Consider the following 72089-nt stretch of genomic DNA (forward strand, 5'->3'; position numbering starts at 1 on the left):
CCAAAATTTTATAAACTTTTCAAGAGCCCTTGATAGAAGAGCGGGTAAAGCCCCGCTGATCTAGTACGGTAGATCTGCCCTTCTAGAAGGGTAAGTATTTTGATAGGGTCGGATGTATTTTGTGGAAATGACCCTAAGACTTCTTTTGGATTGAGTGTTGTGTATATATGTGTATAGCGATTGTGGTTACTCTGGTATTATGATGTATGGTATAATGAGGTGTTTGTGATTTATGTTTCCTCCTACATAGGCTTTCGTGATGTATTTCTGACGTATCCCTAGTACCCATGGGTCCAAGTGGATTATGATCTGCTGATATTGGTGATATTGATTTTATTATATTTAAAAAAATATATATGTTGAAATTAAGCAGGTCGTCACACCACCGGCCCCACTTTCCGAACGAACCGATAAACCTAGGGCTAAGTTTACCCTTCTTTCCGAATCTTATAACTCTTTTCAATGGAGCTATCCTCAGAAACACATGATCACCAACGTCAAATTCCAAATTCCTGCAACGATTATAGGCATAGCTTTTTTGTCGGCTGTGAGCTGCACTGATTCTTTCCCTGATGAGCTGAACCTTGTCATATGCATGTTGCACCATCTCTGGACCCACAACTCGCCGCTTAGCCATCTCATCCCAATAAAAAGGAGATCGACATCTCCTACCATACAGTGCTTCAAATGGTGTCATGCCAATACTGGACTGATAACTGTTATTATACGCAAACTTTACCAGCGGCATGAACTGAGTGCAGCTACCCCCAAAATCTAATACACATGCACGAAGCATATCTTCTAGTATTTGTATCGTCCTCTCAGTCTGTCCATCTAACTGAGGATGGAATGTCATGCTAAACAATAACTAAGACCCCAGAGCCTCCTGCAAGCTCCTTCAAAATCGTGACGTGAATCGTGGGTCTTGATTTGACACAATAGATATAGGCACCCCATGAGAACGAACTATCTCCTGAAAGTAAATCTTCGCTAAACGACTGAGGGAATAATTGATCTTGATAGAGAGAAAATGGGCGGTTTTAGTCAACAAATCTACTATCACCCAAATTGCATTCTGGCCATGCGATGTCAACGGCAGCCTTGAGACAAAATCCATAGATATAGGATCCCACTTCCACTCTGGGTTAAATAACGGTTGCAACTAACTCGCTGGACTCTAGTGCTCAGCTTTTACTTGCTGGCACGTCAAATACTGGACTACATACTCAGAAATTTCCTTCCTCATACCACTCCACTAGTAAAACTCTAGTAGATCCCTGTACATTTTCGTACTGCCGAGATGAACCGTATACAAGGATCTGTGAGCCTACTTTAAAATAGTCCTCCTAATGTCAACATCAGAAGGAACACACAGTCTAGAACGAAGCTGCAAAGCTCTATTATCTGAAATGCAGAATTCCTCTCCCTGACCACTCTGCACTATGTCCATTACCTCTACCAATTCTGGATCTTCTTTCTGGGTGGTTTTAATTCTTTCCTGCAGAGTAGGTTGTACCACTAAACTGGCGATATATACTGGAGTATTACTCTCAATCAATTCAATGCTGAGTCTCTCTAGATCCATCATGATTGGACGCTGGATCTCCATAACTGCCAACACTGATTCCCCAGACTTCCTGCTTAATGCATCAACTACCACATTTGCTTTTCCTGGGTGGTAACTGATTGTATAGTCAAAATCCTTAATCAACTCTAATTACCTTCTCTGCCTCATATTCAGATCATTCTGGGTGAAGAAATACTTTAAGCTCTTGTGGTCGGAGAAAATCTCGCACTGCTCATCGTAAAGATAATGCCTCCAAATTTTCAATGCGTGTACCACTACAGCCAACTCAAGATCATGGGTAGGGTAGTTCTTTTCATAGTCTTTCAACTGTCTGGATGCATATGCCACCACCCTGCCATGCTACATCAGTACACAACCAAGTCCCTTCAAGGACGCATCACTGTAGATGATGCACAAGATATAAAATAAAGGTGCTATAACGACCTGAAGAATAATGGTATTTAAATATGTTGGAAGTCCCAACCCGTAGTATATAGTCTAGAGGGGGGTGAATAGACTCTTTTCGCGAAATACGTATTTTTCTAAAAAATAAAAACTCTTGGCAAGATACAAGAAATTATATCGCAATATAAATATAAATCATGCACAAGATATAAAATAAAGAGTGTAAGGAAGAGAAAGAACAACACCGGTATTTTTACGTGGTTTGACACCAAGCCTACATCCACGCCTTAGCACCAAGCCAAGGATTCTACAATCCACTATAATCGCTCCTTCCAGAGTGGATCAAGCCTTACAAACTTGGGAACAAATCTCTACCGCTCACAAAGAGCCTTTATCGATTCGGTCCACAAAGAACCTTACAACTTGGTTCACAAAGAACCTTTCACAAGAAGATGGAAGATTACAAAGAATGCTCCTTACAATGAGAAAATATGATTTACAACTCAAACCTCACACTATTCTCTCAAGAATTGAATCAAACACAATAAGTGAGCAAGAGAGAATGAGCACATGTAATGAAGAACTAATATGCCATGTGCTAGGTATTGTATAAAATGATGTTTTTTACTAACAATGATCAAAGATCGCCAAAACCTTGTTAATACAAGTCTAATAAATTGTATTTATAGCCCAAGAACCTTAGGAGCCGTTAACTAGCCGTTGGGGGGAAGACAAAATATTTTATTTGGCCAACTAGCCGTTTTCTACCCGTTGGGGCGCTTCTGCCCAAAATTCGTCGACGAAATCTGAATTTCGTTGACGAGGTCCCTGAATCATAAAAAGTCACCAAAATGAAAGTTGTGGTATTTTGTCTTAGCTTTCTAGGGACACCAAGATCGTCCAATTTTTACTTTTATAGAAAAAGTTATGCCCAAAATACCATAAGGTATTCAGGACTCAAGATTGCACTACGGTAGTGACGATTGCTTTGTTTTTCCTTGTCAAAAAGCATTATAATGACTTAAAACATTCTTGAAAAAAAGTATATGAAATATATTGTGTCTAATGAAGATTAAAACTTGTCCAAGTGAGTTTCCCCATAAATGTAAGATATCTTGTTTTATGAAAACATATTTGAAAACTTGTTTCGATATCTTATATGCTTAGTATGTCCTTTATTGAATATACTTGACTTTCTTTGAACCTTTAGGACATTAAACTTGTTTTAACACAATCGGGACTAAGTATAAAAATGTTCTTAAAATTAGGATGTTAAAAACTTGTCCCTTTGAAAACATATTTGAGTTTTAGGATTCATTTGACAAACTCTTGTTTTAACTTAGAAAGCCATGAAAGGTGAGTTTGTGTTTATGTCTTTAGTGCGATCCTATAAACTCATGTGTCCTAGTATGCATGTGCTTTACTCAACTCTTGCTCAGAAATCATGCAAGAAACACACTCACAAGAATTACAAAACGTACTACCTCACACAACCCTTATTACAAATAATTCTCTAATTAAGCTTCCTTTGGTTGTGCTTGGGTCATTCCAAGTACGTGTCCATTTGATCTTTCCTTCTTGACGTCTACTCGGTCCAATCTTTGCCTTCGATCCAATAATTCATGTACGAGTACCTGTACTAAACATGATCTGCAAAGATAGGAAAACACTGGGAACAACATATAGGTTAATATCATCAAAACACATTAAACAATGATGGTGTAGTCACTAAGACTGACAAAATAATAAAAGAAAAAGGAATGGAAATAGAAAACAGAATGAGACAGTCGACAACATTGCATTTTAGAAGGAATAAACCAAGAGAAATTTTCAGGGCCTTGTCGATGAGGGTATAAGAGGAACTCGTTGATGAACACAGGAGATTCATCGATTCATCGACGAGGGTTTAAGAGAATTCGTCAACGAAAACTGAATTTCGTCGATGAAGAAATACCGAGAGAGGTTTTGAGCCAACTGAATTTCATCGACAAGGACTAAATTTCGTTGACGAAATTATTTAAGAAGTCGTCGACGAATGACGTGGCTCGTCGACGAATCCTGTTATATAAATATCAAAAATTCGATTTTTAACTTCTCTATTAAGAAATCTCTCTCTTCTCTCTCTCTCTCTCTCTCCCTTTGGTTATCTCTCACTCTTCCATTGATTTTGGGCCAGATTTACACCGGATCGACAATCCAAAGCCACCACGACACTCTTGGAGAAGTTCTCTCCAAATCTGCTGGAGCAGATCGTTGGTGAAAGTAAGGTGGAAACCATCCCAAATCCAGGGTAAGACTTTCTACTCAATATTTGGATTTTTGACAGTTGAGGAAATTGTTATACGCTTAGAAATATTGAACTTTAGTTCTGGGGAATGTTGTTTCCAAGTGTTGAGTTGGGAACCCTACGGGAGCAGGGCAGATTTTCTTAAGGGCTTTTCAGGAATCAGGTAAGGGGATAAACTAAACTAGTATTTTATGAAAAATATGTATATTGTTATAGCATTTGGTTTCAAGAAATTAAGTATATTTATATATGATTTATATTTGGGAAAAATTCTGTGAAAATGATCGTACATTGAATATGTGGAAAATTTATTAGTGTGGCATGAGTATAAAATGTTATGAAATACTGTTTTCTAGACATGTGATTATGATATGGATTTTTATAATGGAAAACCGGCGTACGGGCCGAGATTTTTATATATATTTACCGGTGTACGGGCCGAGCTATGTGTATGATTTGCCAGCATACGGGCTGAGCTATGAATGTGATTTGCCAGCGTACGGGTTGTGCTATAATTTGCCGGCGTACGGGCCAAGCTATGGTAAAATGTGAAATACCAGCATACGGGCCGATGATTTTTATGACATACGTATATATATGCAAATGATATGATTGATGTGAAAATTAATGATATGAGATATCCATGTATCACAGTTTCAGTATATATTATATGATATCAGAACCTAATTGGCTTGGTCTAGGCTAGCACTTGCACAGTACCGTTGCTATGTGTCTATGGTCTTCATGATCATGATATTTGTATTAACACCACTGTACGAAATGGTGTGAGAATGGATGGTCGATGTGGTTTTTAAGAAGTGTGTGATCGCCCCTAGTGTACGGACCAGGTCAGGCAGACCCATCAGACTTACAGACTATACTTTTGACTTGACAGTGCTCGGCCAACCATTGTCAAGTTCCGCTTTCGGGCCACACAACCCAGTCATGTGGGGGTAATACATGACAGCAACCAGCTAACCTACCAAGAATGTTTTTGTATTATTATTATTATTATTATTATTATTATATGAAATGAGATATGTTTAAGAAAATGCAGTATATTCTACCATGTTTTGATGATATATATATATGTTTTCCCAGATTTGACAAACAGTTACTGAATATGTTATGTATGGTATATGTATATCACGGAATACTCATGTTGCCATACACTGGTATTAGTTTATTTCCCTTACTGAGAGGTGTCTCACCCTAAAATTCTGTAAAATTTTCAAGAGCCCCAAATAGGAGAGCGGGAAAAGCCTCGCTGATCTAGAGCTGTTGTCTGCCCTTTCTAAAGGGTAAGTTTTGTAAAGACAGTTAGATTTTGTGGGAAATGTCCCTAGATTTTATTTTTGGAATGTATATATGGAAATATAGTGGATATAGTGACTCTAGTATTTATAGTAATGTGATGGATGTGTTCGTATTTATAATTTTGTGATTGTATGTTACCTGCTGCTTAGGCTTCCGTTATGTGTTCTGATGTATCCCTGGTACCAACGGGTCCAGGTGGATTATAATCTGCTGAGATTGGTGATGTTGATTTTTTTTTTTTAAATGTGGAAAAGAAGCAGGTCGTCACAGTTTGGTATCAGAGCCTAGGTTGCTAGGTTCTGTAGACTTTAGAATACAGCGGAAATAATACCAGAGTTTAGGAAATGATTTAAGGTTGTTCTACAGTCTACAAGCAATACTTCCGTGGTAGTTTCTGTGTTTTTCCTGGGGTGATGATTTCAAGAAAGCCATAGTAAGCTATTGTCAGGTTGTGTTCCTAGAATGTAGGACTGGGGATTAGAAATGAGTTAGAGATGTTAAGATAAGTGGTAAGGATAGGTGGGTAAATTATGAGGATAGAATTTCTAAGTTGTGTTCGTTGTTTCCAAGATGGATCCAAGAGGAAGTAGTGCCCATGCCATTGGCAGTGATGGAGCAGGGCCTTCGGGTGCAGCTGGGACCGACTCTGACGCGGTATTACGTAGCGTGGCTTAACAGGTTATGACTGAGATTGCTAGGACCTCGAGGGAGCAGAGTGGTCCATCTGCAGGCCATGGGTGCACCATAGAGAAGTTTACAAAGATGAATCCTCCAGTGTTCTCAGGTGGAGTTGATCCTGTAGCCGCCGAGAACTAGATGCAGGAGACTGAGAAAATCTTGGTTGTATTGCAGTGTATTAAGGAACAGAGGGTCCTCTTTGCCACCTATAGACTGAAAGGAGAGGCTGAGAGGTGGTGGACTGCAGTGAGACTATTGGAGCAGCAGAGGATGACTCCGATAACCATGACATGGAACCAATTTAAAGAGTTGTTCTTTGATAGATATTTTCCAGTTATTGCCAGGGAGGCTAAGGTATAAGAGTTCCTGAGTCTGAAGTAGGGGCAGTTATCCATCTAGCAGTATGCAGCTCGTTTCATCGAGCTCTCTCGTTTTGCCCCATATATTGTTCTTGATGAAGTAAAGAAGGTGAGGCAGTTTGAGAGAGGCTTGAGGCAAAGCATATTTAAGCAGGTGGTGGTGCTGCGAATCCAGGACTTTACTGAGTTAGTTGACAGGGCAGCCTTGGCAGAGATTGGTGAGCATCTCAATGCAGATGAGCAGGGACAAAGGAAGAGATCTGCATCTACGAGCTACTAGTAGGGTCATAGACCGGGCCAGTAGAGAAGAGGTAATCATGGCAGAGGGCAGAAGCAAGAGACGGGAGGACGCGAGGTGCAGGTAGGGCAGGGTCCTCCAGTCTGTTTGATTTGTAGTAGAGGACACTGGGGAGAGTGTCGAGCCGGTGGTGTGGTGTGCTATCGCTGCGGTAGATCGGGGCACATGGTACAGGATTGCCCTACCCCACCAGATGTAGTTCTAGCTCCTAGACCATACCGAGGAGGTTATTAGGTGCCATGTGGGGGCCAGCAGGGGAATATGGCTCCAGCCAGGGTGTTTACTTTGACGCTGGGTGAGGTTGAGATGGCTGGTGACGTGGTGACAAGTACGATTATTATGTTTTCCTCTAAAGTTATTGCATTGTTTGATTTAGGAGCTACACACTCGTTCGTGTCTTCGGGGTGTGTTAAATTATGTTGGGCCGAAACACAATCATTAGATGTTGAATTTTTGGTATCTACACCGACTGGGATAGCAGTGAGGTGTAGTAGGGTGCTCCAAGGTTGTCCAGTTGATATTCAAGGAAAAACTTTGTCTGCTGATTTGATAGTGCTAGACATGCATGGGTTTGATGTTATATTTAGCATGGATTGGCTAGCAGCTAATTTTGTCAGCATAGATTGTTGAGCATGAGAAGTGATATTCAAATCTCCAAGGGAAGTAAAATTCAAGTTCGTAGGGTCGCGAGTGCAATCCTTGCCTTAGCTAGTTTCAGCTATTTAGGCCAGAAGACTACTGCTGAGTGGTTGTTAGGGGTTTGTGGCTGTTGTGAAGGAGATGTCAGAGAATGAATTGAAACTTGCTAGCACGCCTATAGTAAAGGAATTTACAGATGTTTTCCCAGAAGAGTTACCAGGCTTGCCACCCGACCATGAGGTAGATTTCCCTATTGATCTACCTTTTGGTACGACGCTGATTTCTAAAGTACCTTATCGAATGGCGCCAGTAGAATTGGCTGAATTGAAGAATCAGTTGTAGGATTTGCTCGATAAGGGCTTCATACGACCCAGTGTATCTCCGTGGGGAGCTCCAGTTTTATTTGTAAAGAAGAAATACGGGTCTATGAGGATGTGTATAGACTATAGAGAGATTAATAAAATGACAATCAAGAATAAGTATCCTCTACCCCGTATCAATGATTTGTTTGACCAGCTCTAGGTTACACGGGTGTAGTCGAAGATTGACCTCAGATCCGGCTACCATCAAGTAATAGTGAAAGCCAAAGACATCTCGAAGACGGTCTTCAAGACCAGGTATGGGCATTAAAAGTTTCTTGTTATGCCATTTGGTTTGACGATTGCTATTGCGATATTTATGGACTTGATGAACAGAGTCTTGCACCAATACCTAGACTATTTTGTTGTTGTTTTTATTGATGATGTACTGGTCTATTCGAGGAGCTATGAGGAGCATAAGGCACACTTGAGGTAGGTTTTGCAAATACTTTGAGAAAAGAAGTTATAGGCCAAGTTCAGTAAATGTGAATTCTGGCTTGAGAAGGTCGTGTTCTTGGGGCACGTTGTATCTGGAGATGTTATTTGTGTGGATCCTAGTAAGATTGAGGCAGTGGTGAATTGGGCTAAATCGAGAAATGTCCAGGAGATTAGGAGTTTCTTAGGGCTAGCTGGCTATTACTGTCGTTTCGTCAAGGGAGTCTCAGCTTTGTCAGGACCTTTGACACAACTGACGAAGAAGAATGTCAGACTGGAGTGGGATGATAGCTGTGAGTAGAGTTTTCAAGAACTGAAGCAGAGGTTAGTCACAGCGCCTGTATTGATCATCTCATTTGGGGGTGAGGATTATACTATCTATAGTGATGTGTCCTTAAAGGGACTTGGCTGTGTGTTAATGCAGCATGGCAGGGTAGTGGCGTATGTGTCTAGGCAGTTGAAAGAATATGAAAAGAACTACCCTACACATGATCTTGAATTGGCTGTAGAGGTACACGCATTGAAAATTTGGAAGCATTACCTGTACGGCGAGCAGTGTAAGATTTTCTCCGATCATAAGAGTTTAAAGTATTTCTTTACACAGAAGGAATTGAATATAAAGCAGAAAAGGTGGTTGGAGCTGATTAAGGATTTTGATTGTACCATCAGTTATTATCCAGGGAAAGCAAACGTGGTAGTTGATGCATTGAGTAGGAAATCCAGGGAACCAGTGTTGGCGGCTATGGAGATCCAGTATCCGACCATGATGGACATGGAGAGACCCGACATAGAGTTGGTAGAGAGTGATCCTCCAATGTGTATTACCAGCCTAGTAGTACAGCCTACTCTGCAGGAGAGAATTAAAATCACCTAGAAAGAAGACCCAGAATTAGCAGAGGTGATAGACAGAGTACAAAATGGTCAGGGGGAGGAATTCAGTATTGCAGATGATGGACCTTTGCGGTTTTGTTCCAGGTTATGCGTTCCTGCCGATATAAAGATCAGGAAGACTATTTTAGAGGAGGCTCACAGATCTTTGTATACAGTTCATCCTGGTAGTACGAAGATGTACAGAGATCTACGAGAGTTGTACTAGTGGAGTGGTATGAAGAGAAAGATCGCCGAGTATGTAGCCCAGTGTTTGACATGCCAACAGGTAAAGGCTGAGCACCAGAGGCCGGCAAGGTAGTTGCAGCCGTTATTTATCCCAGAGTGGAAGTGGGATCATATATCTATGGACTTCGTGTCAGGACTGCCAACGACATTACATGGCCAAAATGCCATCTGGGTGATTGTTGACTGTTTGACGAAGACCGCCCACTTTATACCTATCAAGGTCAGCTATCCCCTCAGCCATTTAGCAGAGATCTACATTCAGGAGATAGTTCGTTCTCATGGGGTGCCAGTATCGATTGTGTCAGATCGAGACCCGCGTTTTACATCACGTTTCTGGAGAAGCTTACAGGAAGCTTTAGGGTCTCAACTATCTTTCAGCATGACATTCCATCCTCAGTCAGACGGGCAGATTGAGAGGATGATTCAGATACTAGAAGATATGCTCCGAGCGTGTGTATTAGATTTTGGGGGTAGTTGGACTCAGTTCATGCCACTAGTAGAGTTTGCATATAATAACAGTTACCAGTCCAGCATTGGCACGGCACCGTTTGAGGCTTTATACGGTAGGAGATGTCGTTCTCCTTTATTTTGGGATGAAGTGGGTGAGCGGCGAGTAATGAGGCTAGAGCTTGTACAGCAAGCGTGTGATAAGGTTCAGCTTATCAAGGACAGGATTAGTGCAGCTCAGAGCCGACAGAAAAGTTATGCTGATAATTGTCGCAGGAATCTGGAATTTAATGTAGGCAATCATATGTTTTTGAAGATAGCTCCATTGAAAGGGGTTATGTGATTTAGGAATAAAGGTAAACTTAGTCCTAGGTTTATCGGTCCATTTGAGATTTTAGATGAAGTGGGACTGATAGCCTACAGGCTAGCTTTGCCACCTGTGTTGTCCAGGATCCATGACGTATTCCATGTTGCTATGTTGAGGAAATACGTCTCAGATCCTTCTCATATCATCAGCTATGATGAATTAGAGCTTAGGGATTCACTGGTGTCTGAGGAGGTACCAGTACAGATTCCGGATAGAAAAGTGCAAGAGCTACGTAACAAGAAGATTCCTCAGGTAAAAGTTTTGTGGAGGAATCATACGGTGGAAGAGGCTTCTTGGGAGTTCGAGGAGCAGATGAAGCAGAAGTACCCACAACTATTTCAAGAAACTTAAGTAGTTAAATAATATTTCTTTTATAGGTACATGTAATGGTTTAATTAGTATAACATTTTAGTTTTGGGAGAATTTTTCTTTTGTATATGTAATCTCTCAGGACTCACAATGTAACCATGGTATTCTTCCGTCATAAGTGAGGGTAAGTAATAAAATAAGTAGACCTTTTTCCTTATTAAAAGATGACGAGTTATGTGAATAGTAAATTTCGAGGACAAAATTTTATAAGGAGGGGAGAATGTAACGACCCGAAGAATAATGGTATTTAAATAATAAAAGAAAGGAGAATGGAAACTAGAAATAGAAGGAGGCAGTTAACGACATTGCATTTTGGAAGGAATAAACCAAGAGAAATTTTCAAGGCCTCGTCGACGAACACAGGGGTTCATCGAAGAGGGTATAAGAGGAACTCGTCGACGAACACAGGGGATTCGTCAATGAGGGTTTAAGAGAATTCGTCGATGAAGACTGAATTTCGTCGACAAAGAAATACCGAGAGAGGTTTTGAGCCGACTGAATTTCGTCAACGAGGACTGAATTTCGTCGATGACATTATTTAAGAATTCATCGACGAATGACGTGGCTCGTCGACGAATCCTGTTCTATAAATATCAAAAATTCAATTTTTAACTTCTCTATTAAGAAATCTCTCTCTTATCCCTCTCCCCTTCAGTTCTCTCTCACTCTTTGGTTGATTTTGGGCCATATTTATGCCGGATCGACAATCCAAAGCCACCACGACGCTCTTGGGGAACTTCTCTCCAAATTTGCCAGAGCGGATCGTTGGTGAAAGCAAGGTGGAAACCATCCCAAATCCAGGGTAAGGCTTTCTACTCAATATTTGGATTTTTGATAGTTGAGGAAAATGTTATACACTTAGAAATACTGAACTTTAGTTCTGGAGAATGTTGTTTCCAAGATGTTGAGTTGGGAACCCTGCGGGAGTAAGGTAGATTTTCTTAGGGGCTTTTTAGGAATCAGGTAAGGGGATAAACTAAGCTAGTATTTGTATATCACGGAATACTCATGTTTGACAAACAGTTACTGAATATGTTATGTATGGTATATGTATATCACGATATACTCATGTTACCACACACTGGTATTAGTTTATTTTCCTTACTGAGAGGTGTCTCACCCCAAAATTCTATAAACTTTTTAGGATCCCCAGATAGGAGAGCAGAAATAGCCCCGCTAATCTAGAGTTGTTGTCTGCCCTTTTTGAAGGATAAGTTTTGTAGGGACAGTTAGATTTTGTGGGAAATGTCCCTAGATTTTATTTTTGGAATGTATATATGGAAATACAGTGAATATAGTGACTCTGGTATTTATAGTAACGTGATGGATGTTTCTGTATTTATAATTTTGTGATTGTATGTTTCCTGCTACTTAAGCTTCCGTTATGTGTTTTGATGTATCCCTGGTACCCACGGGTCCAGGTGGATTATAATCTATTGAGATTGGTGATGTTGATTTTTTTTTTTTTTAAATGTGGAAAAGAAGCAGGTCATCACAGGTGCTGTGACTAACCTCTGCTTCAGTTCCTGAAAACTCTGCTCACAGTTGTCGTCCCATTCAAATCTTACATTTTTCCTAGTCATTCATGTCAGATGCCCTGATAAAGTTGAGAATCCTTCGACATAACGACGGTAATATCTAGCTAACCCCAAGAAACTCCTGATCTCCTAGACGTTCCTTAGTCTAGCCTAATTCACTACTGCCTCAATTTTACTGGGATCTACGAAAATTCCATCTCCTGAAATAACATGCCCCAAAAACACAACTTTTTCGAGCCAGAAGTTGCCTTTACTGAATTTCGCATACAGCTTCTTCTCCCTGAGCATCTGCAAAATCTGCCTCAAATGTATCTCGTGCTCCTCATAGCTCCTTGAATAGACCAGTACATCATCGATAAAAACAACTACAAACTGATCTAAATGAAAAATCCTATTCATCAAATCCATAAATATCGTAGGAGCATTTTTTAGACCAAATGGCATAATAAGAAACTCATTATACCCATATCTGGTCCTGAAGGCCGTCTTCGAGACGTTTTCTACTTTCACTTTTACCTGATGGTAGCCGGATCTGAGATCAATTTTAGAATATACCCGTGTACCCTGAAGCTAATCAAACAAATCATCGATAGGGGGTAGAGGATACTTGTTCTTGATTGTCACTTTATTAATCTCCTTATAGTATATACACATCTTCATAGTCCCGTCTTTCTTTTTCACAAATAAAACTAGAGCTCCCCATGAAGATACACTGGGTCGTATGAAGCCATTATCAAACAGATCTTGCAATTGATTCTTCAATTCTGCCAATTCTTCTGGCGCCATCCGATAAGGTACTTTAGAAATTGGCATTGTACCAGAAGGTAGATCAATAGGGAAATCTACCTCACGATCATGTGGCAAGCCTAGTAACTCGTCTGGGAAAACATTTATAAACTCCTTTACTACAGGCATGCTAGCAAGTTTCAATTCATTCTCTAACATCTCTTTCACAACAGCCACAAACCCCTGATAACCACTCAGCAGTAGTCTTCTGGCCTGGATAGCTAAAACTAGCTGAGGCAGGGATTGCACTTCCGACCCTATGAACTTGAAAATTTGCTCTCCTCAGAGATCTGAATATCACTTCTCGTGCTCGGAAATCTATGCTGGAAAAATTAGCTGCTAGCCAATCCATACCAAATATAACATCAAACCCGTGCATGTCTAGCACTATCAGATCAGCACACAAAGTCTTTCCTTGAATATCAACTAGACAACCTCTGAGCACCCTATTACACCTCACTACTGACCTAGTCGCTGTAGATACTAACAATTCAACATCTAATGATTGTGTTTCAGCCCCACATAATTTAACACACCCTAAAGACACGAACGAGTGTTTTGCTCCTAAATCAAATAATGTAATAACTTTAAAAGAAAGCATAATAACCATACCTGTCACCACGTCAGTGCCGTCTCAGCCTCACCCGACGCCAGAGTAAAAACCCTGGCTGGAGCCGTATTCATCTGTTGGCCCCCACATGGTGCCTGATAACATCCCCAGTATGGTCTGGGAGCTAGAACTACATCTGGTGCGATAGGGCAATCTCGCACCATATGCCTCGATCTACCGCAGCAATAGCACACGACCCCTCCTGCTCGACACTCTCCCCAGTGTCTCCTACCACAAGTCTTACAGACTGGAGGACCCTGCCTTGCCTACACCTCGCGTCGTCCCATCTCCTGTCTCTGCCCTCTGCCATGGTTTCCTCTCCTCCACTGACCTGGTCCATGACCCTGCTGGTAGCTGGTAGATGCAGATCTCTTCCTCTGTCCCTGCTCCTTTGCATCAAGATGCTCACCAATCTCTACCAATGCTGCCCTGTTGACTAACTCAGCAAAGTATTGGGTCCGCAGCACCACCACCTACTTGAATATACTCCACCGCAAGCCTCTCTCAAACTGTCTTGCCTTTTTTACATTATCAGGAACAATATACGGGGCAAAACGAGAGAGCTCGATGAAACGCGCTGCATACTGCTGGACGGATAGCTATCCCTGCTTCAGACTCAGGAACTCTTCTACCTTAGCCTCCCCAACAGTAGTTGGAAAATACCTATCAAAGAACAATTCTTTAAACCGGTCCCATGTCATGGCTATCAGAGTCACCCTTTGCTGCTCCAGCAATCTCAGTGCAGTCCACCACCTCTCAGCCTCTTCTGTCAGTCTATAAGTGGCAAAAAGGACCCTCTATTCCTCAGTACACTACAACACAGCCAAGAATTTCTCGGTCTCCTGCATCCAGTTCTCAATGGTTGCAAGATCAAATTCACCTGAGAACGTCAGAGGGTTCATCTTCGTAAACTTTTTTATAGTGCGCCTATGGCCTGCAGATGGACCACCTTGCTCCCTTAAGCTCCTAACGATTTCAGCCATAACCTGTTGAGCCACGCTACATAATACTGCGTCAGAGTTAGTCCCAACTGCACCTGATGGTCCTGCTCCATCACTGCCACTCGCATGGGCACTATTTCCTCCTGGATCCATCCTGAAAAATTAATTAAATTCGGGGATGAAACACATCTCAATAAAGGAAAATAAACTAAATGCAGCTGTGTGGCAACATGAATACATAATGCAGTTATACATATACAATATATTTTATATATCTGAAAACATTCGTCATAACATACTGAATCATCATACACTTTCATATTTTTCTAGTAACTCATATTATTCATAAATCGTCTATTATATATGATAATACTAAAAACATACGCAGGATGAATAGCTAGCTGATGTCATGTATTACCCCCCATGACGGGTTGTGCAACCCGAAGGTAGGACCCGACAATGGCTGGCCGACCACTGCCGAGTCAAAAATGTCTGTAAGTACGATGGACCCGCCGCACCCTGGTTCGGACTGCCAGGTGGACATCTACAATTCTACACTGAAAGCCACATCGACTATCCATCTCCCACCCCCTTATGGGGTGGTTAGCACAAGTCTGAACATAGATATGTGATCTATATAGCTACGGTACTGAGCTCCTGAAACTGAACTAAACTAGCATCCGGATCCTAATAACATATAATACATGATATTATAACATTTTTCATAATTTCATAAATACGGCCTCTTGCCGAACATTTCATAATTACGGCCTCGTGCCAAGCATTTCATAATTACGGCCTCGTGCCGAACATTTCATGTATAACATTCTGAAACTAAATCAATTATCATGTATTTCAAAATCATTATATACTGCATTATTACGTAATTCCTGAAAATATGCTTATTCGTAAAATTGCCGTAACATAATACATTTCATGAAAATAGTACTTATGCCACACAATGCTGAATTAAATTATACATTCCATCTAAAATCGTGATTTCTAGCATCTTATATATACATTTCAGCATAATAACAGTATTTTCCCAAATGTGCAATTCCTTCGTAATATAGAGATATAATAAATGTTTTTCTGAAAATAAACTTACTCATACATAATAATAATAATTTGCATGGAAAATAATTGTTTTAGTTTATTTCCTTACTTGACTATTGAGAAAGCCCCTAAAATATCCTGGTCTAACACCCGTAGGATTTCTTGATCAATACCTTGAAAATGAAAACTCCCAGTATTAAACTTCAGTATTTTCACATGTATATAATTTCCTATAACTACTGTAAAACCAAATTCAGCATAAAAAGTCTTATTTCAACTCAAGGATGATTTTCAATGGAGTTCCACCAATGATCCACTCCAGCAGATATGCAGAGAACTTCTCCAAGAGCGTCGTGGTAGCTTCAGATCGTCGATCCAACGAGCGACAGAGCCGGAATTTAAGAGAGAAGGGAGAGAAACCATAAAGATAGAGAGAGAGTAAGATATTTTCTTAATTTTCACGTTTAATTCTAGATTTCTACTATTTATAGGGTCAAATTCATTGACGAGACACGTCACCTCGTCGACGAATCCTATAGAAAATTCATCAATGAACCTGCTCCCTTGTCGACAAATTTCAGACTTCTAGAAATTCTCTTTCAGTATCTTCTCGTCGACGAATCTTGGCTTCGACAATGAGGTCCTCTTATACCCTCGTGAATCTCCTGTGTTCGTCGACGAGGCCCTTATAATTTCCCTTGGTTATTCCTTATGTTACTATTTCCATTTCCCTTTCTCTTTATTTAAATACCATTATTATTCGGGTTGTCACAACACATACCCTACATGTGGGACATATCCTTTGGGATATAAATCCTACATTCTCCCACTTAGCCCATATGAATGATATTAATATGGATTAACAAATAACCATAATGTGCACAAAACATTAGCTTATTTATACTTTTCAATGAAATTACCATAATATCATAATTAAGCAACCCATTAGTACGAGTCATGGCGGTAAATATCATTAGAGCGACATCTTCCCTTCCATGTACCACAATACTAGTAAACCACTTAACTATGATCCATAATAGGAAGTTACCATATTGTCCCTATAATGTCTTTGTCAAACACCATTTCTGTTTAACAGTAAACCATCTCCATAATCATGTGATTGATGGTAAATAGAAATAATGTTCAGAAACACTTTTATTGATATCATTATACATGTTATTGAACAAAATATAAAGATCCACTATCATACATCAAGGATTACAACAAAGACCCATGTGATCAGCATGTTCTTTAAATGCCTTTGGTGTCAATCCCTTTGTTAAAGGATCTACTACCATGAGCTCAGTTCTTATATGTACTATAAGCACTGTTTATTTCTAAACTTCCTCCTTAGCTGCCAAATACTTGAGCTCCATATGCTTAGCGCCATTAGAGTATTTGTCATTTTTGGAGAAAAAGACTGCTTCGAAATTATCACAATAAATTCTTAGCGACCTGGCTATACTGTTGACAATCCCAAGTCCTGAGATAAAGTTCCGCAACCACAAAGCCTGAATCGTGGCCTCAAAGCATGCCACAAATTCAACTTCCATAGTAGATGCTGCTATGATAGTCTGTTTGGTGCTTTTCCACGATATTGCTCCTCTGACTAACAAAAACAAATAGTCATACCTTGACTTATGACTATCAACGCATCTAGCAAAATCTAAGTCGGACTAGCCAACCACCTCCAACTGATCTGTTCTCCTATATGTGAGCATACAATGTCTGGTTATTTTAAGTACCTCAAGACTTTCTTTGCAGCTTTCCAATGCTCCATTCCGGTTGGTACCTCTCGAGCATCCCAACTGCAAAACCGATATCTGGTCTCATACAAGTCTGCACATACATCAAACTCCCAACAACAGATGCAAAAGGAATATTTTCCATATTTTTCTTTTCGAATTCATTCTGTGGACAATCTTTTTCACTGAACTTGTCCCCTTTACAAATAGGAGCATGAGTTGGTTTACAATCAGCCATACAAAATCTTTCTAGAACTTTATTAATATATCCTTTCTAAGACAACCCTAATAGTCCAAGTAATCTGTCCCAGAATATTTTAATTCCAATCACATAAGTTGCCTCACCCATATGTTTCATTTCAAAGTTCATAGAAAGGAATCTGTTGGTATCATTCAATAAGCCAAGATCATTACTAGTAAGTAAAATATCATCAACATATAGAATCAGAAAGATAAACTTGCTCCCACTGACCTTTAGATATATACACCAATCAACAGTGTTTTCTTTAAAACCAAAGGTCATTATGGTATCATGAAACCTAAAATACCATTGCCTGGAAGTTTGTTTAAGTCCATATATTGATTTCTTTAATTTGCAAACCATGTGCTCCTTTCTTTTAATCATTAAACCTTCAGGAATATTAATATATACCTCTTCATCTAAATTCCCATTTAGAAAGACAGTTTTCACATCTATTTGGTGCAACTCTAAATCAAAATGAGCCACTAAAGCCATTATGATTCTAAGAGAGTCCTTTTTAGACACAGGAGAAAATGTCTTTTTATAATCAACACCTTCCCTCTGAGTGAAACCCTTTGCTACAAGTCTAACTTTATATCGTTCAATGTTGCCATTACAGTCATGTTTGGTCTTAAAGACTCATTTACTCCCAACTGTTTTAAACCCGTTAGGCAAATCAACGATGTCCCAAACTTTATTTTGTTCCATAGATTTCAACTCATCATTTATGGCATTGATCTACTTTTCAGAATCATCACTTTTAATGGCTTGTGAAACCGTAACCAGATCCTTACTAATTCCTAAATCATAATCAACCTCTTGCAGATATACTAAATAATCATCATAAATAACTAGTTTCCTTACTCTTTGAGATCTCCTTAATGCTATTTCTTGTGATTGTTCTGCAATTGGCTCATTGGTGACATTTTCATTATGAAGTGAGACATCATTAGATTGTTGTTTAGTGCTATCATGCCTTTCGACAATTAAAGGAACAACAATGTCTGTTAAAGGTCTAGATATCGGTATAGGAACCTGAATTTCTTTAATGACCACATTTCGTGATATATCACTCCCTCTGATTTCACCATTTTCAAGGAACTTTGCATTACTGGATTCAACTATTCTCATACTATGATTAGGACAGTAAAACCTATACCTTTTAGACTTTTCTGGGTAACCAATAAAATACCCACTCACAGTCCTTGAATCCAATTTCCTTTCATTTGGATTATAGACTCTAATCTCTGCTGGACAACCCCAAACATGAAAGTGCCTTAAACTCGGTTTCCTTCCCGTCCACAATTCAAAAGGAGTTTTTTGAACTGCCTTACTGGGAACCCGATTTAGCATATACACTGCTGTTTTAAGGGCTTCCATCCAAATGAAATGGGTACTGAGGAATTACTCAACATACTCCTAACCATTTCTATAAAGTACGATTCCACCTTTCAGCCACACCATTCTGCTGAGGCGTACCACACATTGTGTATTGAGCACAAATACCATGCTATTCTAGGAATTTAGCAAATGGTCCTGGACATTGTTTTATGTCATCATATGTACCATAATACTCACCACCTTTGTCAGATCTAATGATTTTCACTTTCCTATCTAATTGTCGCTCCACTTCAGCAACATATGCCTTTAAAGCATCTATTGCCTCGGACTTTTCATGCAACAAATAAATATAGCCATGCCATGAAAAATCATCAATAAAGGTGATAAAATACTTTTCTCCACCTAAATATGGTGAGTCAAAAGGCCCACATACATCAGTATGAACAATTTCCAGTAGATTCTTACTTCTTGTGGCTTCTTTCTTTGTATGTTTAGTTTGCTTTCCTTTAATACAATTAATACATACGTGAGAACCTTATCCTTTACCAATCTCTCCATTCTTTCCCTGGATATATGGCCTAGTCTTTTATGCCACAAGAAAGAGGAATTCTCATTTATTCTACTACGGTTAGTTCCAATACTATGAAGCAAAGTGAGGAGTGTTTCAGCAAACGTTTCATTAAGATTAAATTTGTACAACGCCTCATACAAAATACCAGAGCCTACACATAAGTCACCTTTCATAAGACAGATACCTTTATGTTCAAAATACAAACTGTAACTGTCATTATCTAATCTGGACATGGAAATTAAGTTCCTAGAAATATTTGGAACATACAAAGTATCAAACAAGTCTAAAAAATGACCCGATTCAAGATACAACCGAACAATTCCAACACTCATAACAAGTACTTGATTTCCATTCCCCAAGACTATCATGTGCTCATTTTCATTTACGCTCTAGATCGTAAGGTATCCCTGCATCGAATTGGAAACATGAACAGTAGAACTAAAGTCAATCCACCAAGTGTTAGAAGGAACTTGTGTCATGTTTGATTCAAAACATACATAAGCTAAAATCTTACCTTTCCTTTCGAACCATGCTTTACATTTCAAGAAACTTTTCTTTAAATGCTCATAGCTAAGAAAAAAGTAACACTTGGAACCATAATGTTCCTTCCTACGAGCCTCACCACCATACGAAGTACTCGCCACCTTCAATGGATCTCTCTTTAAACCTTTCTTTGTTTTCTTTCCTTTACTTCTAGCCGTGTGACTCATGACATTTACTGAATGTTGTCCCTGTTGTTTGAGTCTTGCCTCTTCTTGAACTAACATGCTTGCCAATTCATTCACATTCCATTTTTCTTTAATTGTGTTATAGTGAATCTGAAAAGGCTCGTACTGAGGAGGCAAAGAGTTCAAAATAAACTGAACAAGGAAGCTTTCATTAACATTCATTCTCAAAGTATTAAGTCTAGCATCCAGATTAGTCATTTCTAGGACATGTTCATTCATTACTTTGCTGTCATCAAATTTCATTGTGGTCAGTTCAGCCATCAACCTTCCTGCAAGGGATTTATCAGTTGAATGAAATCTATCCTCCATTGCCTTAAGATATTCTTTTGCGTTATCTAGTTAAACGAGTATTGATTTAATATTATTTGCTATACACATTCGCACAAACATCATACTTAATCTGTCTGACCTTTCCTATGACTTATACAAAGCTCGTTGTTCCGAATTGCTGGTTTCAGTAATAGCAGTTGGTTTATCCATTCACAGAGCTAAGTCTAGATCCAGAACACCAAAGTGAAACTGAATCTGCTCATTCCAGTCAAAGAAATTTGTCCCATTGAAGATCGGAATAGAAGAAGCCAGCGAATGCAATGAAACAAGAACAGACACTGCAATAACACAAAATGCTCACTACATTAATGCTTTGAGTTTAGAACATTTCATTAGTAAATTGCGTTCAATCTTTGGATCAACTTATGCAATATACTAATCCTTACACTTACTGGTAATTTTCATTCATCCAGGCATAATTGATCAACTTTATAAAGTTTGATTGGTCTGTCACCTTTGGGCAGGCATCCCAATCTCACTATCATTCTTCAATTATCCTGATTAAATTAATGATTATTTGAAAGTTGGTGCACCCTTGGGCCAGTCATAATATTCAAATAACCATTCTGTTATTATTGTTTACCATATTATATTTCAATCAATGTTTACAACTTTTCTCAGTAAGATCACTTTGGTGACAACATGCTAACCATAATAGAAACATTGATTGATTCCTTATTCAACAAAATTTATCCATAATTTACAGTGAATAATCAATTCACCAATATAAGAATTTTACTAACTTACTTTCATATAATATTCTCAAACTTATGCATGCATAACATGTGAGTGTTCCATTACTAATCAAGTTATAATAAAATTATTTGCATGCATATCATTCAGCAACCTTACTTTAATATAGACAGGGGAAAACCGTCAACGGTTCACATGTAAGAAAATTTTCAGACCAACAACAATCCCATAAATCCATCAAATATCACATATATTTTCAAGGAATCATTTATCATATGAATTCTTCAGTTCTATTTCAGAAAATATCATAAACACAAATTTTCACATGAACCCATAATAAGATTGTAAGGGGTTAAAAGAAACGATTTTTATCATGAAAGGAAGATCATGATAATTTCAAACTTTGCTCTGATACCACGCGTAAGAAATTTTTCATAAATATATACTGTAGCCAAGGATCTTCAATCATCATGAACTTCACATCAACAACCTTTATGCGGAAAAATAAATAACTTATAAACTATAAACTTTACATACCGGAATTTGCCATATCAAACCTATCGAAAAGAACACCTGGAGAATCCAAAGAATTCGTTTCTCCCACTTTTCCTCTTTCTCTTTCCTTCCTTCACCAGATCTATGAGATCTTCTGATGATTAGAGAAGTATAGGTAGAGAGAGGACAATTCCTTTCTTCCTATCTTTTCTTTGCAGTTAACATCACCATCTAACTAATCCTTAGGGCTTTTGAGCTTAACTTTTCCTTTCTCTTTTTTAACTCTCTTTTTTCCTACCCTTGGAGCTTAGCTTGATGTATAGCATGCCCTTATAGCTACTCCCCATAATAGTAGCTAATATTATATATATGTATAGGAACCTCGTCAAACATCCACCATTAATTTCTCATATTAAATAAACTAATCATTTAGTTAACCCATACAACCATTAATTAATATCCTTATCATATGGGACACATATCCTACATGTGGGACACATATCATTCATGTGAGACATATTTTTTGAAATATAAATCCTACAGTTTCAAAAAAAAAATAAAATTATAGAGAATAAAATGATAATGCCCGAGAGAGATTGGAACTTGAACCAAAATAAATTAAATTAAATTAAATAGGCATATTGGAATATTTTTTAAAAAATTATAAAAATAAGGCAAGAACAGTTTAAGAAAAAAGTATCTATAGAGAGAGTAAAGTGAAGAAAAAAAAATGCAAGTTTCAAATTTTAAAATTTAAAATAATTCTAATATAATTTTATTGAACTCAGAAAGCAAACAATAAGTGAGCTGTCTTTGAGAGGTAAAGCATAAATCACAGGATACTGCCAACAAAAAGAATGAGGTCTAAGTTGCCTTTTGAGTTTTGATTCAATTGAAGTTGTTCATTGTTCAGAGAGAAAGAAATAAAAATACAAAACTGCCCATTTATTTTTTCAGGAAAAGGGCTTTAGTTTTGGCAAGTACTGTTCAAAGTAACGCGCGAGGAGATACTTTTATAACTCTCAATACAGTTTTGTTATTTGTAGATAATAACACAATTTTAATAAGTGAGAGAAGACTCGGATGGTTTGTGCATTTGTAACGTAGGCCACATAGTGCGCCAGTAAATAAGAGCAAGTTAGTTATGTGAGGGTAGTGAAAGAAGTAGAAATAGACCTAAAATAACTTGAATTGAACCCTAAATTTGTCAAAAGAAATTATTTATGATAGTATGAATTGACGAAAAAAGATTCATATAATCGATCCCACCTAATGAGATTTAAGGCTTAGTTTTATTGTTATTGTATTTTATAAGTTTGTAAGCTAGAATTCGGGATTTGCATGTTAGAGATGTTAAATTGAAATCCTTAATTTGTTGAAATTATAAAGACATAATGATATTTTTGAAACATCTTATTATAGGCATAATGGGACATTTGTGTATAAAAAAAAATATTACAATAAATAAATTTACAATGAGCTTTATTGTAAAATTTTCTATTTTAAATAATCTTTTAATAATTAGAATTTTAGATACATTTTAGACGTCCTATTTAATGTTACAAAAATGAAGTTATTATAAAGTTTCTTGCCAAAACAGGGTGCTTAAATATTATGTCACTTACTTAAATCGAGGTTTATAGGAGTGCCGACTTAAAAATATTGCAGTCTGTGATGATATTTATTAAGATGTTAGAATAAAATCATGAAAAATGCATTAAAATGACAGTCAGCACTGTAAATACCACTAATAGTTAAAATTTTTACTAACGTATATTTCAAATGATATGCAAACCATTAAAAGAAATAATTAAACTACTATAACATTTATTAGAAACATTATTTAATTAAACAATATTTTTCACTATTTTAAGTTATGTTTACCTCTACAAATGTCACTGTACACATAAAGTTATGTCGATGTTTATCCAAAGCGATTTTTTTTTTCATTTTAAATGAACATTGTAATAAATAAATACCGAGTGACGTTTATTTTACATGTTACGCTAAGCATAACAAGGCTCGATAATTGAAAATACCACTTATAACCATTACTTTAATCACTTCTATGCAAAATCGTTACTTTGAATATTTTATTTTCCTTATAAAAAAAGCGGTGAGAATCACTTCTATCCCTCCATTTAATGTTTTTTAAAGAATGGAACACTTGTAATAAATGTTTTGGGTTTATAATGTATTTCGACGTATTTTTGGAAAAGAAAAAGAAAAAGTAGAATGCTTGTAAAACATCTATCCTCTTTAAAAAAATATTTTGAACTTATCACTTTTTTTTTAATAGATAGCTATCGAAACGACCGTACTCAAATTAAAAAAAAAATTATCGACAAGTAATGAGCTTGCCAATAATGGAAATCTAGGATGTAATTCTAATAATTTTAGGAAGAAATTTTTGAAATTACACGAATAACCTTAAGAAATTACAATAAATTAGTAAATGCTAAAGTAAAAAAAAATACCACAAATCATATCTCGATTTTTTTTTGTCACATTAATATTTATATTTTTAAACCTAAATGACCAAGAAATATTAGAATAAATTGAAAAAAAAATATTAAAAAATACCGATTAGCATCGAGCTTGAGCATTATTTTATCTCCTTTTATATTAAAGATTGAGTAGTATATGAGGTCATAAATGAAATGGCAAAAGCTATTATGTAAAATTTAGATGACAATTAATTTATTTGAGTCTCCTGAATTATTTATTTTTTTAACTAATTAGAATCGACTAAATCATGTATGAAGTAATTGTTGAATTATTTTCACAATTGGTATATAAACTTTGCACATCATTTTTAACGGCTAGGATGGGCAAAACAAAAGAGGTTTTTTTTTTTTGGTTATACATAAATAAATAATATTTATTTGAGGCGGTGAGCGTAATAGCAAAACTGAAAGTGGCCCCTCTTCGGACGTTTTAAATATAAATTTTAATATTTTTTCAAAGAGTATATTCGAAGAATTGCATTATAAACTTGCCTTTTCATGATAGTAAACCGTAACGGGTAAATCAATAAAAATATAACGTGGGATCGGGTCATGTGCCATTATTTAATTTATTTAATTTAAAATTATTTTTTGCGGACCTAAATTGGTTACAATTTAATGCTTCAAAAAAGCAATTAATGAAATAATAATGGAGCCTTATTAATGGATTTTGAAGGCAAGGGTTGGGGTAGTCAATTTATGAAAATTTTATTTAAGGGACTCAATGGAGTGCCATTTAATAATTGAGGGACTTAATTGAAAAATTGACTAAAATATTGTAAATTAAATTGTAATAGAAAGGAACAATAATGGCCGTTGGCACAAGAGTGATTTGGCAAGCCCAAAAGGGCAGAGTGGGTTGTCAAGATTTAATGAAGTTTGAATTTATATAAACAATTAACCAACATGAAAATAAAAAGAAAATAGATGAACATTAAATGTGAGAGAGAGAGAGAGAGAGAGAGAGAGAGAGAGAGAGGTATTAATGCTATTTAATGAAATAATGTGTTTGACTTTAATGAATTGGAGTTATTAAATTGCCATATATTTTTATGTGTTTGAGCCCTTTATTATATTTTAAAATGATAGTGTAAAGAAAAGGGTATTTATGTCTTTTTATAATTTTTTATAAATATAATTGCCACATTAGGTACACAAATTTTTCTTTTCTCTTGGCGAATTTCTCTTATTTTAAAATGATAGTGAAAAGAAAAGGGTATTTATGTCTTTTTATTATTTTTTATAAATATAATTGCCACATTAGGTACTAATTTTTTTTTTTCTCTTGGTGAATTTCTCTATACTAGTTCTATTTTATATTTTAAAATGATAGTGAAAAGAAAAGGATATTTATGTATTTATGTAATTTTTTTATAAATATAATTGCCACATTAGGTATACTAATTTTTTTTTCTCTTGGTGAATTTCTCTATACTAGTTTTATTTTATATTTTAAAATGATAGTGAAAAGAAAAGGGTGGTTATGTCTTTTAAAATTTTTTATAAATATAATTGCCACACTTGGTATACTATTTTTTTTTTCACTTGGTGAATTTCTCTGTGGGGTCAAATTTGGGAGATTTTTATTTATTAATTGTTGCACACTGAGTGTGCTTTTAATGAATTCAAGTTAGTAAATTGTGATGGGTTTTCATGTATTTGTGTTTTTTTTTTTTTAAAGATATTCATGCTTCACAAAATTTTATTTAGAAGTATATTATTTTTTTGGGTAAGAATTTTTTCCCTTTTTAAAAATTAATTTGCTCACACAGATACAAAAAAAACTTGGATAAGCTTAGTAGCTATTTGGTATCATTGTCAAAAAATTAGAGAAAAAAAAAAAAACCTTAAATAGAAAGTAAAAACCAGAACTAGTAACCTATTTGGCTAATATTTATAAAATTAAAATAAATTTAAAACTTAATTAAAAAATATATATTTTCATTTTTAAATCAAATAATATTATAAAAAAATAATACATATTAAAAGTACTATAATAAAAATAAAATTTATTATAATTATTTTACTTAATTGTTATACTTTCAAAATTTACTTTGTAATAAAAGTTTTGTTAAACATGACAATTGAAAAATAGTAAAAATATTTAGTAATTAGCTTTATTATTATTATATTATTATTATTATTATTATTAAAATCACATGACCATTTTATTTATATTTTAATTCTACAGTGTATAAAATGAATGATTTAATTCAAAAGAACTTTTTCTGGATATTAAAATTTCTGACAATAGGTTATCAAAACAATTGAAAGTCATAAAATATAGTTTTCAATTTTTTTTGTAAATGACAAAAAATCGACAATAGAACAAAAATTTGACATCATAAATAAACATATTTTTGTAATATGTTTCTTGACTATGCCAAAAAAAAAAAGAAAAAAAGAAAAAAGAAAACGACAATGATACCAAACATGTTCATAATTTTTTGAAATGTATGACGTTTAAGTGATGAAAAAATTATTGATCAAATTATTTGATTTTCAATTACTCAAAAGAATAAACAAGAAGTGCACATCAAGCAAACTAAGGATATGTTTGGTATCGCTATTATTTCTTGTTTTTTGTTTATGTTTCTCTACAAGGAAAAAGCATATTATAAAAACATGTCTGTTTCTACCGTTAGTTTTCTATTTTTATTGTTGGTTTTCAGCTGTTTGTTAAAAAATTGAAAACCAGATTTTATGATTTTTAGTTATTTTGACAACCTATTGTCAGAAATTTTAATATTCAAAAATAGTTTTTTATTAAATTATTCATTTTATACACTTTTAAATTAAGTTAAAATTAAATACTCATATAAATTTAAATACAATTAAAAAATAATAATAAAGCCAGTTACAAAATACTTTCACTATTTTTTTATTGTCATGTCAAACAAAATTTGCATTATAAATTAAATTTTGAAAGCAGAACAATTAAGTAAAATAATTATAATAAATTTTATTTTTATCGTAGTGATTTTTTTAATGTGTATTGTTTGTAATTTTATTATTTTAATCATATTTTTATAATATTTTGATTTAAAGATGAAAATGAATATTTTTTAATTAAGTTTAAAATTTGTATTAATTTTATAAATATTAACCAAACAACTTACTGGTTTTTGGGTTTTGTTTCTCTAATTTTTGACAGTGATATCAAATGGCTCTAAATAAGTATGACAATTAGTACTCAATAATTAAATAATGTATAGTATTTTTTTTAAGAAAAAATGATTATACTATTAATTTGCATTTTTATTATAAATGCGGGAGCAAGTTGAAAAGATTGAGAAATAAAATCATCTGATTTGGTTCGTTCTCAATAGTCATGAGATGATCATCTTATGGTGATCATTTTGTCGATGTATGCCTTATTACATTTGTAGTATTGAAGGATGATGATTAATTGTATTAATAAATAAAGTTAAATGATTGATTTATCGTCAATCAAGAAAGTAAAATAACGATAAAACAGTTAATGCCAAACTACAAAAGAAGATACTCATTGATAAAAAAACTAAATGAATTCATGGTTATGTTTTACGATATTGCTAGCAAACTGAACTAACAATTAAATGACAATTATATTGTCGTATAGTATTGATAAACTAAATTAACGGTCTAACGGTAACTAAATTAATGAGTAAAGTCAAATAGTCAGTTTTTGTCGTCTATCGAGAAACAAAAATAACAATAAAATGGTCAACGCAAAACGACAAAGGAAAATACATATTGAGAAAAGAACTAACTAAATAAAGGTTTATGTTGTCGGATGTTGCTGGCACTCTGACCTAATCACTAAATGACGGTTTTATTGTCGTATACTGTCGATGCATTGAACTAACAAATTAATGATTAGGATCATTCTAATGTTCATTAAAACCGTTGACGCATTAACTCTAAAAAGTGAAACACGAGGCAGACAAATGGTACAAATACTAGAACTAATTTTGTCGGACAATGTCGAGAATTAACGGTAAACTGAAATAACGATAATTCAAAAAGTAAAAAAAAACTAATTAAGATGTCTGCCGCTTTAATGTTAATTAAATAACGGTTATGTTATCAGATATGTCGACAACTGAACTAATAACTAAATGACAGTTATATTGTTGTGTATTATCAATGAACTGAATTAACGATTTAACGGTTACGATCATCCAAATGTTAATTAGAACTTTAAAACAAGATTTAGCCGTCAATCGCATTAACTCTATTAATTAAAAAGCGAAGCAGGGGAAGCCAAAATGGTACGGATCGATACGATAAATAACTTTGTCGGACGTTGTCGGCAAACTCAATTAACGGTAAATTGAACTAATAATTACAGTTCAAAGACTTGAAAGACGAGATTAGGACGTTTAACATTGAAATGACGACAAACTGAACCAACTAACAATAAGATCAATTAATACGTTTGTTGTTTCAATTCAAACACATAAAATTTGAACCCTAAAAATACTAAAAAGAGAAAAAAAAAATGTTAAAGAAGTGGCACTAATAATGAACTTAGACAACATTGGAACCCTAATAAAAATGAGTGAAAAATAGGAAAGAAAAAAATTTAACAATGAAAGAAATAAAAAAAGAGTAGAAAAAACAAAAAGAAAAAGGAAAAAAAAGGAGTAAAATAGTGCGTGCTTTGGGGGTATCGGAAGGAAAGTTTGAAGAGAGAGAGGATAAGCACAAGGGAGGGAAGGGGAGGGTTTGCATGAACAAACGTAACGGCACTCTTGGGGAGCCGACCTGAGCTCTTTTCCATTTAATAGCGACAGGGAGAAAGTCAGGCAGAGGTCGATGACACGAGGATTTTCAGTGTTTGTTTCTGTGGCGATTCCGTCCAATTGGACAGCCGCCAACGAGACACATTGCCAACGAGGTTGTCCGTTTTGGTATTGTAATTATGGTTTCAATATTTTCGGGCAATTTTCTCAATTTCCAGATTTTTGTCGACTCCGTGAAAATCCCGCTTCGCTCCCGCTTCTATCGCTATAAATTAAGAACGACCCTCAGTTGCCTTCCACGGCCTCAGAGTGAGTGCTTGACAGAGAGGAAGGAGAGAGAGAGAGAGAGAGAGAGAGATAGAGACAGTGGAGGAGTCCTTTAATTAGTGGGGCTCTGGAGTCTGGAGCTATCTATCTTTGCAGCTCAGGCAAACCCATTTCCAGCCTTCACCAATTCTCATCTCTTCTGGGTATACCATCTATCTTTGATTTCATGTTAGATCAGTTGATGGTGATGATCTTTTGAATATATATGCTTGCTTACTCCCTTTTACTTGTTCTTTCCTTTGGTGTTTGCGTTTGATTTTTTAGAGTTCATAACATTTTTTTTTTCTCTTGTCAACAGATTGATTTCATCCGTGACTAAGGAAAGGTAACAACTATATATTTGTACATGTATACACACACACACACACTGTTTATGACTTGTTCATATAGCTCCTTTTTATCCAGTGGGGTGTTTGCCGTTTATACAAGTTGATTCAAGGATATATAGAATGTATGTGGTTCTTTGGACTTCTTTTTTTTTTTTTTTTTTTTTTGTTTTTCTCTCTCTAAGATAAAGTGGTTTTGTTAATTCCATTCTTGGCATTTGATAAAAAATTTCTTGTGTGGCCTACTGTTCAAATTTGAAAAATGATGAATGCATATGCTAAATGGTGCATCCATGGGCGAGTTCATGCCCCTAACTCGTATGAAGGCTGTCTTGTTTATAGCTAAGGGCTAGATCAGTTTAATCCTCCTTCCCTTTTGGGCCTTTTTTCCCTCACCGGCTTCATGGGTGTGGTAATCTACTGGTTGATTGAATGAAAATGATTGATTTTTAGACCATACATGCTTTAATGATCTAGTAGTCATGGGGAAGTGTGGCTGTCTATGCTTGCATGCATGATTGTTTAGGGTTAGATCTTTGAATCTATAGAGGGGATTCTTCGTGATTGATGTTATCTTGATGATCTATCATAGTTTCATGAACAACTGGCTACCATAAAGCCTTTCCCAATGAAAATTCAAATTTTTTGTGGTTTAGAATCGTATTTAGATTGCCCCTCCTAAGACCATACATAGTTGGCTAGACCATACTAGGGTAATGACCTTCTCTTTATGGCTTGGAGCTTGATCTCCAACACTAATGTTGGAGAGCGAGGTTCTCTATGCTTGCATGCATGATTGTTTAGGGTCAGATCTTTGAATCTATAGAGGGGATTCTTCATGATTGAGGTTGTCTTGATGATCTATCATAGTTTCATGAACAACTGGATAACATAAATCCTTTCCCTTTGAAAATTCTTTTGTGTGTGTGTGTGTGTGTGGGGTTTAGATTCGCATCCAGGTTGCCCCTTCTAAGGCCATGGTTGGCAAGATCATACTAGGGCGATGGCCTTTTCTTTAAGGCTTAGAGTTCAGTATCCAACACAAATGTTGGAGAGCGAGGCCCTCTATGCTTTCATGCATGATTGTTTAGGGTTAGATCTTTGAATCTATGGAAGGGATTCTTTATGATTGAGGTTGTCTTGATGATCTATTATAGTTTCATGAATTGGCTAGCCTAAAGCCTTTCCCTTTGAAAATTTGTATATCTTTTTTTTTTTTTTTTTGGTGGTTTAGAACGTATTCAAATTCCCCCTCCTAAAACCATGGTTGGCAAGACCATAATAGGGTAATAGCCTTTTCTTTATGCTTAGAGTTTTGTCACCGACATCAATATTGGAGAGCGAGGCCCTTTACTTGCTTATTCCTATCAATAAATTTTTCATTTCTTTCGTATTTTCCATTTCTCTCGTATTTTATTTTTCAAAATTTATGGCTTCTTTTGTTAAGTTTATGAATTGAAAATTGTGGATCATGGATTTCTAATCACGCAAGCATTAGTGATTTGGCGGCCTTATAGTGACTTGGTTGTGTGTCCATGTGTGAATGATGATCTAGGGTTAGATTATTGAGATCGACATCTCACACGTTCATATTATTATATAGCTCTTTAGTTACTGTTCGTTTTTCCTCTTAATAATTTTTGCTTCATTGTAGCTATTAGAGGAGAATAGGCAAGGATTTCTATTGTTTTTTCATTATTTAAAATGTTCTTTATCTTGTGTTTTGTTAATATATCAAATTCTTCTTTTGAAATTACAGATAGTCAATATTGGATTATGCTCACATCGATGCTTTATTTATCATTCTTACGGTGATCTTTAAGCAACAACTGACTTTGGTATCCAATGATTGAACCACCGGAGCAATTTAGGGCTTGTTTAGTTGTGAAATATAGTTTTATTTTTTATGTCTCATTTTCTAAAGCATTACAAAAAAAATGCCACTTTATTTTCTTGTTGTACAACAATACATGGAAAAGTTAGGAAAAAAAATGCTTTTCAACTCTCGTATGTAAATGTTAGAAAAACTTTATGGTGAGGAAGAGAATTTTTGTTTGTTCTATTTATGAATACTATTTTCACAATTTCCACTCTTTTATTTTCTAATCTAGCAATATTACAGACATTCAATATTTCAATTTGTAAATTAAGGACTTCAAATGTTTATTAAAGCACATGATAAAAACCTAGCAACTCATTACTCACTTCTCTTGTATTCAATCATGCATAAGAGTTTAAAGCTAGATGATTGGAACTAATGGGAAAAATTCTATAAATGAAAGAGACCTTGATGATGGCCTATTGGCTATTGTAAAATCTTCTCCTTTGATAATGTCACTTATTTGTGCTTCCGGATTATATTGTAAATAGTTCTATTTCTTTTTTTAAGTTTTCTTTGGCATGCCAGTTATTTGGCATCTTTGTGTTAGATGACATTGTTTTCATGCTTGCTTTGATGCTTTAGGATTTTTTTTTGTTTGGGGGGGGGGGGGGGTATTATTGGGTATTAAAGTGACCTTTGTGATCTAGTTGCTCTGTTTGCATATGGTCAGCTTTTTCTGAGTCAAAGGATTGCTATTCATCCTTCTTATGGAAATTATAGCTTTGAGTTTATTTAAAGTTGAAGTTCGTTAAGCTCTTAAAATTCAAAAAATTATAAAATATGTTTGTCTGAAGACCTCAATTGTCATAGGAATGATTGTGAGATAATGGCATGGAGTTGGACTATATAAAGATCAATTTCATCAATGTAGGTGACAGAGATTCTGGTTTGATGGCTACAGAAAATATTTCTACTGCTCTAAATACCCTTTACAATATTCTGGCAATGCTCAAGAAGTTCTGAGGTTCCAAAGAATGCCTTGGACTTTCAGTTGAAGTTGGGTGGTAAGGGTGTTGAGTACTGCTGGATTGATGTGGAGGCATATCTAGACAAGGATAATACAGCGAGGGTCCAGACTTCATTTCAAACTGTGTCTGGAAATGTGGCTGGCTATAGTATATTAAGAAATAGGGCAGGGATCTTCCAATAATTCCTAGCTTTCTGGAAAAGGTTTGGTTTTTATGTCTAAGATTTTTTCAAGGCTTGTGAGAGGCGTTCAGACAGAAATTGGAATCTGGGCAAAAGTAATTGAGTCAGCCTCTGAAGACTCTGATGTTTATGAGGTAGAAGAAGATGAAGGGCTCCTAACAGATGCCTTGAGGAAGCATGATGACATATATGATAGAGCTAGATGCCCTGAACAGTTTTTGGCTGTTGCTAATATGTTTAAGGAGAGACTGAAGATTGTGGTGTTTCTTAGGTTGATGGTGCTGATCATGAGTCTCGAAAATCTGCTATCAGAGGGATTTTCTGGTGAATAATCTCACTCACCAAACCAATTATTTTTTTTATTTTTTATTTTAAAGAAGTTAACTTTTTCCTTGATTCTATTACATTCAATTCTGCTCCTTAATTTGTTCCTTCTTCGGGTAATTTTAATCTGGCTTTGGATCATCCTTTAAATCTAGGGGTGATTTAACTGGTTCTGGTTTGGGTTCTGTTAATCTGACAAAGGATCTTGGCCACTCCTAAAGAGGTCATAGCTGCCAGTGATTCATTTAATCACCAAGGGATTTTGCATTCTAAAGGGGATGTTGTAACTATTGAGCCATTAGCAAGTGGGAAGTATACGTCAGACCCTTCATGTTTCCTGAACAATGTAGGTTTTCGGTTGGTTAGTATTACCAGGTAGGAGGAGAAGGTGATAGAGGTATACCATTTGGAATATGAGATGATTGGGTGGTAGGTTAAGAGGAATGTGTTCTGTGAGGTTTTTTTAGGTTGTAGGCCAGACATTGTTTTCATTTAGGAAGCTAAGTGTGAGTCCATGGATGTGTTTTCGATTAGGATTTAGTGGGGGTGTTAAGTTTTAAGTATTGGGTGAGGTTGTCGTGTTTTAATGCTTTGTCAAGGTTTGTTCTTCTTGAATTAGAAGACATAGGTGGAGGAGAGTGGTGGTTTACTTCTTTTTATGGCCATTCTTGTCCTAACCTCAGGCCTTCTTTTTGAGGTGAGCTTGGGGATTTGTTTGGGTTGTGACTTTGTGTGGTTCATGCTGTTGTTTTTTATGTGTGTGTGTGTGTGGGGAGGGGGGGGGGGGGCTCTGTGTCATCTTCATTTTGTGGATGATAATATTCGTTTTTGCAAGATGATTTAGATGGTTGCTAGAATTCTTTTAATTGTTTTATAGGTTTTTTAGGTTGTTTCGAGCTTTTGATAAGTCTAGTCTGATTAATTTGATGTTTTGATCTTGCATCCATAGGATGCTTCTCATTATGGCATCTTAGTTGGCGTGGCCAGTGGCCTACGACCTTTCTAGGTCATCTTCTTAGGGATAATCCTTGTTCTACTTCGTTTCTGTTGTTGAGAGTTGATAAGACTTTAGATGGATGGAAGTGTACATATTTCTCTTTAGGTGGTTGCATTAGTCTCGCCTCAGTTTGTTTGTCTAGCAATTCCATTTTTTTTTTTCCTTTATTAAGGATCCCTGTTAGTGTGGCTGAGAGATTGGAGAAGTTGAGAGATTTTCTTTGGTTTGGGGTGGGGATGGTGGGAAAGACCATTTAGTTAGTTGGAAGTGATGGAGAAGCCTAGATCTAAAAGAAGATATAGGGAGTTTAGGTGTTCAACAACATATCATCAGAGGGGAGTGATTGTGCCATTTCAAATTGGAAATTGAGTCCCTTTGGCTTAAGGTGATCAAGAGCAAATATGGAAAGAGGTGTTCATTTTTGTGAGGCTTTCCCAATATCATCCACCATTCATGATGCTCCCATTACTAATTTTACAGTCTGTAAGATTCTAATATCACTTGGAATATTGAGATCTACAATCTTTTTATGGATCGAAAAAGAATGATATAGTAATATAGAGAATGTACTGGAGAATTATAAATCCTTCAAAAAGGAGCAACAGAAACAACATTAAAAAAAAAAAAAAAATTAATTCAAAATGGCACACCTATCATGATCTGCTGAAAAGACTTGAAAGTTGAAACAGCCACCAGCAGTAGCCCATAATGAAGCCCAATATTGAAACTTATCCCAAACCAAAGATCTTTTAACACCCCACAATACAGCATACGATTGCACATCTCCAAAGGGTTTATCTGCCTTTGCACCTTCCTAAACTTGAAAAAGAAATGGCCACCATATCCACCAACCCAGACAGACCTGACTTTCCAAAAAGAACAATGTAAAAACAAATTAGAGGGGAACTATCAAAACAAAAAAATACGCACGTTCAGGGATAGAACCTTAGAAGGCCTCCTGATCTGCAACAGATTGTTGGTGTTGAGTTCTTTCAATCTTAAAGATTGGGTGGTGGTTGAGTTTAGTTCTTTGCATACTATTCTTGATTCATGTCGAGTTCTGTTGTCTCCAGATGAGAGACTTTGGTGTCTGATAGCTGTAGTAATTTTTTTCTTGGAAAATTTTTATTCCTATATTTTCCAGACCCCAATTGAGAGTCCAGTTTTTGTGGAAAAAAAAAAGATAATAGGAACTCCAAGGTTCCTTTTGAAGTTAAGGTGGTTGTTTGTTGCATGATTCTCAACTGAATATACGCCAATGTTTGTTTACAGAGGAGGCCTAATAAGCATGGCTGTTAAAATTGTGATTCGGATCATAGGATTGTATGATCCTACAATCCTACTTTAATAGCATGATCCTGATCTTGCATTGAATTAGAAATTGATAGGATCAAAGTAGGATCGTTAGGATCATTGGGACTGGTAGAATAGTAGTAGGATCATGGTAGAGTCGTATGATCCTGCATTCTTTTATATCTTTAAGATCTTTACTAAAATATATTTCCTAGAGGCTTGGTTCTTGTCATTTACAACTTGTATATGAAATGGACAACTTAGAAAGTGATTGGTTTATTTCATATGCACGAAATTATGACTTTTTTTTTTGGTTCATTGGTGATTATTAATTGGTGCAAACTTTAAACGTTAAGAATCTAGATAGGTAAATAATACTTTGATGCATTTAACAATAATAATGATAATGATAGGATGATTTAAATGTTGGCCTTGATTAGATAGATAATACCTTGATGCATTAAACAATCATAATGATAATGACAACTGAGGATTTTTAATGATGGCCTTGATTAAGTAAATGATGATAGTCTTAGTGATACTAATGAGACAAAAGGTGACTTGGATTCTAACATTTAAGATAGAAGCTTGCTTGATAGTTTAGCTTTTGTTTGCTGACTTTTAAAAAAAAAAAAGAAAAATGGATGTTCATGTTGTATGGTTGTTTGTTGACTGATTTGAGTTAAAAATTATGTTTATTTTTTTTATTAGTTATTGTTTCATCTTCATTATAATCTGGTTTGACAAAGTTTGGAATGCAACAATTTTTCTTTTTGGGTAGTATGAGGGCCCTATTGTAAATACTTGTAATTTTTCGAGTCTTCAACACTTACTAGCCAATTTTATAGGTTTATGTCATAGAAATTTATATACAAAAAAAAGCAACATACAAATGCATTTATATATATATATATATATATATATATATATGTATTTACTAGATTTTTACAAGCTCTATCTGATTCTATGATCCAATCCTGCAAACCATTGTAGCAATCCTATGTACCTGATTTTAACAACCTTGCAAATAAGCCTTTATCAACTCATATGTGTATTCTATGTAAGCATATTTGTGGACATTTTATTTATTTATTTTTGTATGGTTCTTATGTTTGGAGGTTTTAGAATCTTTTTATTTTTATTATTTAATTATTTTAGAATTTTGAGGAGTTATTTGTCTTGAGATTTGCGGTTTTAGTTGAAGGAAGGACTGTAGAGTTTTATGGTACTGTGCTGTGCTATGGTGTGGGATGTTTGGTCAGAGAGCAATTCTAGGATCTTTATGGATGCTTCTATTCCTCTTCATTTGCCTTGGGACAGAGTAGTCTTCTTTGCCTCACTTTAGTCTTTAGTAGCTGGTGCTTCTGCAGGAGTTCCTTTGACTCATATTTTGTGCGACTGGAAAGCTTTGATATACTATGTTTTTAACTTTGTTGTTGCTCTGGTCTTTATTAGCTGGTGCTTTGTTTGTTTGTTTGTTTGTTTTTTAATGGATTCTTCCCCTTCATCTTGTGTATTCTTTCTTTCTCTTAATAAAATTTTTCTTTTCTTATATAAAAGGGATCATTTTTGGTGCTTTTTCCGAAAAAAGGATTGAGGAATTTGATGGCTGAAATGGGAACGCATTGTCATGCATCTAATGTTGTTTCGTCATCATTGCATAAAAACCATGAGTGAAACACCTGAAATGTCAATGGTAATAATTGTGTTTTAGGATTAGCAAAAGAAATGACATGTTAAAGCAGGTACTGCTGATATGAGGATGTTGAAAACATTAACTGGATGATTAGAGAAGCTAGAAAGTATAACATTTGAAGTAAATCTTGAAGGGATGAGCCTCACTAGACAATAATGGAGTTAGTGAAAAGAAGTAAAAATGATTGTTTTGCTAGAAGATGTGGCTTCTGTAAGGGTGAACCGATGGGGTCATTTTATACAGATGTAATTGGACACTGTTATTATCAGTAGTTAATTGATTCAGGAATTTTCTTTCCTTCAATCTTGGACTAGGCTGCTATTCTAGTTGACGGATAAATAAAAGTTTCACACAACTGGTTCCTTTGGCTTTCTACTATTGAAGTTTTTGAAATTTGAAATTTCATTTAGCTATACCCACATACATACATATATGCATGTAAGAATTAACTTCTGTGTGTATGCAAATTTTTTTTGTGATACAATTTTTGTTTTTTTTATTGTCATCTTAAATTACTGACCATTACTATATTTTTATGTTGCTTGACAAACCTGGTTCTGCTAAATCAGATTAGTCTAGTGCACCTTCTCACATATGTAATTTGATTTCAGGTCTGCGGTTAAATTCTGGACGTAACATATCTGGAATTTATTGTCTTCAGCCTAAAAGGGAATATATATGTCAGCATTGATGCGGGGTCGTAGGAATATCTTTACTTCTGTTCCTGAAATTATTATCATTGATGATGATGATGATGATAGCCATCTTCAGGTGGTTCAACATAATGAAGTTCCAGAGGATGTTTTACATCATGCTGGTGATTCAAACATGGGTTGGATAGGTCAGTCTAATTCTGGGGTGAGCCCGCACTTGGAAGCTCCCAAAGACCTTATTTCAGAGCATGGATGGTTGTCTTCCCAGGATGCTTATGCTGGTAGTAGTCAAAGATTAGAAGCAAGGCATTCTGAGCTAAACAATACCCCTCCCTTGGAAAGTGTTAACAGATGCCTCGGTAATGCTCCAATTACCAATCGTCCATTGACCTTGCACAGTGCTAGTTCTAATCATGTCTCTCAAAATATAGACCTGAATGCTGATTATGAAGGCAGGAATAAAATTGGAGAGCAGAATATTGAAGCAGATATAACTCTTCACCCCTTCAAGCAAAGTACAGACACTGATGTGGTTCAACCTGCCGGGGATTCTTCTAATCTGGTTTTAATCTCATCTAGAACTCCTGGATCTATAGGAGAAGAGAATGATGGAAGATCCAATCTCTCATCGGATGATCTGCGTCAATCCTTCAAAAGGAAAGAACCTGAGAATGCTTATGGACAACTGTCTTTGGGTGAAAGTTCAAACTCTGTTCAGCCAGTTGACCTCTCAGAAAGGCAAGCTGTTTCTGCTGAACAAAATGCTTCCCACAACTTGAATACATCTTTTCCCCGGTCTAATATGCCACATGTCAGATACCCAGAACAGTTGAACACTAGACTTGAGGTTACAATACAAGCAGCTTCTGATGTGCGTGAAAATTCAAGCGTGGTAGGAAGACCAAACTTGGCGAGAAATGTTCGTTTGAGACCAGGAAATCAACAACTTTTTGCATCGGCCAATCTGTCTTCATCTGAAAATCACATAGCAAATTCTCATGTGCTCTCACCAAATCCACAATCTGTAAGGTTCTCTCGTAATCGTCCCTCGGACCCGAGGTTAAATGCAGTCAGAGTTAATATGGCTCCTCAAACTTCCCTAGCTGCAAGTATGGCTTCTCAAGTTTTTCCAGCTGCAAATATGGCTTCCCAAGTTCCCCATTCCGTGAATATGGTTCCTCAAAGTTTTCTACAAACTCTGCAGTCTTCAACTTGGAATCAGTTTGCCAATTCAAGAGGCATGAGTTCATCTATGCCTCCTATGTCTCCGATGTCTCCTGCATCTCCTACATCTCCTATGTCCCCGCTGCTTCCTATGTCTCCAATGTCTCCTACTATGCCTCCTATGTCTCCCATGTCTCCTACATCCCCTATGTCTCCTTTTGGTATTTTAAATGGAGATGATGCATTACTGGAGGGAGGGAATTCAAGCAGCTTTCCAAGAAATGGTTCTGAACAAAATATGCTTCTTCTGCAGACTGAAAGGGGAAATGTTTTCACACAAAATCCTGTTGCTAATAGAAATAGAAGTTTTTTTGTAAATAGTGCTTCTGCTTCTCAAAATGGCTCTCTTTCCGGCATCCATCCCTCATCTAACCATGCCTTGTTTCTTCATCAAAGCACTGCTGGGCATTATGAACAAAGAATCTCAGAAGTTGTTCATCGCTCAATAACCACATCTGATGTCTTGGAGTTTGGACAGCATAGTGGCAACCGCCAGCCACATTCTGGTGCTCAAGTTATTATTGGAGGGATAGTGACTCCGACTAGACCTCCTAATGCAGTGCTTTCTCGTATGCAGCTGCGAAGAGGCTTTTTGAGTAGACTGAGGAGACACACCAACCTTCATTCACAAATTCCCCCTGAAATGTGGGATTGGGCTGAGCGGGTCAGTGGCGGACTAATATCTGAGGTAAGTTTGTCAGACAGATAACTACTTGAACTTTTACCATTTCTATTGATCTTGCTTAATAATAGAGTTCTGTTCATAATAACTGATGGTTATGGTGACATGGTGTTCAAACCTTTTTTTTACTTATCAAGCTATTATTTGAAAATTTATTCCCATCTCCATTTTTTCTTTCTTAGCATTAATTAGGGAAGAACATTGGTGCCCATGAATAACATCAAATCAAATCCCAACATATTAACTTTATTATCAATATAGAAAAGAAAAATCAGAAGTGTAGTCATAGTCGTAAAACATGAAAACTTATGAAATTATTAGGAAATGGAAAAGAGGCTGCTGTGAAACTTTCATTAGAAGGTCGAAGTCTCATAAGTTCGTAATCCAATATTTGACATCTTATGTATTTAGCAATAATTAAGTTCACATTGTTTAGATTAGCAAAAAAATTGATGTTTTTTATATTTATCAATATAATCAAAATATCTATTCTGATGTTCCCAAGATCATAATATATTTACTGCACATGCAATTTTGAAATCACAGATAATTTTTTTGGTGGGGGAGGGGGGGTGAAGATAATCCTAGACCTATCTTTCACTAGACAGTTGTGACTAGACAGTTATGCCATGTAGAACACCTGCAAGATTGAAATTTACTAAAATTGACTGTTTTTCCTCCATGGCTTCTGAGAGTCATCTCAACCATCTAATTCTTAGAGAATAATACATTTGTTTGGCCTCTTTTTGGTTTACTTTCTGGAAAGTGTTAACAAAGTTTTTGGAACTTGAATTTGATGCTTGTGGTTGAATTTCGATGATTGTTGAGTGAACTTTATTCGATTTGTAATGTTTCAGTTGTGTGCTTAATTTTCTTGAATACTGGGCAGTCTGCATCACAATGTTTCAATGAATACAATGCAGTCTATGTCTTCCTTCCCCAGCCCCTGAGATATTGCAAATCTTTTATTGTTTGCTCCATATCCTTCTCTAATTTGCATTCTAATGTGCAAATTGATGGAAGCTTTTCCATGCCAAGTTCAAATCAAGCATTGAGGTATGCTATGAATCCGTGATAGTGTGCCTGAGAATCAGGATGGAAGCTGTTGCTATGCACTCGTATTCTTTTTGTAGGTTTGAACATGCTCAATTATGAATAGATTCTTGGAGAGGGGAGACAAATTATTGATGCTTTTGAAAAAATAGATTAAAACACTTTGGGCCATTTGGTATCACTATAAAAAATTAATGAAAATAAAAAAAATGAAAACTGAAAACCAGAAACAAACTAAAAAACAAAAACTAACAACTTTTTTGGGTATGTTTAGAACTTAAACAAATAAAAAACTTGATTGAAAAAATGCTCTTTTTTGTACTTCAATCAAATAACAATTAAAATAAAAGCTATGATTAAAATAATAAAAAATACCTAAAAGATACAAATTAAAAATATTTGAATAAAAATATTATAATTATTTCTTAATTACTATATTTCAAAATTCATTTTACAAGAACAATCTTATTTTACATGAAAATTTTAAAATATTAAAAATATTTTTTAAATGTCTGTTGTTTAAATTTTTTAAAGGAAATTTACTGATATATTTATTTTAATTATATTTTAAAATTTTCATATGGTCATTGTCTTAATTTTAGTTAAAATTTATGTATAAAATAAACGAGTCAATCCACAAAAGTTAGTTCTAGGTATTGAAGTATTCTAATGGCAATAGACTGCCAAAACATCTGAAAACCAGATTACATATAAAATAAACTATTTAATTCACAAAATTTTCTTTGAGTATTAACATATTTCGGCAATAAGTTGCAAAAAAAATAGCTAATCCACAAAAGTAGATGCTAATCCATCAGTTATGTGGTCCACTGATTTTTTCCCCCATAAATCAATTGCTAAATATAATTGTTTGTAAACACATCAAGTTTTAGTTTGTTTGTGATTTGTGATAAGTTCAGCACTCCAAAGACTTAATTTTCTAGTTTTTGGAATAAGTTTGGAAGGAGTGCTTTAATGCCCAAACTTTTTCAAGACGAATTCTGTGTGGTCTTGGAGTTGATTGTGATTGCAGATGGTGTCATTTTGGTAGGAGTTGTTTTCTGGCCGTGTTATGCTGAATCTATGCGGCATTTACTTCAGAAGGCACATAATGTTCATCTGAAGTTTGCATTTCTTCCTCTTTGTTCAGTGGTTACTTAATCTATTAGTGGTTTGGGGTCATATGTGAATCATCTTTTCCTGAATTGATTGGTAACTTTCTTGCTATATTGGGTGAACAAGAACTTAAAAAATGGAGAACTTAAAAAATTGATTCTTATTCACTCCATTTTTGCAAGAATATTTTCACCAAGCCTTGGAATTCATACGTACAGGGATCCCACCAAATGAGGTAGGTTTTGGATACGTCTATGAGTGCTGTCATTGTGAAGATTCGTGTTTGATGCCTCTCTTCATCCTCATTTAGTTTATCCATTTATATATTTTCTGGTTCCCGTGGGATAGGAAATTTGTTGTCATATGTGGGCTGTTATCAATAGTGGCATTACTACCACAATTACATATTTAGCTGTGATTAAAAATTATGTTTAATAATTTCATATTTATTTATTTATTTAAATATATTTTCCTGTTTGCTGGAGAATTCTCATGCTTTGATTTCATTGGTATAACATACATATGCATTGTTGATGTCATACCAGAGTATTTTGGCCATCGATCGTGCTATGTTGAGTGGGATGCGTATGCAGAATGATGTGCATGAAGAAATGCGTCTTGACATAGATAATATGTCTTATGAGGTTACAAATTAATAAGCAAGAAAAAATATTTCCAGTGCGTTTAAAGTTTCCTACCAATTTTAATGGATATAAAGTGGCTCCTAAATCAATGATGTTTGGGTCAGGAACTGTTGGAACTCGAAGAGACCATTGGAGATGCAGACACTGGATTGACTGAGGAAGATGTCCTTGGACACATGAAGCAGAAAAAGTATCGTTCCATCAAAATTGGACCTCCAACAGATGATCCATGCTGCATTTGTCAGGTGAGAACATTTGATTATTTTCCACACAGCAAAATTGATTTACCTCTTTTTTCATTTTTTGTTTCTTTTGATTTTCAGACCATGTGTTTTCTGTTCTTTTAATTGAACTGCAGGAGGAATATGATGATGGAGAAGATGTGGGGACGCTGGATTGTGGACATGAATTTCACACTAACTGCGTTATGAGATGGCTCTTGCGAAAGAACACTTGCCCCATCTGCAAACAGACGGCCCTGTCTGTCTGAGTGAGTTTATTGACCTTGGGCTCTCTTTTAAAAATCATTAATCATTTGATGAGCCCATGAATCTTCTCACCTTCCTCGGGTTACCAAATTTGATATATCTACAGACAATCTTTTACTTTTTTTCTGATGGGCCACCCTATAGTACTGCAGTGGGTAAAGTCCACGAGGAGCCTTAGTACCTCATTTAGTAAAGACTTGCCTTCTCACAAAATATCTGATGAAATTCCAGTTCAGTTGAGCAAATAGGGTATCCTCCTAGTATAGAATTGTGGAAACTTGAATCCATTTTCTAAATTTTTGTTTGTTCTGATATCAGCTGTACGAGTCCTGGATATGGGAAGTACCAGTGGTTGATGGCTTGTTTTTGGAGTTAAGGACATGGAAACCCCAGCTATGGAGAATCAGAAAACTTTGTGACAAGTTCGCAAGGTTTGAGACTATTTAAATTTTAGGTGGCAGCTATACATATGCCGGCTGCTTTAGCAGCAGACCTTCTATATTTATCTTTGCTGAAATTAAACCGTGTTAAGACTTATTCTTATGGTATTTGAGATGTTGCTCTTTTGAACAAGTTGTTGAAGTTTGTGTGAGAAGTTTGCTATGACATTTCGACTTTGGTATTAATGACTAGCTATCTTTTGGTTATTATGGTCTAGCATTGATGTGACTGGATTTGAGATGGGTTGGTTCAAATAGCAGCTGTGATTTGCTATTATTTCTGCTGGAATTTCTGAAGTTGCTTACATTGCATGTACCTTGTTTCTAAACAGGGTTGGTTTTTTGAGCTTTTATATTGCAATATAAATATGTAACTACGAGAAGTTTCCACTTCTCATATGATTCTTTTCCCTTCATTTCTAAACATGGTCACATCACAAAGCCAATTAGGCTGAAAATGCTTTTAAAACTCCATACTTTCTTTATTATTATTATTATTATTATTATTATTATTATTATTATTATTATTATTATTTCATTTTGACTAATGTTTTCAAAAGTTTGAGTAGAATTCTCTTATTTTTTTATTTTATATTTTTCCATTTGGTACTTCAAAGAAAACACAGTTCACTCAAGACCGGCACTACAACCATATGAAGCCAATCATCCAAGACTCCCCCAAGTCCACCTATTTCAACCATCGATTTTCTTGTAGCTACATGCCTTGGTCATCTTCGAAAAACCATGAATTGGAATTTTTAAGTCAACTCTTTTAAATTACGTCCCTTTTGATTGGCTATTTAGAAGATAAGTTTCAAATTCTTGTTTTTGAAAATGAAAACAGTGAGCTGTGTTCTACATATTTTGTTTTCAAAAGTACGAGTAAATAATTAAATTCAGATTGAGCCCATGAAAATAAAAAGCAGAAAATGTATTTCTATAATCAAATGTGAGTGCGAACTTACAGCTGAATGGAAATTTTTTTGGGAAAAATTGCACATCAACCAGAAAAATCATCCTGCCAAGACGGGCAACTCCTTCCATGATTACAACAAAAATTGCAACCAGTTGGCAACCTCTTCTCCTTCTTCTTCTTCTTCTTCTTCCGGGAAGAAACCTATGCAAAGCCAAAAAAAGACCACATCTGCAGCGACAGGGCTGTGTTCCTTAATGGTCCTCCCCCTTTACCTCCCTCCCATTCAGTAACGACGCCCGACATGGTGATGACTTCGCCGGCGAAAATTCAATCCCGAACTCGAAGTGCATGCGTGAGGCTCTACCACGATCTCCTCTCCAATGGGTAGATCGAATTTGAATAGTCTCTGCTTTAATCCTGTAAAACCCACTCTCTCATCATCATCATCATCTTCTTCTTCTTCTTCCCAATCGATTCCATTTTCTAAAATCACTCGACCATGGGAATCCTTTCTTCTCCCTTGTGGTTGGTCGCAGAATCATAGTTGAATAAACCACTTCTACCTTCCCCTGTTCTTAATACATGGAATATATCTCTGATAATCGCCGCCGACTTGGTTGGCGGCGGCGGCGTGAACCTAACTTCGTCGATGAGGGACTGAAGGGAAAAACCACGAAAATCTTGATGTTGATTGCCTGCTGGTTCGTATTTTTTGACTATTGATTATTTCTGATTATTGGGGTGATTAATTATTCTACTTTTACTTGGTATTGATTGGATTAGGGAGAGGTATATGTCGAGATACCGTGTTTGGCAATTTCCCCTTTTCCGGCGAGCGTATTAAGTATTTCCTCAATCCGCAAGGACCCGGTCTGTTGTCAAAGGGCATAGCATCATTGTCTTTTGCGCCTCGAGCGTATTGACAATTGGCAACTTAAAAAACCAACGGTCATGATTCAAAGGATTTGTTGTTGGAATTCTTTTAAACAAATACAACCATTTAACAATCTTTCTCTCCTCCTCCTCCTCCCAATAATGGTGTTAGGGGGAAAACCTGATTTCAGAGTTCTTAAAAAACATATTCTATACAAAACTCCTTTTAGAAATTAGAAATACCAACAAAATAGAAACCTATTTTTTCCAAGCCTGATCAAGAATAATCTCAACCGAACAACAACGACAAAATACCGTAAGATACAACAATCCACAGCAAATTTATAGAAATATAGATATACATGATCAGCCACCAGAGAAATAATGCAAGAGATTTACGTGGTTCAGCCTTAAAGGCCTACATCCACAGTAGGAACCTCACCTTTGGATCAGTTTTATTAATGGTGGAAATCAGTAACATAATACATACGGGACTTACTGATCTCTCCAAGAATTAGCCCAAGAAGCATCCCAGGAAACCCTAACCCTCTTGTTTTTCTCTGCCAAGAGCTTTCGGCCTCTCTCTTTTTTTCTTATTCTCTCTCGAAATCCCCCTCCTAGAAATATTTACAATCTGTTTTTTGTTCTGCTCCACAAAATACATTTCTAAAAGAAATACAAGTGACTAACAATTGCCCTTAATGAAAACTAAATTTTGACCGTTGGATTTCGAGCACATTAGATGACTCAAAACTGTCCCAAATTGTAAGCTTGACATTTTGCATGCAACAATTCTCCACCCTGGCAAGCTTGTAATCCTTGCTCTTCCCTTGCTTATCCTATGGTTGTTCCTACAAAACAACACTAGAAACTTCCTAAATAAATCAAGTTTAAACAATGTTCAAACTTGGATTTTGGTACTACTTTAGTCATCATATAAGAGGGATTATCCTCTGTTGGAATTTTCCTTACTTCTATTTCTCCATTAGAAATAATATCTCTCAAAAAATGCAGTTTAACATCTATATGTTTTGACCTATCATAATAAACATGATTCTTAACCAAATGAATAGTACTTTGATTGTCACAATAAACAATGACAGTTCCACTATACATTCCTAATTCTAGGCATAGTCCTTTTATCCATATAGCCTCCTTGTCATGACTATATATTCAGCCTCCGTGGTGGACAAAACTACCACCGACTGCATGTATGATTTCCAACTAGCAACACTACCCAAAAAAGAAAAGACCATACCAGACAAAGACTTCATGGTATCTAGATTTCCAACATAATCAGAATCTACATATCCTTTTAACCATATTTTACAATGCATATCCTTTTTTTTCAAATATTAATCCTTACTGTTTTGTTCCATACATGTATTGAAATATTTGTTTCAAAGCATGTCAATGTGGTTTTCCAGGTTTGCTCATAAATTTGCTCACTTGACTTACAACATAAGATAGATCAGGTCTAGAACATACCATAGCATACATTACACTACCAACCATACTAGCATAAGGTATTCTATTCATAAACAGTGACTCATCTTTAGTTTCAAGACACTGTTTCCTAGACAATTTAACATGCTGTGCAACAAGAACAGAAATAGGTTTAACATGACTCATTCCAAATATTTTTAACACCTTTAAAATATAAAACTTTTGAAACAAGTAAAGAAGAATTTTATCCCTTTCTCTAGTTATTTCCATGCTAAGTATTCTTTTTAGCAAGACTTAAGCCTTTCATTTCAAATTCATATTTAAGCATGCATTTAACTTGATTTAACAGATCCAAGTCTCCATAAGCAATCAACATGTCATCAACATATAATAACAAATATATATGACATTAATCACACAATTTATAATAGACACAACTACCATAGTTGCTTCTATAGAAATCATTTTGAATCATGTAAGAATCAAATCTTTTATACCATTATTTAGGTGATTGTTTCATCCCATATAAAGATTTCTTTAATAAACATACATGATTTTTATTCATTTCTGTGTCAAAACGCTCGAGAGGTTGCATATAAATTGCTTATTCAAATTACCATGCAAGAAAGCAATTTTAACATCAAGTGTTTCAAATGCAAGTTATTTACAGCAACAAAAATAGAATTCTTATTAAACTATGCCTCACAACAGGGGAAAATATTTCATTATAATCTACCATTTCCCTTTGTGTAAATCCCTTAGCCACTAGTCTAGCTTTATACCTAGGTGGTCCAATTCCAGAGATTCCCTCTTTCCTCTTAAAGATCCACTTGGATCCTATAAGTTTCTACTTTTCTGGTCTAGGCACCATCACCCATGTCTTATTCTTGTTTAGAGACTCCATTTATTCTTGCATTGTAAGAATTCATTTCTCAGCCTCTTTACTATCCATGGTACAGAGACTCGAAAAATTTATTTATGAAAAATAATAAAGGAATGAAAAGGGGAAAATTTTTAAAAAAGGGAATAGTAGGCTTCGTCGACGAATCCCTGTTTTCATTGACGAAGGTCCTTCAATGGTTCGTCGACGAAGTTCAAGCGTCGTCGACAAACAGATCCCGAACGACATAAATTTCAGAATTTGAGTTCATTGACGAAGTCCTTTTTTTTTGCCGACGAACGTCCTTCTGTAACTCGTTGACGAAGATGTCATCTCATTGATGAGTTTGGCCGAGTCAACAACTTATAAATTGAAATTTTCATTTCTTCATTGTTAAGCAACCTTATTTTTTCGTTTCTCTCTTTAAAGAACGACGCTTCTCTCTCTCTCTCTCTCTCTCTCTCTCTCTCTCTCTCTCGCCATTCGTCGCCTGATTTGACGATCGGAAGCTGCTACGAAGATCTAGGGGAAATTATCTATAAGTTTAGCGGAGTGGATTCTTGAACGGGGTCTTTTTGGGCTTTAGCCCAAAGTTGAGGTAAGGGTAGAAATGAATTGTTTGACTAGTATATGATTATTTAAATGGGGTATATGGGTTTGGGGAGGTTTAATAGTTGTTGATTTGGGATATGAGTTGATAAACTAGGGTTTTTGAGTCAGGGTTCACGTGAGCGCCGTAAGCATCATTTTGGGGTCACTACAGGCGTAATTCAGGAAACCATGTAAGAGGAATAGATTAAGCCAGTAGTTTTTATGAATTTACCGGTTTAAATGGAAAATATATGTGTTTATAAATGTATATAATTGTCAGGTGAGTTTTAAAAGAAAAGTTAACCGTTTGAACTGTGGTTTTTGAATCTAGGGCTATAGTTATTTTTTGTGAAAATGGAATGATTAAAGTAATGTGTTTTATGGAAAATGTGAGGATAATTTGATATGTATCTTCAGTAAAACGGATGATGAACATGAGTTGACTTTTGTTATTTCAAATGATATAATTATGCGTATTACTTAAATGGTGTGACATGAGTAAAATGAAACTATTGAGTTGAGTATATATGTATATGTATGACATGTTGGGAAATACTGACATGTATTGGGATTATATTGCATGTGTATTGTTAATCAGAGTAGGATATGAATGTTAAATTGCAGTGCATGATTTGAGAACTCCGATGGACTATAGTGAGGTACAGTATTGTTGCGTATGATTTTTTGCAGAGATTAGTGCACCCACATGTCTTAAAGAGAGTGTGGAGATGGGATGGTCGATTGTGCTGTGTAGGGTAGAGATTCCCCCTACAGTCTAGACCAGTGTAGGAAAGCCAATTTGACTTACAAAGTGAAGAGGTTGTTTTCTGATTTAGCTCTAGTGGGCCGACTAGGGTGAAGTCCAGCCTTCGAGCTGCACAACCCGTCATGGGGGGAAGCATAACAGTGATTATCTATCTGGTAGTGAGTTCTAAATGCATAATTGTTTAATTGAACCAATGAATAATATGAGAACATAATATGTGAATGCAAACGTGAATATAAAGCAGCATGAAATTAGAGTAATGTGAAATGTGAATGTGAATGTGGAAGTGAGATTATTATGATGTGAAATATGGAAATAAGATTCACGTGATGTGAACTGTGAAAGTGAATTATGTGATATGAAATATTGAGAATATGATAAGATGAATGGTACAAAGATAATAGATACAGAGTAAAGTAAATGTATTATGTATATATATATATATATATATATATATATATATATATATATTGTAGTATTATATGTATTTGGGGCGAAGTATACTCTCCGTCCGAGGACTTGCTGAGAAAGGCGAGTGCCCTGATTAGTATCTGATGTAGCCATACTGGACTGCATAACGTATTAGGGTAGAGAGAAACTACTTGTATAAGTGGATAATCTTCCCTATTCTTGAGAACTTCTGCCAGTAAACATTTGTGTGAATGTGTGTGTGTACGAGATAAATGAATCACGTGAGGGCTTACTGAGTAAGGTAAGTGCCCTAATATGCTTCAATTGTAACTATAGGTTGCCTAAGGTATCAGAGCAGAGGGGTGCTACTTGTATGGGAGGGTAATCACCCAAATCCTTGGGAACTCTCATTGGTAACATATTCTGCATGTGTGTGAGTAGGGACAAAGAATGTTTTTATAACTGTGATACTTTTGTAAATGATAATTATATATTTGTACACAAACCTCATGTTAGCCACATACTGGTGTTAATCTATTCCGACTTACTGAGATGTGTCTCACCCAATATGGAATTTTATCTTTTTCAAGAGGACTATGTGATCGAGCTCAGTGAGCTCGGGGCTTGGCGTAGCGTTTTAAGAGAAAGAGAGAGGGTATAAACTTTGGTTACATTTTTGAGTTGTATATTTTGGGGTTGTATTATATTTAAGTTTTTTGTGATGTATATATATGTTTGTGAATACTGGTTTTTTGGAGAATACGTTTTGAGATTATATAGGTGTGGATACTCTGGTATATTATTGAGGAATTGTTATTATTTTCGCTGCATAATTGATGTGAGAATATCAATACAGGTAATGGAACATGTGGCACCTAGGCCCCATTTGGGGGGTTCGAGGTGTCACAAGGTGGTATCAGAGTTATACTTCAAATAACACTCCAGACCCTAGTTTTGGGTTCGGGGCGTTACACATGGCCTCTCTAAAAGTCCTAGACTCTACTTCAGTTTCTGTTTTAGTAACAAAAAGAGCAAAAGTTGTCATATCAGCTTTCCCATACCTTTGAGGAGGTGTTATGATCCTCCTCTCCCTATCCCTTACTAAAAGGTAGGTTTTACTTGATTCAAAAGTTCCAGTTTCTGAGTTTTGCACCTCATAATCTATAGTATCTGTTTTTGAATAGCTGTGAGAAGTGGAGGGTTCTCCACCTCAAATTGCAGGTCACTGGTATCAGAGCACCTAGCAAATTCATCTGAATTTTCTAGTTTCTCCCCCATGGCAGCTTCATTAAAAACTACATCCCTACTAATAATACATTTTTGTTTTCCACGTTCTGTAACCCAGAGTTTATAGCAACCCAAAGTTTATAGCCTTTAACCCCCTCTGGGCATCGTACAAAAATGCATTTAATAGCCCTAGGCTCTAATTTATAAGTTTTCTAATGTGAGCATAGGCTATGCACCCAAATACATTTAATCCTTGATAATTAGTTGCCTTACCAGACTAGATTTCTTGAGAGGTTTTAAAGTTGAGAGCTGGGGAAGGACACCTATTAATAAGGTATACAACAGTGGTCATAGCCTCTTCTTAGAAAGTCTTAGGCAGACCTCAAGTGGCTAGCATACATCTTACCCTTTCAAGAATGGTCATATTCATCCTTTCAGTTAATCCATTCTTTTGGGGAGTTTCCCTAACAGTCCTATGTCTAGCAATGCCCTCAATTTTACAAAATTTAGAAAATTCATTTGACAAGTCTTCTAATTCATTGTATGTTCTCAATGTTTTAACTTTTATGCCAACCTGAGTTTCAACTAAAGTTTTCCATTCTTTAAACTTCTCAAAAGTATCACTTTTATGTTTTAAAACATAAAACAATACTTTCCTAGAAAACTCATCTATTATTGATAGAAAATACCTAGAACCACCATGAGAACTAATGTTAGCAGGTCCCCACAAGTCTGAATGTATGTAATTCGTCTTCGACCAATCGATCCTTCGAAGCAGTACGAAACCAGCAGGAGCCCTTCGAAGTTCGAACTAGCATGAGGCTTTCGTCTTCGACCCTTCAAACCAGCAGGAGCTCTTCGTCTTCGAGCCTTTGAACCAGCATGAGCCCTTTGTCTTCAAGGTTCGAGCCTTCGTGAGTCGTTAGGCTGCTTCGATTTTCAAACTAATAGTGTCTTGTCCCAAGTGCTGCTACCAGTATGAGCTTGTTTCTGGAGACATAGTTATTATCAAGTCACAAGAAATTAGGATCTCCTCTTGCTGAACGCAGCATGGATGTTCTGGCATGGGAAAGAACCATAAACTTCCTGCAGATGATGAGAGAAAGCAGTGCAACTGCCGTTCACTTCATTGTGGAATTTTTGAGGTCAAAGGTTAGCAAAGGTTTAACGAGTTTCTAAGCAAACCCTAGAGCCTCCGTCGCCGAACATCGCCTCTTCATAGGCAAATCTCCAAACAGCTTGGTCTCCCGGTGTCCAACGAGCAAAGTCCTTGAAGCCTTAGCTCTCGCGATTCAGATCTGCAACGGTAGCGACGACCCAATCCCCACAACCCACGCGCTGTCGTGCAACCACCACTGGCCACGCTGCACTCTTGCGCAAGACACTGTGCACACGACCACCACTGGCCACGCTGCTGCCGATCGCCACTCAAGCCGCGCTGATATCACCTGTGCCAGCTGTGGTCGCCGTTCCTTCGGATCTGGCTCTCTATGGGGCACACCGAAGCAGAGGTTGCAGAGGGTGGTTTTTCCGAGATTTGTAGAGGAGGTTTACGAAGACGGTGGTGGGATGACGGCGAGTTTGAAAAATCTTGCAACGACAACGAAGGGACTTTCAGCCCTTGAGACAACAGCGACTAGGTGTTGTTTCGAGGTCTCGTAGAAGAGAGTCAGACGGTGCCGTTTCTGGGATTTGCAGAGGAGAATTCCCGAGCCTCCTCCTGCTGTGAGAATTTTTCTAGAGAGAAGAGTCATCAGCTGCAACTACGGTCACCCACTTCGCCGCTTTCTGGTTTTCTAGGACTTTGAATTTCGGCAAGCTTTCTTCTGCCGGTACTCTGAATCATTCTAAATCAGGTATGTCTCTCTTCCATTCTCATTGAAGTAAGACGCTTACTATGTAGGAGTCAATGGTGGCGCCTACCAGCCCTCTGGGGGATCCTCCACTAGTGGGGCCTCCTTCGAAAGGTGGTTTAGGACCTTTATCGTATGCCCATGTAGTATCACGTTCTAATGCTAATGTTGTTAACCCGTCGTCTTCTTCTTTCAAACTAGCCATGAGATATCCAATTGATGTTGATGGAGATATTGGTTTTATATTCTCGGAGGCTGAGATGAACAAAGTGGCGGAAGATTTTAGGTTTGCATTGGTTCTGAAATTTTTGCGATCTAGACCATCCATTGATGTTATCCGTTTGAATATCATAAAGTTGTGGGCCTTTCAGAGATCCCTTATGTTAGTTTTATGGATGATTTTCACGTACTGGTTCAAATGAAAAATGAACGAGATTTTCTTCATGGATGGTCTCATGAAGGAAGGATTCTGGCTGGATTTTCGTTTCATCTTTTTCGATGGACAAAGGATTTCAACCTAAAGCAGGAACCATCCTTGGCCCCTCAATAGTTATTTCTCCCTAGTCTTCCAATGCACATGTACAGATCTGATTGCTTACAAATTCTAGCCACGAGGTTTGGTCGAATCCTGGGAACTAACAATGCTACTCTTAATCAAACTAGGGCTATGGGTGCCAGAATGTGCATGGAGGTGGATTTATTGGCAGATTAGGTGGATGCTTTCCTAATTGTTGTTTCTACAAATTAGAAAATTTGGTAGGAAGTGAGATACGAAAAGCAAGGATTTTATTGTGAGAAATGTCATAGACAGGGGCATTCAAAGGTGGTATGCCGAGGGGGCGAAAGGAAACAAAAAATTAGGGATAGAAGTAAGGATACGGAATATGGGAAAATCGACAAGAAGTTTGGCGTGTGAAGAAATTGGATAAAGGGAAGGAAGTTCAGAGAGAATTGATAGATCCATGCATTGTCAAAGAACCTGTAGAGGGGGCTCAGGCTCAAGAGGGTGCAACGACATCACAAATTTTTCCAGTGGTTGAGACAGTTCCGCAACGTGAGATGGAAGAGGGGGAGTTTGTTCCTGAAGATCCGAGGCCTGAAGTGGAGACTTTGCAGCGAAATATAAATCAGTATGAGATTGTGCAGAGGGAGGCGAGTGTTGAACCAGTCTTAGGTGCTCTTGACGCTGATATTCTGATAGTGGAAGATGGCATAGTAGTGCGTGATCAGTTGATGACGTCTAATAATATGGTTACATAAATTTTGGAACAAGAGTGTACCTTCATGGCCAGGTGTGTCCCACATAATTGTGAATCGAATAGGGAGGTGGAGACAAATAATTTAGAGAAACTCCCTTTAGAAAAAGGCTTTTGTTCGGATGATGATTTACATGTTCCGATTGTTAAGTTGAAGGATATTAATGGGTAAAGTGAGAAGAAGTCTCAACAGGTTATTACCCATCCAAAGAAACTTGATTTATGATTAATACAATTCTAGTGTGGAACGTGCGGAGTTTAGGCACATCGAAAAATGGTTTACATAAGTTAATGAGGAATTTTTCGCCTTCTATTTTGGTTCTTTCAGAGCCATTTTTTTATGAAAGTCTGATGTCGTAATGGACTGACTTTCTAAATTTTTTGAATTTTTGTGTGAATGCTTCAGTGGGGGTAAAATTTGGATATTTTGGGAAGAGAAAGTGCACTTTGAGTTACAACAAATGTTTGATCAAGTTATTTCGGGTATTTTTAGTTCTATGGACCAGATTTTTTTGGCTTCTTTTGTTTATGCTAAATGTCGTCAAATAGATCGTTGGGAACTTTGGAATGATTTGGAGTTTGTAAAGAGGGATGATTTCCCTTGGTTAATGGCGAGAGATTTTAATATTATCCATTCAGATTCGGAACGTATTGGTGGTCATATGAGGCCATTATCGGCTATGGAGGAATTTAACAATTGCTTGGACAATTGTGGTCCTATGGATTTGGTTGGTACTGGCAACAACATGTCTTGGTGTAATGGTCACAGCGGTAATTCTCGGAGTTGGGCAAAACTATATAGGGTGCTGTATAATTCGAATCTTCTCCAAGTTTTGCCAAATATTTATTTTGAGTATAGAAAGAGGAGGACTTGAGATCATAACCCATTGATTATTCAATTTCATAGAAATCTGCATTGGTATGGTCCTTCTCCCTTCATGTAGCAGAATATGTGGAGCACGCACCAGTCTTTTAAGTCTCGTGTGGAGAAAGCCTGAAGGGAGGAGTCTCATGGTTTGAGTTTAGTTAGACTTGCTGGTAAATTGAAACATACGAAAGTTGCAATTCGAAACTGGAACAAACAGGTTTTTGGACATGTATAACAAAACATTAAAAAATTGGGGGAAAGTATGGAGGCTCTAGAGGCTCAGTTTCAGGAAGGGTATTCGCTAGAAATGGAGGAATATTTTTTCCTTACTAAACTCGAGCTGGAAGCATGGGAAAAGAGGGAGGAGATTCGTATTTCTCAGCTAGCCAAAAAGAAATGGTTGGAGACGGGGGATAACAATACAAAGTTCTTTCATGCATTTGTGAACCAAAGGAGGAAGAAGACTACGATTCATTCATTGAAACTTCCAAATGGAGAAGTGTTGGATTCTATGGAAGCTGTTCACGAGGGTGCAGTAAGGTATTTTTGAACTTTCTTAACAGGTGTAGGACCCAATCGAACAGCTAACCTTGTTGATATAATATCTCATATGGTTTCTGAAGAGGAGAATATTGATCTTTGTCATGAACCATCTGGAGATAAGGGATGCTATTCTTTCTATCCCGAGAAATAGTAGCCCAAGTCCGGATGGTTTTGGCTCGGTTTTTTTCCAAGATTGCTAGGATATTGTAAAAGAAGACGTGATCGATGCAACTAGAGATTTTTTTGCTGGGTCCCCTCTTCCTAGATTTTATTCTGCATCTTAGATTGTTATAATCCCAAAAGTTCAGAATCCTCATAATTTTGACAAGTTTAGGCCTATTAGTCTTTGTAGTGTTATTTACAAAATTTTTTCAAAAATTATTGTTGCAAGGATGACAGGTTTATTGTCTGCTTTGATTTCTCCGGAACAAGGAGCTTTCATTCCTGGTAGAAGTATATTTGAAAATATTTCTTTCGCATAAGAAATGGTTCATTCTCTGCATAAGAAGTCTAATGGTGGAAATGTAATGATCAAAGTGGACATGACTAAGGCATATGGTAGGGTCGATTGAGATTTTTTAAACTTGGTTTTGGAAAGCTTTGGTTTCTCACGAAGATTCTGTGGTTTAGTGGCGGAATGTGTTTCCTCTCCTTGGTTCTCCATTATGATGAATGACACTTATAAATGTTTATTTAAACCTTCTCGAGGGCTTCGCCAAGGAGATCCTTTATCTCTTTATCTATTTATTATTTTACAGGAAGTTCTCTCTCGGCTTCTAAAGAAAAATTTTATGGAGAATAAGATAGGGGCTTACTATCATCCTCGTGGGTCGCCTTTGGTATCTCACCTTCTCTATGCGAATGACATTCTTATTTTTGCCAATGGCAAGAGAAGTTCCATTCAAATGCTTATTAAGACTTTGAAGAAGTATGAGGATTGGTCTAGTCAATTGATAAATAAAGAAAAGTTAAGTATTTTTTTGTCAAAGAGAATTGCTTTTGCTCGGAAGAGATCTTTATTAAGGACGTCTGGCTTTACGGAAGGAGGTTTTCTTGCTACATATTTGGGTGTTTCTTTGGTATCGGGTCGTCTTACGGCCCGTATTTTAGAGCACCTAGTTGATAAATTGAGGAAAAAAATAGCGGGTTGGAAATTTAAGCTTTTATCTCAAGGGGGCCGCCTAATTTTAATTAAGCATGTATTATCATCAATGGCAGTTCATCAATTGGTGGTATTGGACATTCTTACTACTGTCTTCAAAAAGATAAATTCTATGTTATCGAAATTTTTTTGGAGTGGAGTAAATGACAAAAGGAAAAGGAATTGGTGTCCCTAGTCTAATTTATGTAAGCCTGTTTGTGAGGGTGGTTTGGGTGTTAGGGATTTGGAGGAGGTAAAAAAATCATTGCATATGAAGTTTGTGTGGAGATTGTTAACTATGGATAATATGTGGACTCAATTCTTTAAAGCCAAGTATTTATATAAGAAACACTACTTGAGAGAAATGAAACTAGAGAAAGGAACCAGATTTTGGAGATCGATTGTTCGTGTGATTCCTGAAGTTTTAGAGCATGTCCGTGTTCGAATTAAAGAAGAGTTGGCTTCTTTCTGGTTTGATCGTTGGTTAGCCTTCGGCCCCCTTTGTGCTAAGGTTCAGGAAATCAGTAACCATAAGTTTCGAACTCGAGATTGTTAGGATAGAGATGGGTGGAATGTTGATTTATTAGTGGATCTGTTGGGTGAAGATTAGGCCGAGGAAGTAATGAACTCTATTATTTCTTGCAAGGAGCGTCCAGATACAGTAATTTGGGAACCTTCAACAAATAGGAAATTCACCACGGCAAGTGCTTGGGAAATTATAAGGGAGCCTAAAGAGGACTTCTCAGTTGCAAAATGGATCTGACATCCTATGTTGCCAAAAAGGGTGTCAATTTGTATGTGGAAGTCTTGGTTCACTTGTCTTCCAGTTGATAATCGTATTAAAGAAGTAGGTGTCCAGATGGCCTCTCGATGTGATTGTTATTCAAATGCCAAGATTGAATCTCTAGACCATGTGTTTTGCACCAGATCTTTTGCTCAGGAGGTATGGAAAAAAGCAGCAGTGGCGTTGGGTGTTAGTTGTATGGCAACGAGTACTTGGAAAGGCAGAGTTAATGTCTGATTTAGTTGTGCAAGACGGACCTCACAGTTAGGCATTTTGGTAGGTCTTATACCTAGTCTCATCATTTGGAGACTCTGGACTCGTCGATGTAGAGTTAGAATGGAATCAATTCATGATTCGGTGAGAACTGTGTGACTTGATATTAAATATTCGCTGAGATCCATTTCAGACAAGTTAAATAAATGTGCACCTGTTTCTTGTGCGGATATTGCAGTCCTTCGTGCTTTGGATATTCAAGTAAAAAATGTGGGGGTTCGTCTTCCTCGTGTAGTCAGATGGTGTAAACCTGGGATAGGTTGGGTTAAGTTAAATGTGGATGGGAGCTGTAGAGGTAACCTAGTGAATTGTGGTGGTGGAGGCGTGATAAGAGATGAAAAAGGTTTTTTTAAAGCAGCTTTTTCCTCATTATTGGGTTATGGAACAAATAACATGGCTGAATTGAAGGCAATTATTTTAAAGATTAATCTGTGCAAAGATCTCGGATTTGATCAAGTGGAGATTGCATGTGACTCTGCTTTGTTGGTTCAGTGAATAAATTCTGGGAAGTGCTCGGTTTGGAAATTATGGGAATTGTGGGAAGAACTTATACTAGCATTAAAAGGCATACAGTTCAAAGTGGAACATGTTTACAGGGAGGCGAATAAAAGTGCAGATTTCTTTGCCAAACAGGGTGAATCTGGTATTTCTCGATCATATAGTTGCCAAGATGATATTCCTCAACAAGTCAGGGGAATGATTCGATTGGACTTGTTGGGTTTTCCTTCTTTGCGCTCATAATGTTTTGTGTTATTACACTTTTACTGGTTTAGTTTCTTAGTTTTTGGTTGCTGGTGTTTGGTTTTTTTGTTTGGTTTGTGTTGGTTAAGTTAGTTTTAGGGTCTTGGAATTTGCTTTTTGTTGTCCCAAAGTCTCAAAATTGTAACTACGGTTTTCCTCTACCATAAGTGAGGGGTTTTCTAATAAAGTTAGGAGGTGCTGCCCTCTTTTACCCAAAAAAAAGTATGTAATCAATAGTCTGTTTTGTGGTGTGAGTGGACTTCTTAAAACTAACCCTAATAAACTTACCCAAGACACACTCCTTACAGAATGACAATTCCTCAAGTTTCCTATCCCCAAGCAGCTCTTATTTCTCCAGCTCCTTTAGGCCTTTTGGCTAACGTGTCCTAGCCTCCTGTGCCACAAGGAAACCTGATCTTCTACCCTGTGATTGATATGTGAAACCTCACCTATCACTGTCTTTCCTACCAAGGTGTATAGCCAATTCTTTAGCACCCCTTTCATCACTAGAAGTGATCCTCTACATACTCTCAAGCTGCCTCCTTCAGACTTAAACGTGTACCCCATTTTATCTAAGCTACCAAGAGAAATCAAGTTTATTTTCAACTCAGGTATATACCTCACATCTCTTAGCACTCTTTCAATCCCATCATGCATTAGAAGTCTCACTGTCCCAATACCCAATATTTTACAGGACTTATTGTTACCTATGATAACATGACCTCCTTCTAGGTATGTAAACCATTTTTTCAATGGACACATATGGAAGGAACATCCTAAATCTAATATCCATTCTTTTTCAGAATCTTTCTCAGAGATGTTCAACACTTCAGCACTATCATATCCATCTAAAACTACAACTGCCTTACCCTTTGATTTAGAGGTGGTGGCATTGGCAGCTTTTTTCCTTTCAGGGCAGTCCCTCTTAAAGTGTCCTTCCTTATGATAGGCAAAACACTTTAGTGCTTTGCTCTTAAACTCTGATATGGACCTCTTGCCTTGTCCTTTCTTGTCCCTCTTTTCAGACCTACCTCACACATTTAACCCTTCCCCTATCTCTGTTTTGCACTCAAACTTGGTGTACAATTTCCTAGAGTGCAAAACAACTTGCACTTCTTCTAAAGTTAGGCTCTCTCTCCCATACATAATGGTTTCTTTAAGATTATCACAAGTGGAATCAAGAGAGCTTAATAAAAGAATTGCTTGGTCTTCTTCATCTATACTAATGTCAATATTAGTAAGATCTAAAAGAATTTTATTAAACTCATCTAAGTGTTCATCAATAGATGTTTCAGGGTTCATTTTAAAGGTATAGAGTCTGGTCTCTTTATGGAGTCTGTTTACTAGGGACTTTGTCATGTACAAACTTTCTAACTTTAGCTAAACTCTAGTTGTCGTATCCTCATTGGCAACTTCCCTAAGTACTTTGTCTCCTAGGGACAAGATAATGACACTGTGTGCCTTTTGGAGGATTTCAATCTTCACTTTGTCAATGGAGGGTAAACTTGGTTTCCCCTCTTGTGAAGTGGAAGCCCCCTTCTTGTCTCCAAGAAGGACCTCCTCAAGCCCCTGTTGTACCAAGATGGCTCGCATCTTGATCTTTAATAACCCAAAGTCATTTTTCCTGATGAATTTTTCTAACTCAAACTTGGCGATCCCCATCACAAAGTCAGGCTCTGATATCACTTGTTGCGGGAAAGTCTAATTTCAGAGTTCTTAAAAAAACAGATTCTATACAAAACTCCTTTCAGAAATCAGAAAAAACAACAAAATAGGAACTTGCTTTTGCCAAGCTTGATCAGGAATAATCTCAACCGAACAACAATGACAAAATACCGTAAGATACAACAATCCACAACATATATTAAAGCAATATAAATATACAAGATCAACCACAAGAAAACAATGCAAGAGATTTACGTGGTTCAGCCTTAAAGGCCTACATCCACGGCAGGAACCTCACCTTTGGATCAACTTTATTAATGGTGGAAATCAGTTACATAATACAGATCTCACCTGCAAGACTTACCGATCTCTCCAAGAATCAACCCAAGAAGCATCACAAGAAACCCTAACCCTCTTGTTTTTCTCTGCTGAGAGCTCTTGATCTCTCTCCTTGTCTCTTTCCCCGATTCTCTCTCAAAATCCACCTCCCAGAAATATTTACAATATGTTCTCTATTATGCTCCACAAAAACCATCACTAGAATACATTTCTAAAAGAAATACAAGTGACTAACAATCATAGAATTGCCCTTAATGAAAACTAAATTTTGACCGTTGGATTTCAAGCACATTAGATGGCTCAGATCTATCGCAGATTGTAAGCTTGACATTCTGCATGCAACAAATGGAATTCATTCACATTGCAGAAAGGAAAGCTTATGAAAACATATTTGCAAAAATTCATTTCTTGGTTCGATATTCCAGTTTGGCCCTGAGTGTCAACCAACAATCTCCGAGTTTCAAATATGAATAAATTGAATTCTTGTAGGTCTTTGGCTCTGAATTTGAGTGTACAATTTTGACAAATATGAGCCATGTCTTCCATTATTCTTCAGTTTCCTTTGTTTTGCTCTAATCCCATCCCCATTAGATCGTGCCCCAGGACTTCAAGGTCTTCAATACTTTCCTCCTTCAGTAAGCTGTGGGCATCCATTGCTACTCTCTACTTCATGGCATCATCAGATGCAGTGTTTGGAGATGGTGAAGCAGTGGAAGACCCATTTTTACATACGAGTTGGTGCATATCTATGCTCTTGATGCCCATATGCATGGATTTGGATGGTGATGGTTTGGCCTAATTGAAAAATCATTAATTTCTAGATTGGTGATGAGCTCTTCTGAGTTTCTCTAAACAACGTTAATGATTTTTCTCACAAGGCTCATATTTTTATTGAAATATCCCAATAACAAATTCCTTTAATTTGTGGCCATTGATTTTTATATCATTTTATTTAGATATAAAAAAATTATATATTTTTAAATTATTTTGTAAAGTTGTTTCCGTAAAACTTAAAAGTCACAAGAACTAAGGTTGTAATTTATAAATCCATTGTGATACGTCCCTTTCTATGACCCTGCATATGCAAGAGTTTTGTGCGTCAGATTATCTTTTTTTATTTGTTTTTTGATTATGACACTTTTGGTGAAAACTATCAAATTCTTTTATTATAATTATTTTATTTTTTAAAAATGCATATTTTGCGAATCAAACATAAAAAGTTGGGTTTGTTTTTTTGGAATACTTTATTCAAATCTACCCATATTTTAGATTTCTAAGAGGAAAAAAAATAAAAAAATAAAAAAACAAAAGTGAGATGTAGGATGGTGAGGAGAAAAGAACAATGAGGAAGAAAGGAGAAGAATAGGAGAAGAGAATTATAGAAAATTAAATTAAATTCTTAAGTAGATGTTTGAAAATATTATAAACTTTAATTTTTTTTTTCAAGTAAAATGTGACCACTTGAACTTAATTTCTTTACTAATTGTCTCCAATAAGGAAGAGGGGCATTTCTTTGTCAAAATGTATTTTATTTTAGATCAAGTGATAATAGATAGTCCTCTAAAATACCATAATTCTATATTTAGGAGAATTTTTAGATTTGAATTTGTGTGGTTTTGGATAAAATATTATATTAAATTTTATTTAAATTCGTATAAATCTAAAATTAAAATTGGAAATCCATGCTCTCAAATGTGATATAATATTTTTTTAATCCTTTACCATTCTTATGTTAATGTAAAATGTCTTGATTTAGCCATTGGCGATAAAAAAGAAAAAAAGAAAAAAAAAAAACCCCATTTCAATTAAAATTGTTATCTACATCGACTAACCAATCTAGGAAATAGTGTGGGCTTGAGCAGCCATCAACCTGAAAAAGAACGCTTTGATTTGGTCACTTGTTGAGAATTGCCAACTATGTCATAACTAAATCCATTAAAATGATATGTTCCATCATGGACTTGTAAGAGTAAGAGAGAAGGAAATAAAATCAAGACCTAAGTGCATGAAGCAACACTACTTTGAACCTTATATACCAGAGTAACAATGAGGATTACTTGGGAGAATGAACCTAGTGCAAATTTTAGCGCACTTCATACACTCAAAATAGAGATTGGACTCTTATGATCTAATATTAAGTGAGCCAGTGTTCTTTGTTTGGGATCTGAATGGATACTTGATGCCCTTTGATTGGACTAGCATTTACCCCCTTGTTGATTCGATTTGCACCGAACTTATATCCTATTTTTATGCATTTTCCTTTAAAACTATGCATAGTTATGTCGCAACTTTTGAACGAATACAAAAACCCCTTTACCTCCTTCCTCGTCTCATGGGATTTTGGGTTTGGTTCAATACTTTTTTCGTTTTCTAGCAACCATGTTCCCTTCACTCTCTTTTGGTTCTCTTTGCCGCCTTGTTCAATGCCAATGGACTAGAGCAAGTAGTAAAGTAGGTTCCGAGAGATGTGTCAAGTGGGATCTTTGTGGTGACTCCTATTGTTGCGAGGATTATTTTGGGATGGGCTTATGTAGGCAATTGTTTTGTTTTTGTTTTTGTTTTGTTTTGTTTTTTTCTTTCCCTAATTTGTTCAATTAGTTCTTCTCTTCTATGTGGGTTATCAATTGATAGGGGTCTCTCTCTCCCTCTCTCATTCTCTCTATAGATGAAGAAACATGATGGAATTGAAAGAAAATATTTTAACTAATATTTTTATGTTTTATACTTGGAAGACATTTTTTTGCTATTGTTAAAAAAAAAAAACTATTTTGATTTATGAAAATTCCTCTTGTTGTTAACAAAAAGTTTTGCTCTTGAATAACACATATTTAGAGGTTACTTATTAAACAATCAAGATAATTCAATATTCATATTCAAAAAACTTATCCAAGCTATATTTACAATTTGGTTCACGGTTCCAAAATTGTATTTTCTAGTATACTTCCTAAGTTACCCTTGTACCTTGTATCCTTGTATAAAGTCTTGTACAGTGTTAATAAGAAACACGGTGAGTTTCTCTTTTAACATGGTATCAGAGCCTAGGGTTCTTTAATTTTTTTCCCGCCACCGCCGTCCGCTCGAGCCAGCACCAGCAGCCTCCCGTGAAGTCCACAACCGTGACAGCCAGCACCCAAACCACCATCTCTCCTGCAGCAATAGAACGTCCTAGTATGTTCGTGGCTCCCTCTCGGTGTTCTCCGACATCGTCTCAGTTCTCCATCGTCTTGCGTCTCCTTCTCCAATGTCATCTCTGCACTCGTCGTGGTCGTGTTCTGTTCGTGGAATCTTGGTTCGTCATCTCCTTCTCCGGCGTCGTCTCTGTTTCTCCGGCGTCATCTCCGTTCGTCGTCTCTACACTTGTGGTGGTTGTGGCCTCACAAACTCTGCTGCTGCCACTCTCCGTTCTCAGCCATCTTGGTCTCATGTCCTTTTTGATTCTCCGGCTTTCTTGATTCTCCAGCGACCTTGCTTATCGGCGTCGTCTCATCGGCTTTGTCCCTCCGGCAGCAACAGCATTGGTTCCACTACTGCGCCTTCTGGTGGCCCCTCTGCACGGCCATCTGTGCTCCACTGCAAGACACCAGAGAAGCGGCCCTTCTCTCTTTACTGTGATTTCAATTTCCAATCAATTTTTTTTTTTTTTAAATTCCTACTCTCCAATAGAAGCCCACTACTAAAAAAAAAAACCTGCTGAATTCTTACTCTCTTTACTGTGCTTCAAATTTTCCACATTTGTCCTTGCATTTTTTTTAATGGCGTCTTTCACCGATGTTGCTCGCCCAATCGAGATTGTTTTGAATGGCTCCAACTATAATGCGTGGGCTCAACAAATGTCAATTTTTTTGATTGGTCAGCGATTATGGCGTTTTGTCACTAGAACAAAACCGAAACCTACCAAAACTGCCACGCAATCCATAGAGGAGTTTGATAAGGCTCTTAATGAATGGGAAAGTACTCACTGTAAGATTCTTTCCTGGTTTATTAATACCTCCGTTCCTACTATTCAGAGTCTTCTTCCTAAGTTTCGTAATGCCAAACTTGCTTGGGATTTTTCAACCAAACGATACAACTGTGGTAGTGATGCTGCTCTTGAGTTTCAGTTGGAAACAAGGCTTTCTCAGATGCATCAGGCTCCTGGACAGTCTATTGCCGAGTTTCATGCTCAGGTTAGTGGCATTTGGGATCAGCTTTCTCATGCTAACCCTGATTTTTCTGATGAGTAGTCAATTAGGCTTTTTGCGGCATATCAGGATCGTCGTCAGTTCCTATACTTTATGATGCATATCTGGGATGAATTTGAGACTACTCAAGCTTCTTTGTTACATCGATCTCCTCTTCCTACACTTAAGGTTGCTCTTGCGGAGCTCATTTCTGAGGAGACATGACAACAGACTTGTTGGGTTCATTCTACCGATATGATCTTGGCTACTGCTCCATCTAGCTCCTCTACTCCTGCTGTGGCTATTGCTTCTTCTAGACCGCGATGTTTCAATGGCTAGTGCCACTATTGTAAGGACGAAGGTCACCGTATTTCTGATTGTCCTAAGAAGAAGGCCAAGGATGCTAGGGATGCTCTCAAGGCTAAGGAATCTTCCTCTTCCAAGCCTGTTGCTGCTGTCTCCACCAGCTCCTCAGTTTCCGCTCCATCTTCTGCACCTCCTTTGTCGTCTCTTTCTGCAGCTGACCTTGAGGCAATTATCACCCAGGTTCTCTCCCACACTTCTACTGCCTTATCAGTCTCCACAGGTACCTCTACACCTTGGTTTATTGATTCTTCCTGTTGCAATCATATGACCTATGATTCCTCTTTAGTGATGCACAAGCAGTCTCTCACTCCTGTTCCTTTGATTTATACTTCTCGCATATGTCTCTTAGTCATCTTAGTCATGTTTCTACTCCTGCTTTTTCTGTCCCTAACACATATGTTGTGCCTAACTTGTCTCTCAATCTCCTTTGTGTTGGTCAACTTGTTGAAAGTGGTTTGATTTTAACCTTTTCTCACAAAGGTTGTGATGTGTAGGATCCGAAGACGGGCCAGCTTGTTGGGACCGGGCGTAAAGTTCGTCGCCTTTTTGAGCTCATGTCTCTGCATTTGCCTCATTCGTGTTCTCCCCCATCTCTTTCTGCTACAGTGTCTTCCCGTGTTTGGCATTCTTGTCTCAGTCATACCTCATTATCTCGTGTTCAGTCTTTAGCTTCTAGTGGTTGCTTGGGAAATGTTAAGTTTGAACCTTTTGATTGTATGTCTTGTCATTTTGGGAAACAGAAAGCTTTACCTTTTAATGAAAGTAATTCTTTGTCTTTTTTACTTTTTAATTTGGCTCATTCTGATATTTGGGGACCTGCTCCTGTCCCTAGTAAGGGTGGGTCTTGTTACTTTGTTATTTTTATCGATGATTACTCTCGATTTACATGGATTTATCTTTTGCATGATTGCACTAGGTTACTTATTGTTTTTTGCGACTTTAAGCAAATGATTAAAACTCAATTTAATCACACCATTAAAGTCTTTCGGTCTGACAATGCCCTAGAATATACTTCTACTCCTTTCATTGCAGAACTTCACGAGGCCAACTCCTTATCCCATTGATCTTGTCCATTCACCTCCCAACAAAATGGTCATGCTGAACGTAAGCATCGCCACATCCCTCCTTATCGCTCTTATCGCTGTTTACACTATTAATCGGGTTCCAACCCCTACTCTTTCTAATAAATCCCCATATGAGGCTCTCTATGGAAAGGTACCTGATTATTCTCTTCTCAAAGTATTTGGTTGTGCTTGCTTTGTTTTGCTCCCACCTCATGAACATACAAAACTTGAACCTCGTTCTCGTCTCTGTTGCTTTCTTGGTTATGGCATTGAACACAAGGGTTATCAATGCTACGACCCCATAGCCAAGCGTCTTTGAGTCTCTCGACATGTTCAGTTTTGGGAACACAAAATGTTCACTAGTATCTCTTCATCTCTTCTGATTGTCCCTCATACTCTCCCATTTTCACTGACCCTGCCATCGATCTCTCTCCCGATTTTTCCTCTAGTGCAGATAATGACAGCTCATCAGGTGATCACTCCATGTCTGCCTCTCTTGAACCTGGCCCGTCTGATGATCATGCCATCGCATCCACTCTGCCTGAGTCCTCTGATTTGGATGTCCATCGTTCTAGTCGGGTAAGGGCACCTCCTACCTATCTTAGTGATTATCACTATTTTTCTACTCTTGACGCCCTTCATGAGCCTCACGATTATCGTGAAGCTTGTTCTGTTCCTGTTTGGCAACAAGCTATGTCTGAAGAACTTGACGCCCTTCACAAAACTCATACTTAGGACCTGGTTGACTTGCCTCCTGGAAAGACTGTAGTTGGGAACAAATGGGTGTATAAACGGAAAACGAACTCCGACGGTTCTGAAATAAGATATAAAGCTCGTTTAGTGGCAAAGGGCTTTACTCAGGAATATGGAATTGATTATGAGGAGACATTTGCTCCTGTTGCTCGTATTACCTCCGTTCGCTCACTTTTGGCTATTGCCTCTGCTCGCCAATGGCCTTTATTTCAGATGGATGTTAAGAATGCCTTCTTACATGGTGATTTGGCTAAGGAGGTATATAGGTAGCCCCCTCCGGGATATCCCCATCCTTCTGGTAAGGTCTGTCGTCTCCGTCATGCTTTATATGGGCTTAAGCAAGCTCCCTGTGCTTGGTTTGCCAAGTTCAGCTCCACTATTACACAACTTGGGTTTGCCTCTAGCCCTTATGATTCAGACCTTTTTACCCATCACACAGCTACTGGCATCACTATTTTACTACTTATGTTGATGATATGATCATTACTGGTGATGATACTTCTAGTATTCATGAGCTTAAGTAATTTCTGTGTTAGCAGTTTGAGATGAAAGACCTCGGTTCTCTTCGTTACTTCCTCGGCTTAGAAGTGTGTCCTACCTTTGATGGCTACTCTTTGACTCAAGCTAAATATGCTTCTGATCTTCTGACACATGCCAGTATCACAGATTGTAAGATCACTAATAGTCCGCTAGAGGCCAACATCAAACTCCGTCCTACTAATGAGGAGCTTCTTCCTGATGCCACTCGTTACCGACAACTTGTTGGGAGCTTGATTTATCTCCCTGTCACTAGACCATACATTGCCTATGCAGTGCACCTTGTTAGCCAGTTTATGTCGGCTCCTCGTTCTGTTCACTATGCAGTTGTTCTTCGCATCTTACGATATATGAAGGGAACCCTATTTCATGGGCTTTTCTTTTCCTCTCACTCATCCTTGATGTTGCAGGTTTATTCAGATGTTAATTGGGCAGGGGACCCTACTGATCATTGGTCTACCACTGGTTTTCTTTTTCTACTTGGTGACTCTCTTATCTCTTGGTGAAGCAAAAAGCAGACTGTTGTCGCTCGCTCTAGTACTGAGGCTGAGTATCGGGCTCTTGCTGATACAACTTCTGAGCTTCTTTGGCTTCGTTGGCTTCTCCACGATATGGGTGTTCCTTAGCCCTCACGCACTTTGCTTTACTGTGACAATCACAGTGTTGTCCAGATCGCTCACAACGATATTTTTCATGAACGCACCAAACACATCGAGATCGATTGTCATTTCATGCGTCATCATCTTTAGGAAGGGACACTTCGCCTCCTGTCAGTTCCTTCGACTTATCAATTGGCTGATATCTTCACAAAGGCTCATCCACCTGGTCGCCATCGTGCTTTAGTATGCAAACTCCAGTTGACATCTTCAATACCACCTTGACTTTGAGGGGGGATGTTAGTATACTTCCTAAGTTACCCTTGTACCCTTGTATATTTCCTAAGTTACCCTTGTACCCTTGTATAAAGTCTTGTACAATGTTAATAAGAAACACGGTGAGTTTCTATTTTAACAGTATTCAATATTTAGTGCTTAATGTTTAATTTTATCAAACACCCTCTTAGGTAGTTACGTGGGATGCTACAAATGGCTGAAGAGGGATTTAGCACTGCTTTATGTTCCTCAACTCAATGAGCCTCATAATTGATCGAGAAAGGGAGAGAGTAGAAAGTTTAAGGGGGCTAGGTTTGTGATGTACTAACCTAAAGATCAAGCAAAAGGCTTAGTTGACACTAGTATGCACTTAATAGGCTCTCCAAGGGTGGCTTAGATGGTAAACTCAAAGTTCTCCTGGTTATATGACCAGGGTTTGAGTCTTAGGGGCTACGACTTTCCATTTGAGATAATACCGTAGTATTTAAGTGGAGAAGTGAAAGTTAAGGTGTAGTCCCCAGAGGGGGGTGAATTGGGTTATTAAAATTTTCTTTTAACTCTTATTACAAATTTCAACCTTTTGTTAATTTAGTGAACACACAAGTTTGTTTTAACTTCTAATGCTTAGTTAGATTAGCCACAACTTAAATATCAACATAACCCAATAATTCTCAACAATATCAATTAAACAAACATTAAACCATTCAACTACAACATCTCAATCAAGATATGATATGTAGTACTTTTGCAATTTTCAGCTTTTACAATATCTCAAAGTAGAATTTGTTTGTCGCCCTGTATATATGAATTTGATTCAAGCCCTATATGAATGGATTGTGTTTCCTTGATACAAACCGCAACTCAAACTTCCAACAACTCAAACTTTAAATAAACTTTTAGTTAATTTGTCTTGGGTGTTAACCAATCAACGTACTCCCTTTGAGGTTTCCACAATTTCAAAAATAAATTAAAATTTGGTTTATTTAATTTTCAATCCACGTAGTAAATATGATCAAGAATTAAAATCCAACCACGCGGTTAATATAAACAAGAAATTAAATGAGAGTAGGGAAGAGAGTGAAACTGAAATTTTTTACGAGGTTTGACTTATAACCAACCTATGTCCTCACCTTAGGCCAATACCACCTAAGGTTTCCACTATACCACTCCTTTTCAGGCAAAGCAGACCATTTCAATCCCTCCTTCAGGGTGGAGCCCACTCTCCAAGCGATACCCCATGCTTGGTCATTCCTTTAATGGGCTAGAGCAATGCCTTTCCAAGCGATACCCCATGCTCGGTCTAACAATGATTCAAGAACCTGAACCATCTACAAAATAATAAATAAATATTGGTGTATAAAGACACTCTACAAAAGAGTAGATTAGTACAATTGAAATCTATATACTTCGAACAAAATATCAATATAGAAAGATGAAGTTCAAAAGGATATCAAACCGTGACCTTTAAATCAGCAAAATCTCAGTAGTGAAATTTATAAATTGATTGCACAAGAGCGCTTTGATAGAATTGGGAGTTTTGAGAGTAAGAAAGCTTGATTGCTGTATTTTCTTGGTATATTTAATCCTTAGCCTTGGGGGGTATTTATATATGAGAAATCAAGTCTATTTCGTGTTCCCCAAGTGACTTGGAGTGTTTCCCAAGTTTATAGAAAGTTTGGAGCACAAGAAATACGTATTTGAATTTAAAAACTTCTAAAAAATATAGCCGTTAACAGTGTTCAGTCGACTGAGGAGTCGGATTCAGTTGACTGAGGAGTCGGGTTCAGTCTTATGAAGTACTTTAAACACTGAAATTTTAACTAAAAATAGGGTCAATCGACTGAAGTGACAAGGTTCAATCGTCTGAGGCTCTATTGCCTCTTCAGGATTTCATCAGGAAATTCTTCAGTAGATTGAATTTAATCTTCAGTCGCCTGGCAACTTTGACCCCCCTTCATTATTTTAGTCATAACGTTTTCTATACAACTCCAAATTAGACGTTCTTGATATCAACATAAAGTTAAGAGAAAATCCCACAACCTTCATGTTGAACACTTGTTAAGATAAGGAGATCTTAATGGAGAAAAATGTACATCAATGAGGATATAGAAAAAATAACAAAATTTGGAAAATACCGTTTTAGTGTTTTTCATTCCAAAAATAATTTAAACCTTTTTGAAATAACTTTTAACCTTATAAAAATAGTTTCCAACTATTTTAAAAGATATCTAGGTCCAAGAAATTAACCTAAGAGTTTCATGTATCCATATTGATATTGTTTGAAGTACTTACATAAATACTTTTTAAGAGTTTGACATTTTAAGCACTTAAGTCTTCATGCTTGTCTTTCTTTGACTCCATCTTGTCTTCAAGTTTCAATATACTTTAAGATTTTACCAAATTCTCTTTAATATACATGCTCTCACGATCTTTAAGCTTTATTAGATCATCTTTAAATCCATGCCTTAATATTCTTTAAGCTTCATTTGATCATTTTTCTTTGGAGTATAAGCTTTCTATGATCCTTGTGAACACTTGACCTATATTCATATACTTGAGTCCTGAAATATCATCACTTAACCAAATATGTTCATTTCCTTTGATTTTTTATCATCAAAATAAGATTTTAAGTCTTGTAAGACCAACAATCTCCCCCTTTTTGATGATGACAAACAAGGAGCAAGAAATTGAGTACATCTTAAAAAGACTCCCCCTTACAATAAGCATTAACTTAACAATATTTGCAATATCAAGATCAATTTCAATATCATGCTCATATATCAAAATCACATCATTCAAGATCAAGATCACATCATTCAAGATCAAATACTTTCATAGTTGAGCCAATATACATTCTTAGGTATGTAGTATCATGCTCAATTTTTGTCCAAATCTTCTCGCCCTTTTGACATCAATCAAAAGAGTAAGATATCAAGAAAAACGTATAAATTCTAAGGCAATAAACAATCATAAGCAAAAGTATAGATCTAGTGAAGTCTTAAAATAGAAACTTTGCATTCAACATGCATAAAAAGATAGACAATAAGTTCCCAAAGTAGTAAGAGAAAATACAAAAGATTGTATATCATAATTTTTAATGATTTTCAATAATGAACATAAATCATGATATCATTATTTATCAAGTCTAACTCCCCCTAAATAAAATGTATTTCATATTCAATAGGTTTATAATTTCATTCTTGAAGTATAAACTATGTACTTATGAAGGTGTTAAGATTACCAATCATGCTTTTAAATTTATCATGTCATGCTCAAATATCAATTAATTTCATGTAAGTGCTCATGGATACCAATATCAAGAATAATACCAATATCATATCAATATCATCATAACATGCTCATATTTAGTTTGTTCACATTCAAATTTTGCTAAACTTTCTCCTTCTAAACTTTCTCCTTTTATATATATATATATATATATATATTAACAAAATGATTAAACTGAAAGAAATCTTATGCTATGGTACTAAGGACCAAAAAAATTCGCATTTAGATTGCAATAACAAGGTCCATAAGCCAGAATTTATCATAACATGTTTATCCATTAGTCAATCATGCAAGAGATATATAATGTGATCCATCATTAGCATGTAAACTGATATGGTCAAGAGATATATAATGTAAACTCATATCAAAATTCATGTTTCAAAATCATGCTCAATAATTTCATGCTCAAATTTGCAATGTATAGTGAGCCATAAATCATCAATATAAGTCAAGTCATTATCTTGTCTTTGGCAATATCAAGATATCATGTATGTCAGCATTTTAGCATAGTCATAACTCAGTATTTAGTTCATATTATCATGTCATTAGTATCTCACCACATATGCATATCAAAATATCAGCATTTAGCATGTAAGTATGTGGCATATCAACATATCATATAAGCATGGAGCATATTATTATCATTTGTGCATTGTGCTACATTTTTTCTCAAATTGTTCTCAGGTTGCTCAAGTATCTCTCCTTCTCAAATATCTCTTATTTTGCTTAAATACCTCTTATTTTGCTCAAATATCTTTTCTTAATCAAAATACTCATGCAATAAGCTCAGTTTGTTTCAGATTTTCTTTCTTTTGATTTCATATGAATTCCCAAAATTCATATTGCTTTCCAAATCTTAATATTTTTTAAGTTAAGCTTTGCACGAATCATCCTATGATTTTGGCCAACAATGTCATTTTTGTTTTTATTTATTTCAATGTTATAGTCGTCAATAAGCTCTTAAACTCTTCTTTGAGATTTCCCATTTCAACTAGTTCAATATCCTTGTATTGAATTGGATTAAGTAGCTTTCTTAATTTCTAAAAGGGAATGACTAATCCTAATATCTTTGGAGTCCTTAATTTGTAAACTAGGCTTTTTATTTAGGTACCCACACTTTCTTGGGTCCGAATGGTTTAGAAGAAGTTGATTCTTTTATTTTCCAAACTTGTCTAATTTTAACATCTTTCCTCCTTAGTGGACATTCGAACTTAATGTACCCTTTCTTCT

The 72089-nt window shown here is 36.4% G+C and overlaps 1 protein-coding gene across 1 annotated transcript; it reads left to right on the top strand.

Annotated features, from left to right (window-relative positions):
* The first annotated feature begins 28909 nt into the window (after positions 1 to 28909).
* On the top strand, positions 28910 to 43453 carry LOC131144300 (E3 ubiquitin-protein ligase MBR2-like). Its single transcript, XM_058092860.1, has 7 exons — positions 28910 to 29422; positions 29578 to 29604; positions 37558 to 39511; positions 42220 to 42318; positions 42423 to 42563; positions 42677 to 42808; positions 43125 to 43453. The coding sequence occupies exons 3-6, from the start codon at positions 37625 to 37627 to the stop codon at positions 42806 to 42808; spliced, it is 2259 nt and encodes a 752-aa protein (XP_057948843.1). The 5' UTR covers positions 28910 to 29422; positions 29578 to 29604; positions 37558 to 37624; the 3' UTR covers positions 43125 to 43453.
* The last annotated feature ends 28636 nt before the right edge of the window (positions 43454 to 72089 follow it).

This window comes from Malania oleifera, chromosome 1 (assembly GCF_029873635.1).
Source record: "Malania oleifera isolate guangnan ecotype guangnan chromosome 1, ASM2987363v1, whole genome shotgun sequence".
Classification (NCBI taxonomy): domain Eukaryota; kingdom Viridiplantae; phylum Streptophyta; class Magnoliopsida; order Santalales; family Ximeniaceae; genus Malania; species Malania oleifera.

Excerpts from the sequence above, each read along its gene's own strand:
- LOC131144300 (XM_058092860.1), top strand. The coding sequence starts at position 37,625 with ATGTCAGCATTGATGCGGGGTCGTAGGAATATCTTTACTTCTGTTCCT. Across the intron at positions 39,512-42,219 it reads GTGGCGGACTAATATCTGAG|AGTATTTTGGCCATCGATCG; the intron begins GTAAGTTTGTCA and ends ATGTCATACCAG. Across the intron at positions 42,564-42,676 it reads ATCCATGCTGCATTTGTCAG|GAGGAATATGATGATGGAGA; the intron begins GTGAGAACATTT and ends ATTGAACTGCAG.